This window comes from Columba livia, chromosome Z, assembly GCF_036013475.1.
Source record: "Columba livia isolate bColLiv1 breed racing homer chromosome Z, bColLiv1.pat.W.v2, whole genome shotgun sequence".
NCBI classification, from domain to species: domain Eukaryota; kingdom Metazoa; phylum Chordata; class Aves; order Columbiformes; family Columbidae; genus Columba; species Columba livia.
Genome location: NC_088642.1, coordinates 1,945,696 through 2,009,833, shown reverse-complemented (window position 1 = coordinate 2,009,833; position 64,138 = coordinate 1,945,696). Strand labels below are relative to the sequence as shown.

At 46.7% G+C, this 64,138-nt stretch overlaps 1 protein-coding gene and 1 long non-coding RNA gene across 9 annotated transcripts in view; one reads left to right on the top strand and one right to left on the bottom strand.

The window, feature by feature from the left end:
- LOC102091212 (endothelial lipase) overlaps positions 1 to 2,699 on the top strand; it is a 9,438-nt gene extending 6,739 nt beyond the window's left edge. The window contains exons 8-10 of the mRNA XM_065046820.1: positions 1 to 192; positions 786 to 878; positions 2,364 to 2,699. The exon at positions 1 to 192 is cut by the window's left edge and continues 27 nt beyond it. Coding sequence (XP_064902892.1) covers positions 1 to 192; positions 786 to 878; positions 2,364 to 2,385 — 307 coding nt within the window. The 3' untranslated portion in view covers positions 2,386 to 2,699. The remainder of the gene's footprint in view (positions 193 to 785; positions 879 to 2,363) is intronic.
- A 7,548-nt stretch (positions 2,700 to 10,247) lies between these two features.
- LOC110363733 (uncharacterized) lies at positions 10,248 to 63,864 on the bottom strand. Of its 8 annotated transcripts, none has more exons than XR_010469146.1 (9): positions 55,917 to 63,864; positions 52,965 to 55,659; positions 48,981 to 49,173; positions 46,339 to 46,504; positions 43,070 to 43,221; positions 36,363 to 41,426; positions 35,903 to 35,992; positions 21,892 to 22,262; positions 10,248 to 14,312 (listed from the first exon to the last, which is right to left on the bottom strand). It is a non-coding gene; the product is annotated as an uncharacterized LOC110363733 (long non-coding RNA). The 8 variants fall into 8 exon arrangements; XR_010469148.1 differs by lacking the exons at positions 10,248 to 14,312; positions 21,892 to 22,262 and adding exons at positions 28,117 to 34,216; positions 46,677 to 46,767; XR_010469149.1 differs by lacking the exons at positions 10,248 to 14,312; positions 21,892 to 22,262 and adding an exon at positions 28,120 to 34,216 and having other exon boundaries at positions 36,363 to 36,523; positions 40,605 to 41,426.
- Between the last annotated feature and the right edge of the window lie 274 nt (positions 63,865 to 64,138).

The following is a 64,138-nucleotide window of genomic DNA, read 5'->3' as shown; positions in this document are numbered from 1 at the left end:
CAACACCTTCCTGGTCTACACGGAAGAGGACATGGGTGAGCTTTTAAAAATCAAGCTTACTTGGGAGGGAACGTCTCAATCGTGGTACGACCTGTGGAAAGAGCTGAAGAGCTACTGGTACCGGCCTGCGAAGGCTCCCCAGGAACTGCACATCAGACGGATACGTGTGAAATCTGGCGAGACGCAACAGAGGTGAGAATTGTGTTAGGCTGCACTTAAGCGGACTCGAAACCTTAATAAAAAAGAGAAACATGCAGCATCTAGCGAAAAAAGCTGGTGGTTTGAGCTTAGCCGGTACCTTAAATTCTCTTTCCTCTTTGGTGTTATGAGGCAATGCCCTCGTGGTGTAGGAGAGAGAGTTATTTGCCAGCAAGAGGTTGCAAAACAAGTCACTGCAGATGAGATCCAAGATGTTGTTCTGCTTTATTTAGACCCTGCAACACCGTCTTACCTGCCCCTGGGGACTAAATTAGGTACTGCGGGATGGTTTAGATCATACCCAAAGGGTTAAAGTACTGACAGCACCAAAAATAGTGAAATGTAGATAAGCACGGCTGTTATTTATAGGCAAAATATGCTAATTTGGTACAACAAGCTAAACCTAAAACTGCAGCCGGTAACATAGGATATAAAACAGCCATTCAACAAGTTGATGGTGTATCAAGATGCTCCACAGGAAGGATGTCAAACCAAACAACTTGTCGCAGAATCAGCTGCAATCCATATTGTATGTTAATTATAGAGACAAGAGGTCCCTTGTCTTGACTCCCGATTATTCCTCCTAGGTTTGCTTTCTGCGTGGAGGATTCCCAACTGACCAGTATAACACCCGGCAAAGAGCTCTGGTTCGTCAAGTGCCCAGAAGAATGGCAAAAAAGGTAGGAAAAAATCAGCTGAGGGAAATCCTCTGATGCTGGGTTGAGTAGAGCCGGGTTTATTTTTGTTTAGACTCCTGGAACCTCTTTTTCCTAAAAAAAGTTAATAAATTCCAGCCCAAGATTCCCAGCTATTAGATTAAATTTTCATGCATGCCTTAACTATCACTAACTAGGTGATATTATCCTCACTTCTGATCTTGGTTTATCATCCTGTATCTTTATGCGCTTACAAGATCGGTCTAACATGATCCCTGGGCCTAAAGAAACTGTCGTCGTAGACGCTAAAAATTTGTGGCTACCAATACCCAAGATCCTTGCAACAGTGGAGAGCAAATTAGAGGCATCTATTAAACGCTCCTACCCTGTAAAACAGAGTAAAGCTGGGAATGCAAAGATTATTTTGGCCTGGGAGAAGATCTAAAGCTGCCGAGAAATCTCTTGATCAAGTTTGGGCTTAAGACGCAGCTGAGGAGTATTGAGTCCTACTGCTTCATCTCTGGCTCCGCTAATCTCTTCTGAGTGTAAACTCAGCCTTGGCCAGAGCATCTCAGCCCTGCCTAAGCTCCATGGGACTTTCCAAACACTTAGGATCAGTCCTAAGAGTAGGACTTCCAGTAAGTCTGGTCCCCGTAGTGACAGCTTGATTGCTTCAGACCACCTCTAGTCATGCTTTGAATGAATCCTTACTCATTTGATTAATTATCGTCTCCTTTAGATGAAGCCCAGCCTTTTAAATTTCAATTTGTCAATGTAGAGCTTTGTGGCTTCTAATCCAGAGAACAAAGTGCTTGTTAGGCTTAGCAAAGTCACGCTTTGCACAGCCTCCAGAGCTCAGCTCAGGAACGCAAGCTGGTTCCGTTCCAGCTTTGGCAGAACCTCCCAAGCTGCGCTAACACGCGGCGACAAACAATTCCGTGAATGAAACCCCTCTGCAAAACACTCGTTCCTCTGCCACAGGTCTTGAAAGATCAACTGAATATTCCTGCAGGTACAATAAAATAAGATATAAAACCTATAAAACAGAATTGGTGGCAGATGTGCCCTTCCTGCTTCCTCCTGGAGTTGAGCTTTTGCACAAGGCGAAGGAGCAAATCTAAGCTGCAACGCGTTAAGGTTTCTAGGAATGATCTTTCTTCCCCGAGATCACGAGAACTTCTTGTCCAGCTCCCCATTCCTGCCAAGTTTGCTGGAAAATGATATAATTCCCTACTCGGAGATTGAGTCTGCAAACATCTGTCCACCCCAAATGGATCCGAACAGGCAGAGTGTAACGTCGAAACCTGTATTTTCTGTTTGCTGCCTGCTTACGTGCATAATATCTGCTTCAGGCTCTCGTTGGGCAAAACGCTGCTTTGACAGAATAAAATACCAACCTGTGCTGCCTAAACCTGTTCTTAGTGTCGCAGAGTTTCGTAGGAATTATTTATTACTCCTCTCAACTTCTGCATTTTACTAAATATTTATTTCTCTCTCCGCTCTTGCCAGATCTGTCTCAAATTTGCTCTGAGTGCTTCTCGAAAGGCTCACAATGGAGCAACCTGGATGCCTGAAGACCACACGGGTGGCGAGAGGCTCTGGCAAAATAATCTGGCTTGGTAGCACTTAAAGCAACTGGCTCTTGAGGACAAACATCTTGGATCAGGTGCAAGAAACTGAGGAGCAATTGATGGACTGTGATCCTAGACCTAGAACAACTCAAATGACATTTTCCCTTCCCCAAGGAGCCTGGTTTGTGTGTTTAACCTTCTCTTGACCTGTTACACGCTGCGTTTCTTGCCCTGCTCCTGTTAACTGGGCCTATGGATGAGACCCTTGGTGACTCGAGACCCCCGGCAATTCAAGACCCTCGGTGACTCGAGACCCTCGGCGACTCGAGACCCTCGGCGACTCGAGACCCTCGGCGACTCGAGACCCTCGTCGACTTGAGACCCTCGGCGACTCGAGACCCTCGGCGACTCGATTCGAGACCCTCGGCGATGATCTGGTCTGCCTGCCAGTGGAGTTGAGAAGACAACCACACTAACTGCCCATCGGAACGTCGGCGATGAGCTGCCAAGAACAAATTAGCATCTAGCGTAGGACTCACCGTGGGTCCAATAGCACTATGGGCTGCGGGAAGCCAAAACCAGCACAGGTCAAGCGTGTGGGGTTGTTCAGGGGAGGGGTGGGAATAAGCACAATGCCACTTATCTTCAAGTTGTCCTTTGCTTGCCTTAAAAATAACCCATTCTGTGTCTGGCCGATACTGAAATCTCTGTATGACCTTAGGAGAAGGTATTTCTGCGTCTTTCCCATTCCTGGGGCAGAACACGGTGCAGATGGCCGGTGATGGTCGGCGTTGGCCACCAGATTGTCCCGTCCCACGTGTCTTTGCAAGAGGAGGCGAACGGCTGCCCATCTACTGACCACAGAGGAGGAGGAGGGTGATGAACCAAACTGCTTCAGCAGAGCTTCACACCGGTCCTGTTGACTACTGAGAACACGTTCGCCTCGCTCCAGGTGCTGTTGTAGCACCGGCGCGTAATTAAGACCTTATTTTGGGGCAAAGATATTTAACTGAGCCAAACCGATGGCATCCTACCCTCATTGCCACAGCGTCCCGGTTGGATTCCCTGGAGCTGGCTGAACTTGGCTTTGCTTGGAGTTGGACAGACTCTTTACGGCCAAGGGGACGTCGTCACAAGTGGCCTTGCCAGACGGTGCACTGAGTTCTGAACATTTAGCAAGTCCTGAGGCCTGCAATGCTCTGAATTTTTGTAGCGCTTCAATCCAACCAAAGCAAGCACATCTGGAGATTCATTATTTTTGTTTTTCCACAGTTTTACGCAAAGGCCTCAATAACTGAAGCCTTTGGTGCCTGTGACTTGTCACCGTGCCATATTTAGAGTGGTTTCGAAGCCCTATTTGTATATTGTGGTTTTTGTATGACTTAAAACCTAATTTATTTCTCCTCTTGTACATATGTACAGTTTAAAACATTTTGGTTTGGAGTAACAGTTTTTATAAGCCTTACGACAGAAAAATAAAGGGCTTTGTAAAGATGAGTGAAGTCTTGTTATTGCTCTACCATAAACTTTGCCAGAAGAAGCCCAAGCGCAGTAGAAAGAGGACACAAAGGCAGCCAGGTGGGTGCTGGCAAGCAGGTGCCTTTATCCAGCACCAAATATCTTCAGGAATGGACCTTTCCTTCCCACCCTGGTTTTTTCTGCCATATTAATATTACTTTGGGCTGAGGAAAAGCAAGATATTGTGTTATTTGCCCTCTATGGTTATTGCAGTGAACACAGTGGACTCGGGGAAGACCATCCCTGCTGGCCTAGGCGAGCCAGGACAAGTTCAGACAAACTCCCTCTTTGTTGACTTCCTGCATTAATGGTTTTTCCTATAGTAAATGTCATTTTTTTTCCCCTGAAACACTTCACCTTTGCCTGAGTTCAATATTTAGACAACCGGTAAATACTTTCAAGCAAACTTCCCCAAATCTGCTCGCTCACTGAGGTTTTTCCCAGCAGCTGCACCGGCCGATGTAAGGAACCCTCTCTTTGTGCTCTGCCTCTCCCCGACACGAATTGGTGGCACAAATCCAGCAGCGACAGAAGGACTTTGCAAACAAACTAAATACCTCCAAGCTGGGGGAGATTTACATGACATTACTTAGTTAACCTTTTCCTAGGAAAAGCCCAGCACTGGACTGGAAGGGAAACCTTGTGCAAAGGCAAGGGGACACCTACCAGGAGATATTTACAGCTTAGTTTGGGTTGAAATCCTTTTTTGTAGCTGCGAGGGGTGACAGAACTACACGTCCTGCAAGCGATGCATCCCCAATCAAATTGGAGAATTAATGCATCCGGTGATGAGGGATTTATTTTTTGCGTTGGATACGGCTGCAGCGCAAGGGCCGGTGCCTCTTGCACAGCGATTCTCCTGCAAGGACAAGCAAGTAGAATCATAGTTTGGGTTGGAAGGGACATTTAAAGCTCCCCCAGTGCCCCCCCTGCCATGAGCAGGGACATCTTCACCAGCTCAGGTTGCTCAGAGCCCCGTCCAGCCTGGCCTGGGATGTCTCCAGGGATGGTTCATCTACCACCTCTCTGGCCAACCTGGGACAGGCTCTCACCACCCTCAGGTGCAAAATCCTCATCAGAACGCACCCCTGCACCGTCCCCCACAGTTACAAGTTGCATTGAGCATTAGAAAAGCGGAAAAAAAAAAGCCAAGAGACTTCACTTTTTGGGAAGCATCTCCTAAATTTAGAGTAGGAACAGCAAATCTGGGCAAGGCCGAGGCTGCAGAGAAACAATACAGGGAATTCTTTACATCCCTCCTCACCCCAAACCGCGGCTGCCTGAGCTCCAGCATCCCAGTTCAACCTCCCGCCATGGGGCAGTTTCACCAGGTACACCCCGCTATCCCTGATTTGAAAATAAAGCGGTCGCAAAATCTGTTTGGAGTCTGTTTGTTCCCCATTTCCATGTGTAACATCACCCCTTCCCTCAGCTGTAAGATCACGGCTTGGCCAAGCAGAATCCCCTGACGCGGGACGTACCGGCTGCCTCACGTAGACGCTTTCCAAGCTACAAAAGAAATCTGAATAAATTCAACATAACAGCTGCGTTCGGGAAGAGAAAGACCAGCCAGAGTTTTCAGGAACGCTTTTTTGCTGAAATAACAAGACAGCCCCGCTCCGCTAGGTAAAAACATTCACCCATCGCCAAAAATCAGCCTCATTGCAAGTTGAGCGCGGCTGTGCGAGAAACTCAAGATCCCGCTCCTCGGCGCTGGATGCCGAGTTGTAATTTTACGCCTCTGGGATGCTGACATTCCAACATCAATTATACAGCTCGTCGCCTGCCCGGTGAGCCCGTCCGGCCCAGCAGCGAACACAAAGAATCCGGCGACTTCTGCAAAAGCATCGGGAGGCCAGAGGGATGGGTAAAGCAGCTCGACCCAGAGCTGACCCCAGTTTCAAACTAAAATCAGATCACTTTTTATTGCCTGATTATTGGGGTGGGTCTTTTTTTCCTGTCTCTGTACTTTCTGTTCTCGGTTGTTCTGCAGCTGTTTCACAAAGCTTTGGGATGTTTATGGCAAAGAAGACACAAAGACCTGATCTGTAATAAGACTAAAAAATGAGGAAAAGAGACTAATAAAATAAGGTTTCCAGGCCATGCTGTTCCACATCTCTTAATTAAGACGAACAGGCGCAGCAGCCCAGACAAAGCAAGAAATGACACAAGACTTGGACCAAACCTAAAGGCAAAGCTGGTTGATCTTTTCTTCCTTTCCATATGGCTTTCCATATCCTGTTTTGGGCTGAAAACGTGTATCCTACAGAATTATGAAGAGAAAGGCAACATTCAGCTTAGCTGGAGCTAAGCAAGTCTACTGAGACCATCTTAACTCTCATGCCATAAAATCCACAGATGTTAATGAGAAGATGATCCTTGCTCTGCAAAGAAACAGCCAAACCATTCGGTTCTTTGAATAACCCATTGAAACACCCGTGGAAAAGCTGGATGATGCGTTCGCAATGGAGAGAACTTCCATGACAGATCTTAAAACATCGGTTGGATAATAGAGCTTAAAATGGGCTCTACATTTCAGAGCGGTGGATCTGGCTGGTTTAGGGATGACTGGGGTTATTCAGAAAGCTCGCTGCTCCCTCTACAAATTCATTAGCGTTGACTTTATTGTTGAGGAACACGAATCCTCACGATACTCATCGCCAACCTGCAGCGCTGTGAACAACGCTGGAGCACAAACCAAGGGAACGGGGGAGCGAGGGCAGCGCAATTCTGCTTTCCATGACCAGGCAAGGCTGCAACCCTCCCGCCCATAACTAAATTAAAGCGCAACAAAATCAACCCATGGCCAAAGATTAACAGCTTTGCCTTAATCGTGCTCCACGAGTCCGTGACGGAGACAAATCCCAGATGCCTCGAGCTCGGATAACTGCTCAGCACACACACCAGATGGACACACGGGCTTCTCTTAGCACTTTTCATGCACGCAAAAATAGTTGAAGAGCTTCTTTTGCTTACTGAAGCTTTCTTCCACTTGTTCAGCCTGGTCTCACATAGTTTACACCTCCGTCTTCATATAATATGCCGGAAAGCGAAGGAAATTAAAAATTAAAACAGAGAGAAGGACTCTCCTAATAGCTGTTATGGGAGAAATTCTATTCTCAGGAAAGGAGCAACACGTTTACACGCTGTACGTATTTCCCATAATGACTTCCATAAGAAAGCTGCTAATGTGTCCCTGCTTTTGCTTTTGTGCGAGAAGGTGGTTGCTCCAGAGTCCTCGTCTCAAGAGCTCTGACCAGTGTTTTGTAGAATCGTCTTGGTTGGAAAAGCCCCTCAAGATCATGGAGTCCAACCACAACCCACCCCTGGCACTGCCCCATGTCCATGAGAACCTCATCTGTGTGTCTGTTCAACCCCTCCAGGGCTGGTGACTCCAGCACTGCCCTGGGCAGCCTGTTCCAATGCCCCACAGCCCTTTGGGGAAGAAATTGTTCCCCAGATCCAACCTCAGAAAGCAAAAATCACCTGTTGAACTTATATTTTTTAATACTAGTTGAAACTCTTGAGGTATCTGATGGGTTGATGCTTCTCTAATTTATTTGTAATATAACAATTAAAGCTTAAAGAGGAAAACAATGCAAAATAAGCTCTCTTCTAGTCTACTCTTTTTCAGTACTTGGGAGCTAGAGAGGACAATAAGTGGGTAATATATACACAAATGTGTATACGGAATTGTACTCTTGATATCTGTAGTTTTTAAAAGAATTATTGATGATAAAAAGAAGGGGAGATGCATTAAATTACTTTTTAAATCCCTTTCTGATGGCTTGTGATCTGAAAACAACTGGTGACTGAGTGAGGCTACTATGTGGCAGGTTACTGTTTAGTGCAAGAATAAGGTAAGGTAGTGCAAGAATAATGTAAGGTAGTGCTGTGGTTTTGCATGGCATTTAAAAAGAGCTGAGTAACGAATGCTTCATGATTTATTACAGTATTTTATATTGTGTCCTTTAGGATTGGGCAGTATTAGAGTATTAGTATTGGTATTAGTACTAGTATTAGTATTAGTATTAGTATTAGTATTAGTATTAGTAAGCAATTCTTCACAGAGAGAGTGGTCAGGCATTGGAATGGCTGCCCAGGGAGGTGCTGGACTCACCGGCCCTGGAGGTTTTTAAACTGAGCTTGGCCATGGCACTTAGTGCCATGATCTAGTCAATGGACTGGAGTTGGACCAAGGGTTGGACTGGATGATCTCTGAGGTCTTTTCCAACCCAGTCCATTCTGTGATTCAACCTCCCCTGGTGCAACTTGAGGCCGTTTCCTCTCATCCCGTCGCTTGTTCCTTGGGCGCAGACCCCCAATGGCTCCAACCTCCTTTCAGGCAGTTCAGAAAGCACGAAGGTTCCCTTTGAAATCTGCACGAGTTTTAACTCGAATTTCAGTGGTTTGGTGGGTTTTAACCCCCGGGGAGATGCTGCTCCAGGAAGGCGACAGAAGCCGCCGCGTTGCCGAAACGCCTTGGTGACACGGATGCGCTGCGCTCCGCAAGGTTGGTTACAAAAGGTGCAAGCTCAGAAAACTAAACTTCATACATCTTTTTTATTCCTTTTCCCTCTTCCCATCATTTACTGACCCGATTTCCTGTTTGAAGTCCAAGCCACACGCTGCCTCCGAGCCAGCTCCAGCAACAACATCCAACCCTGACCTCGACCCATTGCGCGTTCCAACAGCTACTTAACAGGACACGATGAACTTTCTATCTAGCGCATCTTGCCGAAGCTGAGCCAAAAGAAGCTCCGGTTTTGCAGTTCGAGCCAAAGATTCTCGATTAACTTCTGCTGCTCTGGAATAGGATTCGAGCATTCAAGTCGTTTCCCCTTCCCCGCTGGAAGAACGTGAGTAATAAGTGGAGAAAACCTGCCAATTAAATGGGAGAAGCAATGAACCTGATTGAATAAATGAAATGCTGTCAAACGATGAAGAAAAAACAAAAATAGGAAGAATAAAACCCCCAAATTTATGTGTTTCATTCTCTTCCAGTCCTCTTAGGAGTTATTAAGTGAGGGAAGGCAAGGACAAAATCAAATAGACTTATGATATTTAAACAGATCTCCTGAAGAGAATGATCAGTGATATTGGAAATAACTGGGATAGGAGAAATTAGCCAGAAAAAATATTCGACTCTTCCACTTATAACAAAATAGCGTGTTAAAAAGAAGAAGAAAATTTGATGAAGATCATGTTAATTCAAGTTATATTATGTACAGGCCACTGGAGCCTAAGCCAAGCCCTGCTGATCATCATCAGTTTCCATAAGGAGAATAACTTTACTAGTTAATTCTGCATAATCACAACCCCTCTCACCTTGTAGCTTGTGAAAATCACCCTGCACCCACATTTCTGCACCCACATCCTGGGGGTGGCTCCCACTCATAAGCCACTACCAGTAGATCCGTATCAGTTCTCCCTATTGGTTTTTACGCCAAGCTTTAGAAGAATTGGCCCCTTCCACCCCTTTCTGGGGAGAAATATTTCCTAATATCCAAGCTAAACCTTTTCTGGTGCAACTCGAGGCCATCCTGGATGTCAAAAGTGTTTACAGGGCTCCATCCTTCATATCTTTATGGATCCTGGCTTGAGCATCCCAAAGAAACAGCCACTACCCAAGAGGCGCCTTTCCTGGGAATTCTGAGACAAATTGGGGTTGCAGCCAGTTTGGGAATTGGAGGTGAAGGATGGTGTTTTCCCCTAGCCAAGCTCCTGGGGAATATTCATGATACTCACTCTATTAATTTGATTTCTCCATCAGGATAACACCACTTGCAGCACCTTCTTTACACCCGCTCCAGACCCGACCTGGAGCATTTAAACATCTGCTCGCTGTCCGGGGCAATCAGAGGCTGATTTACCCTTAAGGAGATGAGCACACAAGCGTGTGTTTGTAAACCAAGAATGATTTATTCCTCTTATTTATTCAGAAGGCACGCCACGTCAACCCCATTCAGCACGCCTTTTATTTATTATTTCATTCCTGCGCTTCGAACAAAGACGCGCATTGTTCAACCCCGCTGCGTTGTTTTCCTCCCCGGTTTTGCCGAATCAGCTTTTAACCTTTGCGTTTTAAAAGCTTTTTGATTTAAAACCAAAAAAGAAGCAAGAAATCTGTTTTTCTAATCCCACTGAGTTACCTCCTTACGCGGCTTCGACGGCGTTTTGTTGCTCCAATAAACCAGAGGCTGTTTGTGCCAGTTCACCCAGATCCTTCTGCCCAACCATCCCATCCCATCCCATCCCATCCCATCCCATCCCATCCCATCCCATCCCATCCCATCCCATCGCTTTAAAGTGACTGAGCTCAAGAAACAAAGCAAAGGGTTGAGACTGAGCTTGGGTACATACTGATGTAGCTTTTTCATCCTGATTTGGGGCAAGAAAACCAAAAAATGGTTAACATGGAACGGTTGGGGCTCAGTGGCAGATTTTAGGAGCTGTTAAATTGAATTGTGGTCTAAATGGATCCACCGCCCCATGGTAGAAAGGTCCGGGGAACAGCACAGGAAAAGGAAAAAACAAATTAAATCTCATAGTGCTCGTTAAACTGCAAATGGTCTCTGTACCCGTTGCAATTAGAGCTGACCTATTGCAAAATACACACCAAGCATCTCGCTACTGGACTCCTGTTGAACTATCCAGACTCCCTGGAGATGATGCTGAAGCAATCATAGATATAATATTTTCACTGGCTGACCCCAAAAAGGGTCTCTGGTTATAGCACGGAACAGAAAAGTAGATCCAAGGTTGGTCGTCAGCACTGATATTTAAGGACAACCTCAAGGTTGCCCAGACATACAAAATATGCTACAAATCACTCAGCAAATGGCCAAAACTGGACTATGAGGTTGCTGGTCTCTGTTCCTGCAGGATGCTCAAAGCTGACACAGGTGTTCAGGTCCTGAGCCCAGAAATAGGATGAGAGCGGAGGTTGAGGTTGGATCATGGGGGCAATTTCTTCCCCAAAGGGCTGTGGGGCATTGGAACAGGCTGCCCAGGGCAGTGCTGGAGTCACCATCCCTGGAGGGGTTGAAAATACACACAGATTAGGTTCTCAGGGACATGGGGCAGTGCCAGGGGTGGGTTACGGTTGGACTCAATGATCTTTTCCAACCAAATGATTCCATGATTTATGACAAATCTCTCAACAGCATGTCCATAACTCGCTCTTCTCATGACCTGCTGTCCACAATTACACGTGAAACTGCTTCAGGTCTGGACATGAGCTGCCGTGGAGGCTTGGGAGGTGGGAAAGGACGGTACCAGCAACCCAGCCTGGTCAAAGGTGATTTTCAAGGGTGAAATCTATTTAAAGCCATTTATGCCGGTCCCATTTTGAGCTTGTGGTTTCTTTCCTTGAGCTGAAATTCTGATGGCCCAAGACAATTATAATGGAGATCCACAGCAAACACGGGGTGATGTTGTGGGGTATATGAAGACTACCAAGGGACATCTTATGACATGCAAGTGTGACCCCATCTATCCATGTGTCAATCCTCTATACAGGTTAGAATAAGCAGAAATACAGTCCCACTCAATTATATGACATCAAGGACCAGCGTTGACCAAGGGACATGCTTATTTTGGCAAATACAGCCTTTTTCAGCAGTAGGAGCATGTTACGAGAGCTCCTAACTCATTGAAGTCTGCAGAAGATGTTGGGTCATCAAGGAGCAGCTTTCAATTCCCAGCTTCTGGTTGCAATCTGGTCCCAAGTGTGTTATTTGCACCCTCAAGGGAACACACCAGAAGGGATTTCAGCAGCAATATTGTCTTTATTAACTCTGTAAAGCTGTTGAAAAACCTCCCACCAGCTACTGGGGGAAAAACAACTTGAAAGAAGAAAGACATGAAAGAGTTTCAAAGCAGAATTTGTGCAGTAAGAGCACAGATAAAGCACTTTGCCCATGACAACACATCTGGTCTTATCCATATTGGCCTTTATGGTTGAGTTCAGGGTCCTAAAAGAACTCAACTGAGTATTTCCAAGGTGTTCAGGTGCCAAAGGAAGCAGCTGAGAACTGAATGTGTTCTCCTGAAAGGTTCTTTTCAAAGGATGTGCCCAGGCGTGCAGAAAATGTGCCCCCCGGCCTGTCTCTTTATGACCTTCCCTTTGTATCCACCATCTGCTGTTATTGTGTCCCTTATTCTTCAAAACATCTCAAAAACAAGTCTAACACGGCAATACTCCCTGCAAAGATGCCCCTTCCTACAGCAGAGGAGACCACGCCATACCTAAACCCGAGGCCCCAGACCTGTTCTCCAGCATGTTTGCAAGTGCTCCTGCCAGAACTTGGTGTTTTATGGACCTTGTGGTTGATGTTTTCACTTGTCAGGAGACAAGACACACAGGTTTTGCACGGGAGTTTCTACATACACAGGAATTTCAGTCCTGGAGCACCTCAGATTTCTAGATCGGTAGATAAGAGGTCGTGGAGAGACCTTCTCGCTCTCTACAACTGCTTGGTCTCTTCTCCCAAGGAACAAGCATCAGGACAAGAGGAAACAGCCTCAAGTTGCGCCAGGGGAGGTTGAGGTTGGAAATTTGGGATAATTTCTTCCCCAAAGGGCTGTTGGGCACTGGAACAGGCTGCCCAGGGCAGTGCTGGAGTCACCATCCCTGGAGGGTTGGAAATACACACAGATGAAGTTCTTATGGACATGGGGCAGTGCCAGGGGTTGGTTAATGGTTGGACTCGATGATCCTGAGGGGCTCTTCCAACCCAAATGATTCTGTGATAAATCCTCTTCTCAAGTCAATGCTCACCTACACAGCGCCTGGAATGCATATCAACCCTTCCCTGACCTTTTTCTTGGGCCTCCTTGAAAAGTTGGCCCAAATATAGTGAGAAGACACTGAGGCAGAACTCAGACTACTGTAAGCTCTGACTTTTGTGTGAAAAACAGTGAGTTCAGGTTATTAAAACACAGCTTTGAGTTCCAAGAGTCTCATGAGGTGAGGAGCGCCTCTTATCATGCACTTGTCATAAGACAATGGGAGATGGTTTTAAACTAAAGGAGGGAGATCCAGGCTGGACATGAGGAAGGAATTGTTGTCCCTGAGGGTGGTGAGAGCCTGTCCCAGGTTGGGCAGAGAGGTGGTGGATGAACCATCCCTGGAGACATCCCAGGCCAGGCTGGATGGGGCTCTGAGCAACCTGAGCTGGTGAAGATGTCCCTGCTCATGGCAGGGGGGGCACTGGGGCAGCTGGGAACGTCCCTTCCCACCCAAACTACTCTATGCTTCTGTTCTAAATTATCGACATCCTATGGAGTATGGTCTGTGGAGCTGGAATATCCGTTTATCACTATATGCAAAGGTAAAAAAGCAATTACCTCGATGACTCCTCTGCAGTTTCTATGTTGAGGTCTTGATCTCTTTTACCTTAAAATTAAAACAAATAACAAAAAAACCCAACAACAAAAAACACACATTCAGCCCTTCAGCTCTTCCAACAGCAAAACTTTAGATCCAACTTAAACGCCTAAGGTGAAATTCTACATCCAACTTAAACACCCAAGATAAGGATGTAATACCCGATGTTTTGGAATTGAATCAAGGCTCTTCCATCTCACCCAGATGACAGCCCACTTAAAATCTTCATTTTGGGTACTGGGAACAGCACGGAAAGCTTTATCAGTTTCCACACAGCACAGATACCTTTCCAAAGTCAGCATCTTACATCGATGTGTTGCTTTTATCTACCAAAACCATCATCTCCTTAAAAGCATGAATAGAAATCTGCACGGCGTTAATAGCGACAAAACCTCGCTCTGCGTTTTGAACACAAGGAACTTTCCCAATGGCTCAGTCCCGATCGATCCTGCTTCAGCATCACAAGGAAAATAAATCACTTTTCTCTTTATTTAACCATTTTACCCACTGCTATTGCTGGTTATTTATCACTGGTAGGTATGATCGGCTCTTCATTAAGCCAGTGAACTGGTCCACATTGGCAAAAGACTGCGAGTGGGAGCTAAACTACTGGTTTTCTGTAGTAAAGAAAACAGGGGGAGAGCAAACAAGATATTAATTATTAAAATAATCGCTGCTATGCAGTAAAAAAAGAGAAATATTGAAAAATTGTGTCATCTGAACCCCATTTGCTACCAAGGAGAACAAGATAACAGATATTTTTCTTTGTCTCTCTTAAGCCAATTTTGCTTTGTTTCAAACCAGCTTTCCAGAGCCTGGTTCTGCAATATGATCTTTTTCTTGAGCGGGTTGAAGGATAATCCGTTTCTTCTCACATCTGGAAACACCTTCCGACACCGCACTCTGCGTTTACGGAGCATCTTTAATCTTGGCTGAAGTGTTTACGGACCACGGGCCTCATCGCGCTTTCAGCTGCGTCTGGTTGGGAGAGAGGTGAATTAAAGAAAAATCACTGTAATGTGTGCAACATCAAAACAAGAATTAGCTCCGTATGAAGCCCATTTGGCTCTGGCAGGGCCCATTTGTTTTCCCCTCTGTTTTTCTTTATTCCTGCTGCTCGGCATAAAGAGAAGGCTGTAGATCACGTTGCATAATAAAGCACAATTTCTTGCAGGGGATTTAATTGGTGTAGAAAAGACAGTAGATCTTGGAGGTCTCAAAATAGATCAAAATCCCATTTTCCCAATATCCACTAAAGAATGAATCACTTCCGCAAGGATCGCATGGCATCGAGCAGCAACATGAAGTGTGCGAAGGGAAAATTAAGGCGTAGAAAGTGAGGTGGATCAATCAGGTCGCAAATCTCAATAAATATCTACGTACCAAAGCACGGGTTAAATTATCTCCTCAGGGAAGTAAAGCCTCCCTCCAGCCAGGCTCAAGAGCTTGAGGTCTGTCCATCAATGGAGATCCCATATAACACTAAAATAATATGAAACGTTCCTGAAATAAAGTCTTTGAGAATTATTAAAACTGGGAAAAATCTCCTTTCAATTTGAAGCACCAGGTCAGTTGGGATCTGCAGAGGTTGAACAGGTTCCAGTATAAGCTGGGGAATGACCTAACAGAGAGCAGCGTAGGGGAAAGGGACCTGGGGGTGCTGGGGACAGCAGGGTGACCATGAACATCTGCTCAGGTTTTCACTTGGAGGGGCAGAGATTCCCCCCCAGTGCATTTGCTGATGGGGCCCAGGAGGAAATCCTCTGACAGAAGTTGACCGCAGATCCCTGTGGGTTTTGAAGAAGACACAAAAGCTGGGCACGCTCAATGATTCTTGCCTTAAAAAACCAAAACACCACACAACCCAACAGTGGCGCCTCCTCTAACCCAAGTTCTTTCTCTGCCTCCATGAATCAAGGGCTTTCTCCTCCAAAACAACCCCTGTGGGCTTCACTAAAGCTTCAAACACCTTTTTCTCATCACCAGGACTGCGCTGGGGGCAGCGAACTGGAATGGGACAGACCCTCGCTCGTGACACATGGTGGGCGATGGTGCAAAGCTCTCCCTCCCTCACTGTGGTCCTGGGGTCTTCGCTGGCTGCTCCCAGCCCCACAAAAAGCAAGACCCTATATAAGACCTTTTTTTTCCCCAAAGGCTGCCAGGTGGAACTCAGCCAAGAGACAGCAGACCGTGACGGACAGACCCACAGCGCTCAGGCAGCAGCGGCCACCCCAGGGAAGAATTCGGCCAAGGAGAGCGAAACACACGTACACATCCACACTCGCACCGTTGTGGCCAGAGGTCGAAATCCAATTAGGTATTTTATTCCTCGTTTAAGTCTCATCTGGCTTTCAGGGCTGAAAGAACATCCGTGTGTGCCCGTGAATCCACGACTCCGCCGGGGATGAAATGCGATTTGCATTCGAAGCGAGTCGCTGATCCCGTTCCCATGAGGTTCACTTGATGCCCGGCTTAGCAGAGGAGCAGTTGGGTTTTATTTACCGCTGGACTTGGCACACGCCGGCGGCTCCGTATTTTACATCAGCCCCGCAAAACGCCTTTGATTTTCAGAGACCGCATAGAACGATGGTGGCTGCATCGGTTCCTTAGGGCTTCCCACCTCCAAAGCTTGGTCATCTCCTCTACCAATGATGCTCTGAAGACTTTCCTGGTCAGTTTTATCACCCTTGGTGTAAGAGATGCTGTGGTCCTCCTTAATTGTTTTAAGATACCACTACCAAAAATAAATACACTATTTATATAGGAATTTGCTGATTTTAAAGTGAACCCTTCTGGCTTTTGTGCTACTGGAAGAGGAAAGCTGTGCTACTCGTCACCTGCTTCTTAGTCAGCACTAAGCTCTCAGGCCTGACCTTGATCTTTTAGCATTAGCTAAAAGGCCACGTTGTCCAAAAAGCAGAGTCCCAGCCTCTCAATTTATCCGCCCCAAGCACAATCAAGACAAGTGTGCGATATGCATGCAAAAGTAATGAATTTCTTCCTCTTATTTAACCAGGTGGTCACATTGACCAAATAACCACAAGGTGGGACTTGTACTCACTTATCTCTTCACCAATTAAGCGCTTTCACAAAGTCAAGAAGCGAAGCGATTGCACCACAGAGCTCCTACTCCAGGAGGAACTGTAAAATCCTTTCTTATTTTAACCAGTTTTGAAAGCTGGGACAGGTATTGGGAAGATCACGGTCCTTGGTCTTGGAATCTTAGATGCCATCTAAGCAAAAAATGGCCACCAAGATATTCTCGTTCTGCTAGTATAGCACAAATGGAGTATAGGGTGCCCTTTCTCAAGATATTTTAACAGACAAAAGGGTGGTTAAATGTCTTCCTCCACCCAGGGATGTGATAATTTGGTTTGTGAACAACACCTCCCACCAACGCACGATTGCTCGGCTGGTATCACATCGGTAAGGATGGAGATTTTGGTTCCCCATGCAGAAGGTACCTATAGCAATGATCCAAGCTCCTTCAATCATAGACTCATTTTGGTTGGAAAAGACCTTTAAGAGCATTGACTCCACATTAACTCAACCCTGCCAAGCCCACCACTAAACCATGTCCCTAAGCACCACACCTACGCATCTTTTAGGTACCTCCAGGGATGTTTAGTTCATTTTCAAGGGTTTGTGGCAACCACACTGCACTAAAACACACTAAGCAGCAGACAAAAAGGGGGGGAAAACCCAAAACAACTTAATTTGAACTTGTTGAGCTGGGACTGGTGGCCTCATTCACTTGGTGACAACAAGAAGCCAAGGTGGAGTGGAAGAGGCAAAGTGACAGATCCTAAAACCAAGGGTTAAGCCCCCTGCCAAAAACATAACCAGGGTGGTTCAGAAATACCACCAGCCTCGGTTATCGGGAGCCAAGCAGAGAAAAAACAGTGAAATAAGGGCAATTGAACAATCCCAAGGAAACGCAGCCCAAAGGTTACCAGAAACGAGAGGTTGATCGAGGACAAGGGCGGAGGCTGGATGTGGTCGACATGCTTGAAAAACCTCAACAATAACAGGGAATGTAGCAAGGGAACAAGTGAAAGGGTTTCAAAATAAAGCTTTATCGCCTTCCTAAATATATTTGTGCTGACTCAGGTTTGTCCTCACAGCAGTTGCCTGCCTGATGGAAACAAGTCAAGTGCAGTAAAACAGCTCAACAGGGTGAACACCCAATACATGGAAATATAAAGTGATATTTTTGCACGTCAAATGACTAAAGTAAGAGGTAGATACTGGGGAAGAAGAGTTATTGATTCATCAGGTGCCCAGGTACGTGGAAAAGTGACACTGATATAAAATAGAACAAAAAACCACACACATACACACACAAAAAAACCCACTCTGCTTGTAGACTTTCTACCTAGAACATTAATTTGGAATATTATCAGTTACACATGTTTGGGGGAGTCTGGTTGTTTAATATCCACCAGTTCCTTCTGATGTAGACACACAGGTTTCCCATATCAAGCTGCTTCTTTCAGGCCAGCATCATACTGGTTGGGACTATATATATTTATCAACATATACATATATATGTATATGCCATAAACCTGCAATAGCTAAAAGTCTGCCAAAACCAATACTTGTGGTATAGCATCCAATTCTGCAATTGGTACCCCATGAAAAGAGCTGCTTATTAATACATTTACCCAGCTGCTTAAACACAACATGGGCTGGGGAGATAACGGGGGGGACAATCAAAATACTAAACATCAAAACAGCAAGAAAGAAAATAGGGGCAAAAAAAAATAGATTAAATCGTAGTGATTGCATGAGAGGAAGGGAGAAGAATAATTGGGATTGATAAAAATGTTTCAGAAACAGCTGTTAGCAGAAGCTTTGGCAGCTGTGGATCGTTCACTTGGTGCTCTCTTCATTTCTTTGGCACTCCCAATGTGTCTGTTTTCTTTTTTCTGGTACTCAGACAGCAATTTGTTGGGGATAGAGACTCTTTTTGGTGTCTCTATGGAGGACTTGGCCCAGCGGGACTGATTATCGAGTGTTCTGCAGGCCATAAAACAATGAAGACAGCTCAACCCTGAAGAACTGAGTTTTGACAATCTAGAAACAGTCACGACACTCATTCTTTCCTGCCAAATATTTGACTCGGGGTGAGCTATAGATTTAAAATATATATGTCAATATATATACATCAACAGGAACATTTTTTATGTTTATTTAGGTTTCTGTTTATGCGAATCCTATAGAAACTGCATCAGAACAATAGCAACAGATCTTCTCCATCCAGCTTACAACACATGGTCCTCCTGAAAACCTCTTCCCAACAAGCACTCACCAACTTCTCCTTGGCTTTCTGGGACTGCCGCAGGTAATTTTGAGGTTAACCAGGCATCTGGTTCACCCTGCTTCACACATTTTGTTTTTTCAGAGCGTTTTAGGGCTTAGTGATCAGTCAGACATAAATAACAACAAATACCGACTTGTGAAGAAGCAGCATATGTGTTTAGGTCACCATGGGCCTTCCCTGCTAGGATCCTATTTATCCAGCCACAGCTCATGTATATATTCTACCCCTCTACTTTAACCCCCAACTGAGAATCTGTGTTGAATCCCCTAAACACTCCAGAGAAGTTTAAAATGAGCTCAGATCTCCGTGGGTGGCTCTTACTTCTACAGTGGATCACGTCCAAAGATGAGCTTGAACCTCACGCAGCTTGGAGGTTGCTCTGGAAGGTTCCGTCCATTGAGTGACCCTTGTAGTGGGGCCAACAACTTACATTTGCCCAAAGCGTAACCCCCAGAAATGCGTTAAGGCTGGGATCAAAGACCAGAAGAAATGGAGAATCACTGCTGGGCTCCTCTTCCTCCTCTTCCAACACAGTACCAGTTTCACGCCAACAAAAACACAGCTATTTGTTGGTTTTAATCACTTCGAGGTCTAAAACTTCTTCTTAAAAACGCTTCTTCAAGCTCCAGCCTCTAAATCAGCCAGAATGGGGTACGGGTGCATTTGGCAAGTGTCCTGCAGGAGGACACGATGGCTCATGTGAAGTCAGAGGGTCACGATTCCATCGCGGCAGACGGTCATTCAACCAAGCGGAACGCCAAGTCAATAAGTGTGCGATGGATGTGTCTGTCCATAGGCATTTCCCTAAGTATAATCAGGCCATTCTAGTTACCTCTGGGACACTATTTGCGCCAAATCTGGATGTCTCAACCAGTTAGTTCTTCAAAGAGAAAGGCCACACTTCCCCATGTGTTTGTACACCATTGAGTGCCATAAACTACCAGTTCTTACAGGGCAAACACCACCAAAAAAAGAGTATTCATCATGTTAAAGTGCAGTAGTTTTCTTATTCAGTACAAGAAGTCCAGAAATGTTTTAGAATATAAGTGCCAAGGCAGTCAGCCAATAAACAAATCGGTACTTCTTTCAGTTTCAAAATTCAGACATAATACAGCGATTCGCTTCCCTTTTATCCAGGATAAAAGGCTCAGCGTAGGGGGCAAGTTCAGCTGAAGAAGGAATTTGCTGCAATATCTCCCTGAGCTCATGAGGTTGGAACAACCCACCCCAAGCAGATGCCACAGGACTTCAGGTGTCCCACAGCCCCAAACCTCCTGCTTGATCGCTCCCCAAATGTTACCTGGAAAATCTTGCCTGTTCCTTTTTGCACCGCAGAGATTCGTCACCAGATTGCGCCCACCTACGTTTGGCAGGACTCCACCACCCATCGTGCTCGAGTGATGAGTAACACCACGTTTCCCATGCATTTTTTGTGTATTAACGATACCAATACTTGTGGTTACAAGGATTGGGTAAGGAACAGCTCCAAGCCCCTCTCACATGAAATGGATTTTCCCTAAAACGCGGCTGCTGTGAAGAAACCACTCATGAGTTTTGATCTGGTTTTGCTGAGAGAACCTGGATCCTCTGAGGATCAGGGAGGTCAGGAGACTTCCAAGACCGTTGCCCTTCCTATATCCCCATTTTGTCTTTGTCAATGGAGGCAAAAAAAAGGGCAGTTTTGGCTCTAAGGCACCAATGTTTCAATGCATTGAACAGAATATTTGCAGCTGGAAGAGGCCTAAAATGATCTTGGTCTCTTCTCCCAAGGAACAAGCGACACGACAAGAGGAATCGGCCTCAAGTTGTGCCAGGGGAGGTTGAGGTTGGATGTGGGGAACAATTTCTTCCCCAAAGGGCTGTGGGGCATTGGAACAGGCTGCCCAGGGCAGTGCTGGAGTCACCATCCCTGGAGGGGTTGAAAATACACGCAGATGAGGTTCTCAGGGACATGGGTGGATTGGCAGTGTTGGGTTAATGGTTGGACTCGATGATCTTGAGGGTCTTTTCCAACCAAAATGATCCCTATGGGTATCTTTGCCAAGGAGGAGACCCAAGGAGCCATCTCTCCTCTAGGACCTGTTGCAACTCAAGGTGATCCAGAAAACCATATTTATTACTTGCAGAGACCAATCGCCAAGATCCAATCAACAGGTCCAGCTCCCCCTTCCAGTAACACACAACATCTCTGCCGCGTCCTTCTTGGGGCAGAAGATCCGCCCACACCACCGGGTTATACTCCAGTCATGTTTTTCAAGACTTTTTAATTTTCTTACAGTCAAGATGGCCGGGAGCTTTGCTTATTTATTTCATGGAAGCTGAGTTTCTCACAAACACAAGAAATCGGGCTTTAGAAAAGCATCACAGCAAATGGCAAGACTTGGGAAAGAAACCCATGACCTGGCAACACTATAAATATACACAGGAATTTGGAGATTTAAGAAATTTAGGCTTCAGAAAACACATTTACTAAGAAATACTAAGAACCAACTTCAAATCCAACTAGTTTTAGTGCAAAACTCCTAAGTACCATAATTTTTGGTTTTCAACCTCACCCCATAAAAATCCTGAGGAATTAAATGCATTAGCTTAGCACTGACTTAGCAACTGAGCTCTTCATGGCCAAGCAATTCCCAAAATTCGGTGTTTTCCCTGCATTTAACTGTTATACAGGCTTAGTGGAACTGAAAATATAAATGGGGGACTCAAAAAATATGGAATTTTAGAATATTTTTTGTTGGAAGAGACACTCATCGAGTCCAACCGTTCGAAAGCTTTGTGCTTGAGACTCTTAATTCTATTTGGATATTAAAAACGAAGATGGCGGAGCTTGGCAAGGCAAAACTTGCCTCCAACATGGACACTGATTTTAGAGGAATGTTGGGAATATCTGGCTACATGCCACTAACAAATTCAATTAGCAGGTATTACAGAAGCTTTAAAAAAGGTCGTTTGCCATCCAGTGCCTAATGAAACTGAGGAAAACCACGGACACGAGGACATCGGTCTCAAGTGGCAATAGTTTGGATTTGCTCCGATCATGCAACCACTCAGCTTATGAAATGCAGCAGTTGCAAACAAGAGGGAAATGACAAAAAGGCCCCGACTTTGCAGCCAAATCAGAGACTTAAAAAGGCCTTTTCAGCAGGAAAATGCTCTCTCCCTGATGGAGGAAAATCAATGCAGAGCAGGGGAATAGAAACAATAAAATATGTTAATCGCTCTTTTGCCTACCGGAGAGAGAAGCTGGGGCCCAAGGAGCAAATGATGTTTCAGGGAGATTTATCTCAGTGGTACTGCTCCCTTTAGCTAAAAAGAGAAAATGAATTAAAACCATTAAAATTAATAAAAGTAATAGCAAATTTTTAAAAATAAAAATCAATCTTTTTATTACTACTGTCAGAATACACAACTTAAACTGGCCTCAGATCTGTTCCCATCCCTCAGTGACTCCTAATACACGTCTTAACGGCCGAGCCGATATCTCGCATCGGGTTGTTTTGTCTAAGTCCAAATTCTCATCGTTTGAAGCAACGAAAACAACTCGTCCTCCTTCGAGTGATTTTCACTGGGATTTCATGCACAAGGACAATTCTGCAGCGTTCCTGTTGTACACAATGACCAAGACGGCAATTAGCTTAACTGTGCAAAACACCTTCCTTCGCCCAGAATTTGGGACGACTGACTTTTCATTCTGTTTTGATGCCAAACGCAGCATCACAAGTGGAGAGAGAAGAAAAAAGATGATAAAATAATAATTAAAACAATCAGAATTTTAATAGCAGAAAATACTCATTTTAAAGAGAAAGCGCCTTTGTGGGAAAATAAACTTGCTGGGCTTAAAGAACTTGGCCTTTCTCTTTGAACCAGCCAGGGAGCAAGTTCAAGCACCGAACCAACTGTATCTGTACAACTGAATGGTTTGCATATTTAATATCACTTTTTTTCTGAGTTGATATGACCCTAAACATGATTTGGGCATCATAAAGAAGTAGTTAACATGACCCTAATATGATTTGGGCATCATAAGGAAGGAGTTAACATGACCCTAATATGATTTGGGCATCATAAGGAAGACAATTCGCACCATGTTCCCAAGGGCAGCGTGGATAAAACTGAGCTTAGCTGGGCTATGACTACCCAAGGCTGGGCTTAGCTAGTATCTCCTGTTGAAGCAGCTGTCATTTATATATATAATCTCTCATTTAAATAATCTCTCATTTATATAAAAATCTCTCATTTATATAAATAATTGTGTGCAGCTTGACAAAGAGACTGTAGCCCAATGCTCTTTGACATCCCAGGTAGGTGTTTTCTCCAAAAATATTCAGAGCCAATTAAGTCTTGAGTCGCAAAAATCTCGAGTGGTCAAAATAAAAGTAAGAATGAGGATATGTAGAGGATTGCTTATAAAAATCTTTGCTCTTGTGTGGTTGTGTTGGATGTATCGGCCTTTGGGCAACTGAGTTACCTGCATTTGAAAATGTGCCACGGCATCTACGCGATATCAGCAGTGTTTATAGGAATTTTGGGATTACAGAATCACAGAATTGCAGAATGTCAGGGGTTGAAGGGCCCTGGCAAGCTCATGCAGTGCAATCCCCCCATGGAGCAGGAACACCCAGATGAGGTTACACAGGAAGGTGTCCAGGCGGGTTGGAATGTCTGCACAGAAGGAGACTCCACAACCCCCTGGGCAGCCTGGGCCAGGCTCTGCCACCCTCACCCCAAAGAAGTTTCTTCTCAAATTTAAGTGGAACCTTTTGTGTTCCAGTTTGCACCCATTGTCCCTTGTCCTGTCACTGGTTGTCACCCAGAAGAGCCTGGCTCCATCCTCCTGACACTCCCCCTTTAGATATCTGTAAACATGAATGAGTCCCCCCTCAGTGTCCTCTTGTCCAGCTCCAGAGCCCCAGCTCCCTCAGCCTTTCCTCACACGGGAGATGCTCCACTCCCTTCAGCATCTTGGTGGCTGCGCTGGACTCTCTGCAGCAGTTCCCTGTCCTGCTGGAACTGAGGGGCCACAGCTGGACACAAGATTCCAGGTGTGGTCTCCCCAGGGCAGAGCAGAGGGGCAGGAGAACCTCTCGGACCTACTGACCACCCCCTTCTAACCCACCCCAGGTACCATTGGCTTCCTGGCCACAAGGGCCCAGTGCTGGCTCATGGTCACCCTGCTGTCCCCAGCACCCCCAGGTCCCTTTCCCCTACGCTGCTCTCTAATAGCTCATTCCCCAACTTACACTGAACCTGGGGTTGTTCTGCCCAGATTCAAGACTCTACACTTGCCCTTGTTCTATTTCATTACATTTTCCCGCCCAACTCTCCAGCCTGTCCAGGTCTCTGATGGCAGCACAGCTTCCAGTGTCAGCCACTCCTCCCAGCTTGTTGCACAGTATTCAGTTTCAAGGAGAGTTTTAGTTTTCTAGGAGTTTTCTAGGAGAATGGAAAATATGAGCAGCTAAGAGCGGAAGGGAGAATTCCCTGCTTCCACTTGTTTTTGTGCGTGTGCCCAGTTTCTGCAACCTCTTGGGATCGCGATTACGCCATGTGGGAAGGTACGTCTGGGAAACCTCAGAATGCCTCCAGTTCGATTTCCATAAAAATTTACTACCCTCGCAGTTAATTAAGTCATTTGAACATGTTGGTGTGATGCAGAGGAGATGAAGGATTTGCTGCTGTGATTATGTGATGGTGAGAGAGACGCACCACGAGCAACACGTTCCTCTCATCCTGAGTTCGCCCAATGCAAACTCGAGCTCCACAGCCAAATCCATGCGAAGAAAATAAAATAATACAGACTAAATGAAGGAATTAAACGTCTTGCTGCTTAAGATCATTTTCCTTGGCACCACTCATGGCATAAGAAGATAATTTATCCCAAATAGGCTTTTACTTGTTCCTCTCTTTCTCACAAAGGGATGAGAGAGAAAGAGGGAAGGTGAACATAACACACCTCTCGCTTTTTTGGGAATCATGACCTTATTTTACTGCATCAGGACAAAGCTAGAAAAAAAATACACATAATTTTGGGAATATTTTGCAGGTGGAGTCATAAATCAACTAAAAAACCCTAAAATCTCTTGGCATCCCGTGTTCACAGGCAGAGCCAAGATTCCTGCTTTGACTTGATCCGCGGCGAGGGAGGGAACACAACCCGTCCCTCCGCCGCCGAGATGCGAAGGGTGTTTGTTCTCTGTTATCAGCAAAGAGCAGCTCCCAGCTTACACGCCGTGCTTTGGAACTAAACCAGAAGACTTAAAAAGCCCCTCAAAACTGTAAAAAACCTGCTCTTTTTTTTGTCATAAAGTGGTATTTTTTGGGGGCAGAGTGCCCACCCTGAAATGTGCTTTAATAATGTTGGTGCTTATTACATGTAGACCCGGCTTTTCACGTCACATGAGCCAAGCTTAAAAGCGATTCTCAGCCCCTCCGTGAAATCCACTTGATCCTCGTGTTGAAATGTGGCTATTTCCAGATGATATGAAGCACCTGTTTAATGGGGGTTGGGGCAGGAAAATCCCATATTCCAGCCAAAAAAGCAGGAGGAACTTCTGGATGATTTAACTGACTTATCCAGTCGGCCACGCAAGGGAAATTATGGGTTATTGTCCTGCTTCGACAAAAATTGTTCCACCATGAAAGTGTCCTGGTGACTCCCCGACCACGACTGAGTCACAAAGAATTGTCCTCTGCTCCCACCCCAAGCACAAAACCAGCACAACCATCGTCTGCCATGACCACAGGGGACCAGCGTTGAGCTGGCACGGCCACAGGCTGACCAGTTATTAACGTAATTATGGGGTTTGGGAGAGAAAATGATGATACAAAGATTGGCCGTGTGACTAAGCAAGTCAAGGAGACCTTTGAGGGACATCTCAGCAGGAGATGATGCTCAGATTCTCCTGCAATAAGGTATAAAACACCACAAAACCCTCTTCAGAATGAAGCTGGAGATTAGTCAGGATAAATGGCTGGAAGGCATTCAGGGACCTGTTTTTCCTGTGCTTGCAAAATCGGAATTAATAGGCTTTATCCAGATTCAGTTCCTCGTTGGGGCAGGAAGATTACAAAATAATTCACATTCTCCGAGTAGAATTAAACTGACCTCTCCCCTTCCTGTCTTCCCAACCTGACACAGTAATACAAGGACTCGGATTACTCTTCACCTATAGGTCTGACACCATATATCACTTGTGGGATCACCCATAAAGCCCGCGAGCCCACGCCGCCCCGCTCCGACAAGAGATAAAACGAGACAGAAAACACCCAGCGAGTCACGGTGCCCACGAGATGCGCTGCCAAAACCTGAGGAGGATGTGAATGAGAGAACAATGGGGTTCCAAACAGACAAAAGGATTGAAATCTGAGCCACAAAAGTATCCAGGCAGCAACTGCAGCAAATAATCCATGGGATGAGGTCGTTAAAGGAGAAGGATCAGCATCTACTCAGCTTCCTTGGGTGAAATCAAAGAGAATTAGTTCAGGTTTGGGCCTCTCACGCCAAGAAAGGCCTTGAGGTGCTGGAGTGAGTGGAGAGAAGGGAATGGAGCTGGTGAAGGGGCTGGAGCACAAGTGTGATGGGAGCGGCTGAGGGACCTGGGGGGTTCAGCTGGAGAACAGGAGCTGAGGGGACACAGGGACACAAAGAAACGGCCTCAAGTTGCGCCAGGGGAGGTTGAGGTTGGATCTGGGGAACAATTTCTTCCCCAAAGGGCTGTGGGGCATTGGAACAGGCTGCCCAGGGCAGTGCTGGAGTCACCAGCCCTGGAGGGGTTGGAAATACACACAGATGAGGTTCTCAGGTTCTCAGGGACATGGGGCAGTGAGAGCGCTGGGTTAACGGTTGGACTCAGTCTTGAGGGTCTTTTCCACCCAAAATAATTCTATGATCTGCGTAGACCTTGACGAGCAAAGAGAGAAGGGACGGCTGGAACAGCCAGCCCGGGCACACAAAGCTCCTGCGAAGGACAGAATTTAAAAAGCAGCTCTGAATGTCCTTGACTGTCTAGATGTTGTTGCTGTGCCGTTACGTACGCAGCGCCGACACTCAAAGCTGAGTAAATGAAAGAAAACAAACCCCATCCCCCTAACTGAACAGAAACGGGACTTGCTGATCCCAAGCATTCAAAAAGGATGAGTCACAAAACATCACAAAATCGGAAAACACAAATGCTGCTGTTGTGACGTTTAAATGCCCAGGGCACAGTTGCTTCACGCAACATTCGCCTCCCACAGTGAGGAACAGATGAGCTTAAAACTGGGAATCTCGACACCCTTCCTGAAATCCAGCACATGAGACCATTGGGAAAGTAACTCCTGGGACACTTTAGAAGATAATTTATCTTATGTTTATTCTTTTTCTTAGCGAGGGATGCTCCCCATGACCACTAGAGTTGTCCACCATGAACCAGATGCATCCTCTCCAAGGAGTCACTTTTATCTGCGTTACTGTTTGTGTTTTTCATTGACTTCCCCCCCTAAACACACACTTAATATCAGAAGAATTTAATCTTTCCAGAGCATTTCATTTTCAGGATATTCCTGAAGCAGTTTTAGCACAGTGCTTGTATTGGTCACCTCACCAGTTCACCTTTGAGCATCACGTACCAAGTGAAGCATCACCAGCTTCACACAAGGAAGGGTTTTATTGCTTTTTGCCCTTATCAGTTTGGGATTTATTTTATTAAGTAAAAGTGACCACAAACTTGGGGTCCTCTGTGTTTTCCAGCAGGTCATATCTGCTGTATTACTGAATCTGCAGACCAGACACGCTTCCAATTGTTAGCAGCTTTAGTCCCAATATCAGCTGTTTGCAGACAGTCATCCCTGTGATCTGCGTGCTGTACCTTGTACCTACGAGAAGTCAAAATAACGCACATTACAGGAAAACTCAGGGTGACCATGAGCCAGCACTGGGCCCTTGTGGCCAGGAAGCCAATGGTACCTGGGGTGGGTTAGAAGGGGGTGGTCAGTAGGTCAGAGAGGTTCTCCTGCCCCTCTGCTCTGCCCTGGGGAGACCACACCTGGAATCTTGTGTCCAGCTGTGGCCCCTCAGTTCCAGCAGGACAGGGAACTGCTGGAGAGAGTCCAGCGCAGCCACCAAGATGCTGGAGGGAGTGGAGCATCTCCCGTGTGAGGAAAGGCTGAGGGAGCTGGGGCTCTGGAGCTGGACAAGAGGACACTGAGGGGGGACTCATTCATGTTTACAGATAGATAAAGGGGGAGTGTCAGGAGGATGGAGCCAGGCTCTTCTCAGTGACAACTAGTGACAGGACAAAGGGTAATGGGTTCAAACTGGAACACAGGAGGTTCCACTTAAATATGAGAAGGAACTTCTCAGTGAGGGTGGCAGAGCCTGGCCCAGGCTGCCCAGGGGGTTGTGGAGTCTCCTTCTGTGCAGACATTCCAACCCACCTGGACACCTTCCTGTGTAACCTCATCTGGGTGTTCCTGCTCCATGGGGGGATTGCACTCGATGAGCTTTCCAGGTCCCTTCCAATCCCTGACATCCTGGGATTCTGTGAAAACTGATGGGCAGAGCCAAGAATATTCCCCCTGCCATATTTTGGAGGGAGAGGGAGATCTTATGGGAGCTTGTTCTGGGGAGTTATTTGGAGTTTTAATTTGCAGACAAATCTTTCATTGCAGTTCTTCCATTTCCCCGAATTTGCCTTTCGGTGAAACAAAACCCACATTTCCTTTCTCCTTCCTACCTCTGGGGTGTTCCTATTGCCACTTACTGTCAGTGCCAAAGAGCCTTTGACATTTCAGCTGCTTAGAAAGAGCTGAAAATACACCTATAAAGCTTCTCCTTCGAGATGCGCATCCAAAAAGTGCCACCAGTTAATTATTAAGCATCTCAGCCAGGCGGACATTGACATCCAGCTCATGATTTACATACAAAGAGGGGAAGAACAAGCAAAGAAAGACGCACAGAATGGGATAGCACTGAAAACATATAAAATCTATTTAGTGATCCCCCAAAAGATGAGCTGTTTCTATCTCGGTTTGATGTTTTGAAGGCAGCACAGCTCAACTTTCAGATATATCCCCCAAGTCCTTTCCATCCTGTTGTGGCAGCTCAAGCAGATGATATTTCCAAGAAACGTTTGGGCCAGAAATGGATATGTTATGACGGATATAAACACGGGCGAGCCATTTGTAGTGAAAAAGAGACAGTGTTTACTGTTGCTGAGCAGTAGAAAAGATAAATAAAAGTATTCTCAAGTGCCTTCAGCTGCATCTTGCTACAAGAAACTGCCCTGGTTGTTCATAAAAACCTTTACAGACCAGGAATTGGGAAGGAACCACCTTGTTTTCCCATCATCTCATCCACAGCCTGGGGAGATTGTCTCCTCACTTAACCATGATTATTGCATTCAATTCTCTTGTTTTGGAGGTACCTTTAAGCAAAATTATTTCTTGTGGGATGTGTGGCAGATACTCAACCTCAGGAAGTTATTTTGCATCTCAAAAGGGGGGAAAAACCCTTCACCAACTCGCCACCACCATTAATCAGTCATCTGCAGAATGTGAACTGGTATAACGCGGCCCTATCAGCACTTAAATGAATATTTCCCAAAGTTTTATACAACGTGAACATATCTCTCTTTCCTAAAAGAAATCTTGTGCTGTAAATGAAGAAACTTCCCAGGAAACACGGCAAAATCCCCCTTAATGGTACTGACCTCCAGGGTTCCGTTACAGAGCCTATAAATGGGAGAAGTTTTGCCTTGTGAATAAAAGGAACCTAAAAGCCGAGTTTCTCTCTAAATGTTTAGCGAAGAAGGTCACATCGCGATGTCACCGCAACGCGAGAAGGTGTTTCGGGAAGGGTTTGACAGACAATGGGGAGAAGCGAGCAGGAGACCAACATATCCCTGGTCTTTCCAGGATCCAGCATCAGCCTGGAACAGCGCCGAAAATCCCACCGAACCCCACGGGGCAGGCACAGATACTATTTTATATGTAAAACTTCATTAACCACCCGTATTTTCAGCTCTCCGGCACCGGAGCTGAGGCTCTTCTCCAAGATCAGCGCCACTTTTCGCTTATGTTATCCCATAATCGCATTTCTCTTGAATCCTGGACGCAGATACCGCTGCTGCTAAACCGACTCGGGAGCCAAGGACACACAATATTGTGCTTTTCCTATCATCTCCTTCAAAGTGTGCACAGATGGTCGGTTACGAGCAACACCCTCTCCCTCGCACAGATAACCGCTGATTCTAGGAAATCTCAGCATCCTGAAACACCACCCAGAGGAGACGCAAATACACGTCGTATTTTGCATGGTTGTATCGATACCCAGTATAATTTAAGACCGGGGTGGGGGGCAAACACAAGATTGATTTCTCCCTTTGGGAAAAGCAGCCAGAGATACAGCCCAGTGCATGGTTTTTAATTCTTATTTTTAATTTTAATTCCCCCTCCCCATGGGGAAAGCAGCACCATCCTGTAAGACTCCCCAGCACTTAGTGATTTCTTAATACTTTGTAGATTTGCAAAGCTCTTTCGTTTCCTGTTTTGTCTACTCCGGTTCGCAGAGCTTTACGCAGCATCATAAATCAGCGACGTCTCCAGCTTAAGGAGACCGGGTATTAACAACAAAAGTAGACACGCAGACAGATTGGACTCGACTTTGTGACAAGATGAGCCTCACGCTGGTTTTCTTTGCCATCACCTTTGCCATACAGAGCTTATTTTCAAATGGGATGCAAACCCCTTCGACAGAACCCCCAGGTGCTCGTGGTTCCTGCGTGATGGTGTCAAACCTGTTCAAGTGGGCCCAGAGACTCGATTCTGCTACTAAATAACATCCTTGCCAAACCATTTTAAAAAAGAGCCAAATCATGAAAACAGGAAACCACGAGTGGTTTCACCCACAGTAAGTTAAACTGTTAAAAAAACACAAAACAAAACCAAAACTCCAAAGTATATTGAGCTGTGTTTTTTGAGACAGGCTGTCCTGATGGCCTTCTCATTCCTGGCTGTTTTCCATCTCCCACCATGGCCCAAGACATCCCCCTGCTTTCCAGAGCATCACCATATCAACACCCAGCCAGTAATTTTGCTAACGAAGAAAAATCCTTCTCATTTTGCTGTTGTTGGCAACTCCGCCCTGCGATGAACCCCCTGTCCAAGCAGTCTTGCTAACAGACGAAAGGAGGAACTTCTCAGGGTCATTCATCCCAAGGGAATTTGGACTAATCAACCCAACTTGGGGCTCTGAAGTCTTCCTGGTGTCTCAAGAAGTCAATGCCCATACATCAGTGACGAGACTGGATTGCTCCCAACACACCCCTGGTTCTCCATGTCCATCCGTCCTTCCTCCCTTTGGTCCACCAGCCACGTGCCCACGGATGAAGATGGTGAGGGAAAATTTTCTTATGTAATGAAGTTTCATTTCACACTGGGAATTTCAAACCAACAAACCATCCAGCCTCCCCACCCCAGCCCACAAAATCCCCAAAGAGGGACCTCCCGAAGGCCAAAAGGAGCCAGAAGTCCTTTTTCTATCCAAAACACTTTCTGTGCACAGAAGGCACAACTACATTAAAATACACTAATGAGAAAGCACCAGTCCAAGCACCAAGAAGGGAGGATGAAGAGATTGTCTCCTGACAGCCCACTTGCTGGTGGGTTCCATTGCTGCCTTCTCCCTCTTCACCACATCCTCTTGGACAACAAAGGACCAGGAGGTCCAAACCAAGATATCACATCAGCTCCATGTGTGGAGCTTCTGGTGTCAATGCTGTGGTCTGGAGAGGACACCGATGGAAAGTTCTCCACAGAAACAGAGAATCCCCAGTTGGAAGGGACCACAAGGATCATCTGGTCCAACATTTCTTGGCAAAACTACAGCCTAGGCAAGCTGGCCCAGCCAAATCTTAAAAGCATCCAATGCTGGGAATCTACTGCTTCCCTGGGGAGATTGTTCCAAGGGCTGATTGTTCTCACAGTGAAAAGATTCCCTCTTGTATCCAACCAGACAGGGACACAAAGAAACGGCCTCAAGTTGCACCAGGGGAGGTTGAGGTTGGATCTGGGGAACAATTTCTTCCCCAAAGGGCTGTTGGGCATTGGAACAGGCTGCCCAGGGCAGTGCTGGAGTCACCATCCCTGAAGGGGTTGGAAATACACAGAGATGAGGTTCTCAGGGACATGGGGCAGTGCCAGGGGTGGGGGAACAGTTGGACTCGATGATCTTTGAGTTCTTTTCCAACCCAAATGATTCTGTGACTCTATGGTAGGAAGCATCTCATCTACAGCCAGTAGAAAGGGAGGAGCACTTCCAGAAAACAGATGATCCCAACACACCAAAGCAATGTGTAAGAAGTACCTTCTTCTTCCCACCTGATTTTTAAACATAAATCAGTCCACAGTAAGTGTGGATGCACACTGACCTCTCTTTAAATTAATGCAAATACGAATAATTTCTGTTCCGGAGAAGAACGAGGGTTTGATCTCTTTGCTCGCACGAATTTCCCGGGAAGAAGGTGAAACAGGATGACACTCATTTGAGAAGTATGTTGCATTTTTGCAAAGTCAGAGCATCATTCATATTTGACAGGAATGAACTAAAACCATCTTTGTTTCAGGCTTTAGCAAAACTAGAACAAATGGAGTCAGCGTTAATCCCACGGGAAGAAAATGCAACTGTGTTTCCAAATTCTTTAGGTTTCAAGTTATAAATCATTCATCCAGTGCAGGACTGCAAGGGGTGAGGTAACACACAGCTCTGAATCTGATGACATATTCCCCCTGTCCTTATTAATTAAGATCAGATGAATATGTCAGTATGAACATATGTTCTCCAAAATACCTTGACCTAACAAAATCACACCCCTCCTGGTAGTAAAACTCATCAGGACAGCTACTATTGTATATTAACATCATGGAGCTTTGGTGAGAAGTCTCCATAAGCATTCCCGGGACAAGCAGAGCAAGTGTCCTGTGTATTTTTGGTGGAAAACGATAAGCAGACCAAAAGGTGTCAGTGTAAGAGTCACCTGAGATCCGACCGATGCAAGTGATGAAGGCTGGAGAGCCTCAAGCAGCCATGGGTCGTCTTCCAGATGCTTGACCACACCGATCTCTGGAAGTTGATGGGAACTTGCACGTTGACCACACGTGGAGACACCAGCGCGTATCTACATTTGGACACTGACAGTCTGGGCCTGAATCCCACCCACGGTGCATTTTTTAGCAATTTCCCAGGATTAGATTGGATCTTGGGAACAATTTCTTCACGGAAGGGGTTATCGGGCATTGGAACAGGCTGCCCAGGGCAGTGGTGAAGTCACCATCCCTGGAGAGGTTGGAAATACACAGAGATTATGTTCTTATAGACATGGGGCAGTGTCATGGTTGGGTTATGGTTGGACTTGATGACCTTAAAGGTCTTTTCCAACCAAAATGATTCTATGGTTCTACAGTTCCACCAGAATGGTGGATCAGGCCCACCACAGGAAATCCTTCCCTAATCTTCTCAGCCATTCTCTGCTCTCCATTGTCACTCTCTCCTGATTCATTTTGGCCAGCTTGAAGGTGAAGAGCAGTTTTCAGGTAGGACCCTGTGAAAGTCCTATTATTTTTTCTCCACAAACTACCACACGTTGTCTATGGGTCTCAACACCAATGGCCTGAAAGGTCTAGACCAAAACGCATCCTTTGCAAGAAGAGCTGAGATGGCAGATGGTGATTTCTCCAAGGTACCATCCATGACTTCTCTTCGCTGGAAGAAGCCCAGAAATACATAACGTTGATTGGCACCTTCCCGTTCATAGGATATTTCTTAGTGCTGAAGAAATGTTACTCAGGTATCACCCTCCACGTCAAGTACACACAATATCATTCTCCAAGGCATATTGAGGTCCTTGGCAAGCCTGTGCTCTCCCAAAAGACAACACAAATCCAGCTTAATCGTCTCCTGGATTATGACCTGTAACTGTGATGACCCAATTTCAGACAAGAGGTGTGTCCACATCACATACTTTTCTTCTCTGATGTTGCAAGTTTGGAATTAAATAAGGAAATAAACCACCATAAGTCAGCATTTTGAAGGTCTGAAGTCTACTCTGGGGGTCTTACTTCTCCAGAAGTTGCCTTCAGCAGTGAGGAATGAGTCAGAAATGGGTCACTGTGTCCTACCACTGCTGTGACACACAGCCCTTCCACCTTGGGAAGATTTATAAATTCCTCCTTTATCTTATAACCCTTCATTTTTACCCTGTAACTTCCTCGGAATCCTCTGTGAGTCAGCAGGACATTTTAAGGCAAGATCGTTGCATGGCTTTGGAGCAGATAAATCATATTCCTGGGCCAACCAAAGGATGTTTTGGCAACATTATCCATCTCTTCTCTCATCCCCAAGCCCCAGAAGAGGGATGGAGTCAGTTCAGGACCTTCATGAAGCTGCTCCAGATGCCGTTGCCTCGATGACCCTTCCCAAGACAAGCTGAGGTCTTGGTGTGACCGTGTCGCACGAAACCGAGAGCCCCTTGGCACAAATCCCGCGGCTCACAATCGTGTTTTCAGCTCCTGGAGAAGTTCTCTTCCAAAAGGGATTAAAACATGAACATTGTCAATTGGTGCGTATTAGGGATCGCACGGCCGGCAAAAATATTTACCCTGGGATGCCGGCCAAACCCTTCCCACATGGTCATGTCCTGCGTCCCAAAGCTCTCCCAGGAACAAAACCAATAAATAAATACTTAAAGTTGGTGCTGTAGTTTGCTTTAGAGATGGGTACATGTCCAGAATAAGAGATGGCTCAGAGCAAGCGCTCCCATTTGCTAAGAGAAAGCGCCAGAGCTTGATATGGGGGGGGTCAAAAGTGCCGCTTTAAATCACTTAATTCCTTAAAAATTGTCATTTTTGGCTAATATATCCTGGTCTTCATCTAAAAGTGACATTGCCTGCAAATGCCATCGCATCAGATGTGGACGGCGGCTTCTTTCATCCCCGCAGAGGCCTGGGGGCTCAATTCGCAAAGATCTTTTTCTTTGGAGATGCCAACAGATTTCTGTCCCTCGCCCCCCTCTCCCACTCCAACCTACATTCACAAAGGAAAACCCAAAACACATCACATAAATGGATCCTGTAGTGTCTGCAATGTAAAGAATTAGCTGAATGGGAAGAAATGAAGCATGGTCTTTATGTCCTAGTTACAGTCAGTGCAAACATCGCCGCTAATCCCTGTTGTCGGAGGGGAGCGGGGAAGGGACACGGATAGATCCCACTGGGAACATTTTGTCTCTCTCAATCTACACTTGAGATCACTTTTTTTTGGGGGGGTGTAATAAGATTGAGTTGTATTAAGAGGCCTGTAGATAATGTAAAGCTGGGGGGGGATATTGTTCGCCGGCTCTTCCACCGAATGTAGCACCTCCAGTCTTCATATGCCGGGAGGTCTTAGCAACCCATTCATTTCAGGGGAGAAAAAGGAAGCTATTCATTGCCAGTAAATCCCATTTTGCCATGGCAACCCCCCCCTTCCCGCCCCTGGCGCACAACAGTTGCTCACAGGGCTGTTTCAAACCAGACAACAAAACCAAACCATTGCCCATCCAGCCCTGGCATCTTCTGCTTTGAATCCCCTGGCGACATCCAGCCTGTGAGCCAGGGGAGGGACAACCCAGTGATGGGGAAAGGGTAAAAACGCTGCGTTGTCACCTTCCCTTGTCCCCCACCATCCCACTTTGCATCCCTGAATGGGACCCAGCTCAGCGACGGGATGTCGTAGCATCATAGAATCATTTTGGTTGGAAGAGACCCTCAAGATCTGCAAGTCCAAGCACTAAAGCAACATGTCGACGGTCTTGTCACAAGAGCTGCTGGGTACCAACCCAGTTCCCACCAGTTTGGAAGCCTCCAGTTGGCCTGGCCCCCTCCAGCCATCCTTGGGCACAATTCCCATGGCTTGCAGCCCACAGCCACCAACAGAAAACGTCCGTTTGTGCTGCTCATGGAGTGTGTCGGGCATTGGAACAGGCTGCCCAGGGCAGTGCTGGAGTCACCAGCCCTGGAGGGGTTGGAAATACACACAGAAGAGGTTCTTATGGACATGGGGTAGTGCCAGGGGTGGGTTAACAGTTGAACTTGATGATCTTGGAGTTCTTTTCCAACCAAAATGTGGTTCTATGATTTTGGGGTTACTAAAGCTGTGTTCAAGCTGCCAGGAAAGCCATGGGAGATGTAGAGCTTCCCCCAGCAGAACATATTCCATTCAAGGTCTCACCTCTGTCTGTCCATCTCTCTCTCTTCCTGATGTCCCATTCCTGTGGAGCCATTAGATGCGTAGGACGGGTTGGGGTACGGGAACGGCACCCTGCAAGGCCAAAGTTCTTTGAGACGCTACCCCAAGCCACTTTGATCTTGTACTCAAACTACGTCTCAAGTTACAATTTCAACTAGAGCAACCAAGAGATTGTTGTCCCTGAGGGTGGTGAGAGCCTGGCCCAGGTTGGCCAGAGAGGTGGTGGATGAACCATCCCTGGAGACATCCCAGGCCAGGCTGGACGGGGCTCTGAGCAACCTGAGCTGGTGAAGATGTCCCTGCCCATGGCAGGGGGGGCACTGGGGGAGCTGGGAAGGTCCCTTCAACACAAACTGTCCTAAGATTCTAAGAGCGAGAAAGAAATGACCTGTCCGCTGTCTCCTCGCAGGAGCAAGACGTGATTCCTTTAAGTAGTTTTTACCTGTAGAGACTGATATTACGCTACAGGAGACTCATCTGGCAAGCAACGAAACAGGGAAACAGCAGCCAAAATACAGCCGAGCAGCGTGGGGAAGACGCGACCTCCTCGTAGGCTTTAACTCTGCAGCATCACATCTGCTGACAGCAGCTCTTCCTGAAAAGCTAAAAATTACATCGCTTTTTGGTTAACCTGAATTCACATTTAAGAGCAAATTAGGGATTCCTGGCATAATTTCAGTTGCATGAAAAAACCAGATTGAAGAACTTGTTTTGATTAAGAATTAAAGGGTCGTTTTCTTTTTATGAACGCAGAGAGACTGCAAAACATCAAGGAATAAAAGCTAATGTTTGTGCCAGGTGTTTTTAGAATAAATCCCGGGAATACCACAGATTTTATCCTGCACTTTATTATTGACTGTGGCAAACGAAGCCCTTCTGGTGACCCAGGCTTTACCCTGAGACATCCTGGGCACTAAACCCTCCCTTTCCACAGGCAAACAGGGTCAGGCGGTTGGTCACACCACAGCCTATTCATATTTTAAACACCTCCCAGATCCTTTGGCAAATTGCTCTGTGTGGTGTTTTTTCAAAGCACACAATTAATGTCATTATTTTTAGTGGCACTTCTCCTTCAGAAGTTTCTCACCTCACCAGAACACCTTCCCAGAAAATCCAGCACATACTGGGATCCACCCCCACTCTTGCAGCCATAAAACAGTAACTTTAGAGTCAGATAAGACCCCTGTCTTCAGAAAGCAAGTTGTCTTTCTCTAAATCCAATATTTAGTTCAGCTGAACAGACCATTCCTGGATGCTACTTGTCTCCGTTCACAAGAACGAGCATCTGGCTTGCTGAGATATTTCAAATAAGTTGCGACGAATCCCACCAAAAAGCCTCCCTAGAAATAAATCCCTTAATGACAGAGTTTGGCTCGCACCAGATTCACCGCAATCGTGGGAGGAAGGGAGGAAAATAAATCCAAAGGCTTCGCCGTTCTCAAATTTTCACTCAAAGGGCTTTGACGTGAGAAAAAGCAGATTAGAACTAAGCGGTTGGAGAAACTTCTGCTGCCAGCTGTCTGTCCTGCCTCGTTCCCCTCCGCTGTCCCCGTAGACGTGACACAGACAGCCTGGCTCAGGCAACAGCTGTGAAACCACTGGAAATTTCACACAGATTTGGGGTTTCTTTCATATGGGAAGTGTAACGTGCAGCTGTTGAGCAGCTGCTCCGCGGGAGCTTAACCACCCGTGCGGCAGCGACGCGGGTCGTGGGCAAGGATGAGCACCTTGGGGCAACCAGAGTACCCATGGTTGATCGGTGTCCATAAATCGGAGCTTGGCCGTTGGTCCACACCAGTTTTGACGCGGGAACGTGGTTTTGGGATCAATCTCTGAAAGGTCTTTGCTCCTTTGGTTTGGTTCCCAAAAGGGATCAGGCTCTGGGCCCACAAACCCAGCTCAAACCCAACTGGAAGGTGCGTGGAAGAAGAGCTTTGACCTTGCAAAACCGGACACGGTGTCTGCATTCTGGGAGGCCTCAAAGTATTCAAGCATGTGATATTTGGACTGAAAGACCTGCACCACAACGAAATAACACGATGTATTTGGGAGAGTTAAGAGCCAAACTCTCCACTACTTGACTATTTTGCTTGGCCAAAGCCTTAAACATTGGTGGCCACTTGGCTTTTGCTAAACCACTCAGGACTGAAATGAACCATGGACCCACAGAATCATTTTGATTGGAAAAGGCCCTCAAGATCATCGAGTCCAACCGTTACCCGAGCACTGTCACTAAGCTGTGTCCCTAAGAACCTCGTCTATGCATCTTTTAAGCCTGTTTCGCATCGGACCTGTGCTCCAAAGCCGCAGGTTGAGCGCAGGGTGTTGAGGAATGACATTACACCGCTGTGTGGGAGCTGCCAGGACCCCGTTTGCTCTTTAAGCCTCATCAAAATCAAATTTAGCTTTACGATCTGGGAAACGCTGTTTTTAGACTTTGAAAGCCAGGCTCAAACAAAAGGTTGCATGGTTAAACCGAAGCCACACCGGGAATGCGACGATTCAGGTGCCCCTCAACCCAACTGGAACGTCCACCACTGTTGGAGGGTGTGTTGGCATTTGTAGCTCCTGAACCATCTGAACAAAGACCAGGATCTGCCCTGAGGGCTGTTGTCTCCATAATCTGGGCCATATTTGTGTCTTGGAGCTGGGCTTTGCCTACCCTGCTCTCTACACATTGCTCGAAGGCAGAGAGAAGACGCTCAGGTGAGTTTGTCCTAACTTATCCAGATTAAGTATGACCTTTGGTTTATAACATCAGCCTCTTGATCAAGAACTCTCAATTTGCCACCTCTTAATTTCACCATAGTTCCCTCACCCACTCTATACAAGCCAAGAAAAGCAAGCAGAACATCAGCAAAATCTCTTCTTAGAACAAGGAACCAAATAATTTCTGTATCCTTCCCTTTGCATAGAGTTCCGGTTCATCCCATCCACTGTGTTTCCCATAGGAACGATCTTGTCTTTTCACCATTTTCAAAAAAGAACTGCATAAAAGCTTCAAACAATATCAGATTGCACCTTTTTTTCCACCATATAGGTCGTTTTATTGATAATTATAAGTGAATTTATTTAACCTGTTGGCACCCGTTTAAGAAATACTTCTGAGAAATGGTCCAGACCAGTTCCAGTGGTGTAATTTGGATCCCCGACGAGACAGACCAAACCAAAAGTGAAGGGGAAAACATGAGCACTGCAGAACACTATTCTATATCCACTCCGTATTTTTGCTGCACACGTCATATTGCAAATGCTTTTTTAATTTATTTGCACAGAACGAAGTGAAATTCAGGCTGTATATTTTAAGTAGTCACGCTCCCCACAATGGTTTCGTTGGGGTTGTATATTAAATATAAATCAAATATTTAGGAATAGACCCAGGGCAGAAACTCAGATCTACCCGCCCTTGAACTTCCCAGGGTTTTTGCATTAATATTTGTGTTACGGCCCGAATTTGGCTATTCTTGCCCTTTGACATGTTCTCAAAACCAACAAGGCTGTTGAACTTTCCACTGAGCAGCACTTACTCTGGTGTGTTTTTCCCAGGCAAAAAATCCCCCAAAATGCTACAGAAAAGAAACATCACAAGCAAAACATCCTCATCCCTGGCTACGTCTACCCCATAGGTACCACGATGGGAGAGAATATACCTGTTGCTATACCTTGAATATACCTCACCGCTGAACTGAGGGAGTGTGGTCTGGATGAGCGGGGAGTGAGGTGGAGTGTGACCTGGCTGAAGGGAAGAAGCCAGAGAGTCGTGGTCAATGGGCAGAGTCCAGTTGAGGCCTGGATCTAGTGCAGTGCCTCAGGGGCAGTGCTGGGGCCGGGATTGTTCAAGATATTCATCAGTGATTTGGCCGAGGGAATAGAGTGACTGTCAGCAAGTTTGCTGGTGACACCAAGCTGGGAGGAGTGGTGACACGCCAGAGGCTGTGCTGCCATCAGAGACCTGGACAGGCTGGAGAGTTGGGCGGGAAAACGTAATGAAATAGAACAAGGGCAAGTGTAGAGTCTTGAATCTGGGCAGAACAACCCCAGGTTCCAGTGTAAGTTGGGGAATGACCTGTTGGAGAGCAGTGTAGGGGAAAGGGACCTGGGGGTGCTGGGGACAGCAGGGTGACCATGAGCCAGCACTGGCCCTTGTGGCCAGGAAGCCAATGGTACCTGGGGTGGGTTAGAAGGGGGTGGTCAGTAGGTCCGAGAGGTTCTCCTGCCCCTCTGCTCTGCCCTGGGGAGACCACACCTGGAATCTTGTGTCCAGCTGTGGCCCCTCAGTTCCAGCAGGACAGGGAACTGCTGGAGAGAGTCCAGCGCAGCCACCAAGATGCTGAAGGGAGTGGAGCAACTTTCTTCATGCAGCATCTTCGCTCCTTTTAAAGAAACATCCTCAGGGCTTTGGAATCTCAAGAATTTGGAATCAACTCTGATTTTGTTCTCTCTCTTTAGGTGGGAAATATTGCAAAGTTAATCAACCTTTTTAATCAAAGATCCTGAAATACGCCCACGCGACACCGCTGATAAAATCTGCGGGTGATATTAGTGTTGGCAGGATGGGAGTTATCATTGAGGGCAGGGCAGATGGGCACGGGATGATGGAAATCTCTCAACCAGCCAAACATATTCAGACAAATCCTATTTTCCCTGAGCTGTGTGGAAAGTTGCAGTGGGAGTTGCTACCTACACGGTGGGAAAATGCGTCCTGGAAGGTTTCAGATGGAAAAGATGAGGATGCGACGATATCACGATGAGGATGCAGGTGCAATGATGCTGAAAGAGCTGGCAGCGATGGAAAAAAGATATAGTTAAAGGTAGAAGGAATATTTTTAGGTCTCTGCACCAAAAGGAAGGACAAAAATTAATGCAACTGCGTATCTCTGGATTGGGAAAACAAAAGAAGTAAATAGGTACTAATGGACACCCAAAAGCCAAAGCCAGACAACTGCAAATTAAGAATAAGGTGCCTTTTTGCAGAGTGTTTGATTAACCACACGGAACAACCATCACAGGACACGATAAATCTGCATTTCTTGATCTCTCCAGCTCCAGACAGCACTTTTCTCAAGAGTATTTTAGCCAAATAGAAGTTATTGTGAATAATGGGGGGAAACAAGGAGGAGCTCTGTCTTTCTCCAGTTGTGTCGGGATATTTGGTTTTGGTAAACACCTGATGTTTTAATCCTTCCCTTGCACAAGTCAGTGTCCTTTCAAGTTGCCTTTTCCTCTTCTTGCTGAGCAAGGATGAGAACAGCCCTTGATTGGGACACGCCAACGAAGACCAAGAGAGTGCCGAAAAGCCACCATGCAACACATTTAACCCTTAATATCAGTAAAAATGCACTTAACTGGAATAATGTGATGGGGTTGCTCAGCAGGGTTCAGGTTGATCAGCAGGAGTCTCTGTGCCAAGGACAACCCGTGGTGGCCTCCTCCTCAAAACGAGGGGTGCGGCCCTCGGAGATGGGGGTTCCCACTCTACAACCCTCGCTCTTAAAGATTCTAAATGCTGCCAAGAAAAGAATAGAAGGAGGCAATTGAGACATTAAATCCATCTGGGTAGGGGCCCAAATTCAAGACATATGTCTCAGGGTTTAGGAAAACGTGTCCGTGTCCTCACGATGTCACCGCTGTGGCCAGTTGCTATTGGCCCCCACGCTGGGGTTGGACTAAATGAGCTTTGAAGGTCCCTTCCAAGCCAAACTATTCCATGATTCTATGATGGTCTGTGCTGGAAGACCATTCTATGATGGTCTGTGCTGTTTGCTTGCTAGTAAATCCTTGGAAAAATGCAGGACAGCCTATTTTCTCAATGTACAACGTGATGTTTTCTGTCCGACTCCTGATAACGATCAACTGAGCAAAGTGAAGCACCAACTTCTTTTTTTAATTAAAATTATTGTTTCCATTCTTAGAGTTGTCCAACGTAAAGCTCATCTGCTTAAGATCCTGCGCCGGAGGGTTCTTGTTCCACCCAAAGGCTCCTCATAGACACCTTGCAAGTATTTTAATGCAAGCATAAATGATTTGATGCTTATGAAATTGTCCCAACCTCTGCAGCTCGGCTCTCCTTCCAACAATGCGTTCTCTGTGAGCCCCTGAATAGCAAACATCAGCCCATAGTGATAGAGCTCCAGCCTTAACCATGGGATAAAAGTGCTTTTCAATGTGTACTTGGGAGAAAAAAAATGTCTTTTAATGCTCACACAGTACTCCTTTTAAAATGCTAACGCCACTTACAGCTATTGAGAGGAAGAAGTCGGACTAATCTTAGCAAGACGTTCCCATGACCTTTCAGTATCTGCGATATTGCAACTTTGCTTCAAATTATCTTTGCAGGGCAAAACAATGTAAAATCTACCGAAGGATTTATAGCAGACAAACGACTACTTGTTAAGAAGCCAAAATATTATAAGAAGAGATTTTGGGTGGCTTTATGAAGCTGGTACTGAAGCGAGAGCAATTCCCAGTGGGAATATTGAAGAGCAAAATGAAAGTGAGTGAAAGGGCTCAGCGGTGATTTCATACGACACAGAGTGTACCTGGGGAACTCCCTGCCCTGTGATATCAGCTCAGATTAGCCCTTAAAAATGAAGCAACAGGGATGAAACACTGTGACCCCATTAACTTTCTCAGCAACTATTAAAAATACTCCGAAAAAATAAAGTTGCAAACCCCCTTTTGTTAGGAAGCAAGGCCGTGAAAGTTGGAAAGAATCAGCAGATTAGAGATGGTAAAATGAATCTTTAAGCAAATTCGCATCAAGCAGCAGCGCTGCGATACCAGATGGAATGGACTGGACATGGCACTTAGTGCCATGATCTAGTCAATGGACTGGAGTTGGACCAAGGGTTGGACTTGATGATCTCTGAGGTCTTTCCCAACCCAGTCCATTCTGTGAAGAGGCTGAATTAGGAAAATAAAAGAGAAAGACAGAAGGAAATTTCTCCTCCCCAATGTCTTTGTGTACAGTAAATTGTGCTCGCCAAGTTATTCAACACCTCTGCCAAACAAAGCTCTACATGTTGTAGCCGGTCAGGCTGACCAAAATCCCAAAGAAATACAACAGCTGGGATAAAACAGAAATCCTGGCAGAGAAAATATATCAAAATGCTATAAGATGGTAACAAAACAAACAAAAAAGCACAAAACCTGATATTAGCTTTGGCTGTAATCAAAATCCGACGGTCGGAGAGAAGCTCGTGCCAGTCTGGCTCTGCTGGGGCTCCTGACAACGACTCTGTCCTGATGTGATCCCTGGGTTTTGCATTTCAAAAGTGAACCTCCAGCCCTTCAATCGAAACCTAAAAAGCAGATTAGATTGGTCAGTTCATCGCAGGAGTTGGCCAGGGCGCAGGTATTGGTTAATGCTGGGGGAACCGTGGTGATGCCCTTTGGAAAACTGGCCAGAAGCCTCGTGGTTTTTAAAATGTATTTTAATATTTTTAAACAGAAGCAAGCTGCTGAGTGAGACATTTGACACAGTGTCCCACAGCATCCTCAGCGCTGAACTGAGGGAGTGCGGTCTGGATGAGCGGGGAGTGAGGTGGAGTGTGACCTGGCTGAAGGGAAGAAGCCAGAGAGTCGTGGTCAATGGGCAGAGTCCAGTTGAGGCCTGGATCTAGTGCAGTGCCTCAGGGGCAGTGCTGGGGCCGGGATTGTTCAAGATATTCATCAGTGATTTGGCCGAGGGAATAGAGTGACTGTCAGCAAGTTTGCTGGTGACACCAAGCTGGGAGGAGTGGTGACACGCCAGAGGCTGTGCTGCCATCAGAGACCTGGACAGGCTGGAGAGTTGGGCGGGAAAATGTAAAGAAATAGAACAAGGGCAAGTGTAGAGTCTTGAATCTGGGCAGAACAACCCCAGGTTCCAGTGTAAGTTGGGGAATGACCTATTAGAGAGCAGCGTAGGGGAAAGGGAGCTGGGGGTGCTGGGGACAGCAGGGTGACCATGAGCCAGCACTGGGCCCTTGTGGCCAGGAAGCCAATGGTACCTGGGGTGGGTTAGAAGGGGGTGGTCAGTAGGTCCGAGAGGTTCTCCTGCCCCTCTGCTCTGCCCTGGGGAGACCACACCTGGAATCTTGTGTCCAGCTGTGGCCCCTCAGTTCCAGCAGGACAGGGAACTGCTGGAGAGAGTCCAGCGCAGCCACCAAGATGCTGAAGGGAGTGGAGCATCTCCCGTGTGAGGAAAGGCTGAGGGAGCTGGGGCTCTGGAGCTGGACAAGAGGACACCGAGGGGGGACTCATTCATGTTTACAGATATCTAAAGGGGGAGTGTCAGGAGGATGGAGCCAGGCTCTTCTGGGTGACAACCAGTGACAGGACAAGGGGCAATGGGTGCAAACTGGAACACAGGAGGTTCCACTTGAATTTGAGAAGCAACTTGTTCCTGGTGAGGGTGGCAGAGCCTGGCCCAGGCTGCCCAGGGGGTTGTGGAGTCTCCTTCTCTGCAGACATTCCAACCCACCTGGACACCTTCCTGTGTAACCTCATCTGGGTGTTCCTGCTCCATGGGGGGATTGCACTGCATGAGCTTGCCAGGGCCCTTCAACCCCTGACATCCTGGGATTCCTTTTCTGCTGTCAGTGAGTAGTTCTTTTCCCTACTAAAAACAGTCATTAGTTTTACTAGTAACAGCTGTTATCCTGGCCTCGGCTCAGCAGCACCCGTTCTCCTCATTCCGTGTGGCTGGTAAGACCTTCAATCTGCAAAATATCAAGTCAAACTCTGATCTTTTGGACTTTTTCTTTTAAATCATGTGCAGCTTTGCTTGCCCGGCCCTTGACCAGGGATAAACGGGGCCTGAGACCGGTGACGTTTGGCACCACGGTGTCCCTGGTTTGGTGCTCACGGCCAAGTGATGGAGGTGAGGCCTACAAAGCCCAACCAGACCAAAGGCCACGAACTGGGCGCCTTCAACATTTTCACCCATCTCACATGTCCGCATCAGCCTCTTGCTAAGCACTGGGGTTCCTAAACCCCTTGGCATTGCTGGGAAACTCTGAAAGAGGGAAAAAAGATCCTTTCCCTGCCGTTTGGTGCATCGAAAATTGGCAATGCCAGACATTTTGGCTTGCTGCATTCAGCCTGAAGGCCTCTTTGTCTAACGTGGCTTATTCATAATTACTCAAGCTGCTAATTTTACTCTTATGTAAATGACGTTGGGAGGCAAAGCATGAAGGCAGCGAGGCACGTACGGGATAATGGGTGGGAGGAGGAAAGAAATGAAGCTAGCATGACATGAGAACAGTGCCGAGCCGATTCCAGCAAACAGAAACGCTTTTGGGAATTCCCTAGAAATCCGTGTGGTAAAACCCAACTCCTCCGATTAACAACTGAAAAGCTGGAAGAGTGAAAAGACTCAGGCTCAAGTGGGAAAGAACCAGTTCTAGTGCCACATTCATCCCCGAATCAGCCCCATCGCTGCCTCTTTTAGCCTCGCGGTCCTCAGTTCTGCCATCCCAAAGGCACAGCCCTCGGAGGTGGTTGCGTCAAGACGTCTGAAGACATCCTGCCTTCATTTATCGCTGACAAAACTCCAAATGAAGCCTTATAAACAAGCTCGCTTGCTTTGGGATGCAGAGCAAACACAAGCAGATGCACACAGCAATTCGCAGGAGGCTGCCCTAAGCACATTTATTTCAGTGCTGGTATTTACCCGCTTAACCAGCACTTGTTTTCCATCTTAAACCTCATTAGTCTTTAATAAAAGGCGTTTACACTCGCAGCGCATGCCTTGGCCATCTGGCTGGCTGCACCGTGTATTTTGGAAGCCATGAAGATGTCAAGAGAGGACAGGACCGATTTCTACAGAGCGCTGATGTTGTTACTTGCTTCACATAATGCAGAGAAGCGCTGAAAAGCAAAACGCAGCTTTTAAAAGACCTACCAGAAGTCCAGCAAATTCAACGAGTCCATAGACTTCGAGCACTAATTTGTTCAACTAAACCTTCCCTAATGAGCCATAGATGTGAGCTGAGAGCTTGTGCTTAATGGCTGTTAATTCTTAACGTAATGGGTCTGAATCCTATGGTCAATATTTTCAACTCTTATTATTAGCTGGGCCTCAAACTTTTTCCCACAGAAGGTTTGGCCTCATGTACCTATTGCCAGCACATCTTTTCTTGGCCACCTTGCACAGACACCCAACAAAGTAGCCACAGACTTCATCAAATAGTGCTTCTAGGAAAAAAAGTAGTTAAAAACTCAGCTAACGAAGCCAAAATATAGTTTTACTGAGACATCTTTAGACAAGCGAATAGGGAGAAAGCAGCCAGAAGCCAAGTGCTGATTAAGATGTGAATGTTCACACAGGCTTCAGGAGGACAGGGCTTCACCTGTCCCAAGTCCACGTGCTGTCCCACCACCCAGTCACAGAGAACAAGGGAGAACCACACACAACCTGAGCTTGGGCTCCTTACCTGCAAGGGTCACAGACTTTGCTCGAGGCTGTTTCCTCTTCCAGATGAGAGGAAACAAAGCTGCACGATGTTAATTACTGGCGAAAAGAGAAGGTGATTCCAACTTCTTTCCAGGAGAAAGAGCAGCATGTACCAGCCAAAGTGCTGAGCCAGCTAAGCACCATCTCTGTAATTAAGCATAACCTTAAGAAGGTATTTTCTTGTTTTCTCTACTTTTATCTTTGTTCATTTACTCCAAATCTATGTTTTTAGTGTCATGCACTCTTTGATCTGTCTGCCTTGTCCAATGGTACAGTTGGGTGAGCGTGAGGTGAGACATAACAAGGTTTTCTCCTCACCTGGGGCTGGTGACTCTTCCAACAGGGATACAAGGACGTGACTCCCCAGCGCTGCCTCCAAACGCACTGGTTCAATGGGCACTGAGGTTTGCTTTGGGTCAGATACGAGAATCATTGAGTCATTTGGGTTGGAAAAGACCTTCAAGATCATCGAATCCAACCATTAACCCACCCCATGTCCCTGAGAATTCATCTCTGTGTATTTCCAACCCCTCCAGGGCTGGTGACTCCAGCACTGCCCTGGGCAGCCTGTTCCAATGCCCCACAGCCCTTTGGGGAAGAAATTGTTCCCCAGATCCAACCTCAACCTCCCCTGGCGCAACTTGAGGCCGTTTCCTCTCGTCCTGGCGCTTGTTCCTGGGGAGCAGAGCACAACTCCCCCTGGCTCCATTCAACCTCCTTTCAGGAGCATCAGCTGATGCTCTTCAGAACTTGTCTCCAGTTTTTAAATGCTCTTTTTGTTTTAGCTCCCCCATCACCACCTGTCTCACCACGAGCCGTCTACCACACACAAAGCCTTTCAGCTCCACCACGCCACAATGGGCAACTTTGCACATAAACCCCTAATGTATCATACAGTAAAAACACCAACCTCTTGCTTTGCATTTTCAAACGCGACTTAGTGAAGCAGTTTCCTCTTCGAAGTCACACGATGGGTCTATTCCTTATTTCGTGCCCAGAGACACCCTTTAATCTTCAATTACTACAGCTCAGGGCAGCAACCCACCCTTCATGATGTCTCTTTATCACTGGACTTAACAGTAAAAAACAGGGCTGACGATACTGAGATGTCAAAATTCTTATTCCAAATTGCTCCATGTTCTGCAGAGCTTCATAAGCAATAAGCCACCTCCTGTCACATATTGTCATCCCTCACTATCTCCTTTTTCAACAGTGGGGTTGAGGCTGCGTGAATCAGTGACTTGTAAGATAATACGTTCTGTTGAACATCTTTCTTGATGATTTAGGTGAGGGGATTGAGGCCATCATCAGCAAATTTGCTGCTGACACCAAGTTGGGAGGGAGTGTGGAGCTGCTGGAAGGCAGGAGGGCTCTGCAGAGGGATCTGGAGAGACTGGAGAAATGGGCCCATTCCAATGGGATGAAGTTCAACAAGGCCAAGTGGCGGGTGCTGCCCTTTGGCCACAACAACCCCTGCAGCGCTCCAGGCTGGGCACAGAGTGGCTGGAGAGCAGTCAGGCAGAAAGGGACCTGGGGGGACTCATGGACAGGAAGCTCAACAGGAGCCACCAGTGTGCCCAGGTGGCCAAGAAGGCCAATGGGATCCTGTCCTGGATCCAAACCAGCGTGGTCAGCAGGACAAGGGCAGTGATCCTTCCCCTGTGCTCTGCATTGGGGAGGCCACACCTGGAGTGTTGTGTTCAGTTCTGGGCCCCTCAGCTCAGGAAAGAGATTGAAGTGCTGGAGCGGGTGCAGAGAAGAGCAACAAGACTGGGGAAGGGACTGGAACACAAGCCCTGTGGGGAGAGGCTGAGGGAGCTGGGCTTGTTTAGTCTGGAGAAGAGGAGGCTTAGAGCTGAGCTCAGCACTCTCTAGAACTACCTGAAGGGCAGTTCTAGCCAGGTGGGGCTTGGTCTCTTCTCCCAGGCAGTCAGCAATAGGACAAGGGGGCATGGGCTTAAATTTAGGCTGGAGATTAGAAAGCAATTCTCTGCAGAGAGAGTGGTCAGGCATTGGAATGGCTGCCCAGGGAGGTGCTGGACTCACCGGCCCTGGAGGTTTTTAAACTGAGATTGGCCATGGCACTTAGTGCCATGATCTAGTCAATGGACTGGAGCTGGACCAAGGGCTGGACTTGACCTCTGAGGTCTTTCACAACCCTGTCAATTCCGTGATTCTGTGTGACTCTGTAATAATATTATTCTGAGTAAAAAGCGATTTTACCAAGTTAACCTTTCCAATATTCTCTGGATGTCCAATTCTAGCTAAATAATAGTCTGGGGCACTTTAGAAATGAATAAAATGGACTGAAAAGAGAAACATTTCCATCTTCTTTTGATAAAGGCTACTGAAAAGCTGCTCTGCATGGGGCTGATGTTTTCCCCTCCTGGGGAAGATGTTAAGCACAAACTCTCAGTTCCACACGTTATCGCTTCATGTCCAAAAAAAAGAAACCATCAGCACCATCGTATCCATTCGCAGAGCTGGAAATACGCTCAAAGAACCTCGACAATCCCTTAGGAAGCATCAAACAGCAGAAAATAATTCTGTTTCCCTTCCACATTATCTTCGTAAATTAAAATCACAGCCAAGTGGTGGGATTACATAGAAGCTGAGCCTTACGTGTCCAAAGCAGACTGGTACATGATGGGATAGCGAATTAAATCAGAGCTGAATCACGATTCTCCACTCCTACCACCCGCTGAGGTTCATGGTGTTTAGAGGTTTCTTTAAAATCTTCACTCCTGGGCATCTTTGTGTAAAGGGAAAACACAGCTGTCGCCAACATAAAACCAAAACTTCTTTCTTGTGGATGCTGGAAAAACAAGAATCAAAGAGCTCGAAAATTAAAAGGTAAACGAGCCCCACTGAGTATGTTATTCAAATAAGCCACTGTGATTTCAAGCAATTTTCTGTGTTGGGAAGAAGAGACAGGGAAGTGATTAACTTTTAACTAATTAAAGCGAGAGAGCCAGGGCTGAAGCTGGTGTTGAATTCAAACGCTCCTGTAAGACAGATGTGACTGTTCTAGGAGACACCTTCACATCTGGAAACCGGCTCCTGGTCAAGTTCAAGATCTCAGCCCCTATAAAGTGTTAAAATAAATCCATTTGCCAAATTTTGGGGAAAAAAACAGTTGCAAAGCATCTGTTTCAGCAAAAAATCGTAGCTCCTGCTGCTGTGATATTTGAAGATTAGGCTACAGAGATGCTAATCAATGGGATAATTTCAAGGGAGATCGTTAGAAGGGACAATTTTATTATTGTCAGATTATAGCATTTACCACACAACATCAACTAGAGGTGAAAAGCTCTATCTAGGAGATACAGAGATTGGGTTGAGGGGAAAGAAATAAGGGAAAAAATCACGACTGAGGATGTGGATTTCTTCAGAAGTCGTGGTCAATGGGCAGAGTCCAGTTGAGGCCTGGATCTAGTGCAGTGCCTCAGGGGCAGTGCTGGGGCCGGGATTGTTCAAGATATTCATCAGTGATTTGGCCGAGGGAATAGAGTGACTGTCAGCAAGTTTGCTGGTGACACCAAGCTGGGAGGAGTGGTGACACGCCAGAGGCTGTGCTGCCATCAGAGACCTGGACAGGCTGGAGAGTTGGGCGGGAAAATGTAATGAAATAGAACAAGGGCAAGTGTAGAGTCTTGAATCTGGGCAGAACAACCCCAGGTTCAGTGTAAGTTGGGGAATGAGCTATTAGAGAGCAGCGTAGGGGAAAGGGAGCTGGGGGTGCTGGGGACAGCAGGGTGACCATGAGCCAGCACTGGGCCCTTGTGGCCAGGAAGCCAATGGTACCTGGGGTGGGTTAGAAGGGGGTGGTCAGTAGGTCCGAGAGGTTCTCCTGCCCCTCTGCTCTGCCCTGGGGAGACCACACCTGGAATCTTGTGTCCAGCTGTGGCCCCTCAGTTCCAGCAGGACAGGGAACTGCTGGAGAGAGTCCAGCGCAGCCACCAAGATGCTGGAGGGAGTGGAGCATCTCCCGTGTGAGGAAAGGCTGAGGGAGCTGGGGCTCTGGAGCTGGACAAGAGGACACTGAGGGGGGACTCATTCATGTTTACAGATATCTAAAGGGGGAGTGTCAGGAGGATGGAGCCAGGCTCTTCTGGGTGACAACCAGTGATAGGACAAGCGAGAGTGGGTTCAAACTGGAACACAGGAGGTTCCACTTGAATTTGAGAAGGAACTTGTTCCTGGTGAGGGTGGCAGAGCCTGGCCCAGGCTGCCCAGGGGGTTGTGGAGTCTCCTTCTGTGCAGACATTCCAACCCGCCTGGACACCTTCCTGTGTAACCTCATCTGGGTGTTCCTGCTCCATGGGGGGATTGCACTGCATGAGCTTGCCAGGGCCCTTCAACCCCTGACACTCTGTGGTTCTGTGTGAACAGCAAAGTATTAATACACTTCAATCAGCAAAATTGACTGCACTCATTAATAGGTTTAAAACCCCCTGTTTTATGAACACTTAAATGCAAAAATTATATATTTGATCTTTTTCAAGTGTTTCATCAATATGAGATTGCACTGGGGGTTTTCTTTGAACAGCAACAGCCGATGGCAGCAAATTCCCCGGCGAGCATTTCAAGGAAATGAGAAGCATCTCAGCGCATGTCGAAAGCTTCTTCTGTCACTGCATAGCACAAGAATATCCGCTGAATTAATACTGCAAAAATCCCCCTCTCGGGTGCTCTGAAATTTTCTCAGAAGACGAAGCCCCACGGATTTCTCTGTAGTGATAAATTTCTGTGTGTCTGTCCAAAGTAAGATAGCTTTGCAGGATTAACTTAGAGAAAGCCTCCGTAGTTGGGCTTTCTTTTAAATATTTGTGTGATGATAGGTTTCCCACTCTCCAAAGATCTGGAGAGGGAGCGGGGACCCATCCCAGCTGGCAGGACGGGATGTTTTAATGGTATCTGATACTTTTACAGGCTGGTGCGTTCCCTCTACATCCATCTTATCCATCTTACGTCAACGGCATCACGTAAAGCATCGCTCAGAAGCCACCTTGGTTATAGAAGCACAGGATGGTTTGGGTTGGAAGGGACATTTAAAGCCACCCCTGCCATGAGCAGGGACATCTTCACCAGCTCAGGTTGCTCAGAGCCCCGTCCAGTTTGGCTTGGGATGTCTCCAGGGATGGTTCATCCACCACCTCTTGTTGTCTCACCAGTTGACTCCCATTTCAGTTCTCATGGACCAAAGCTTCACCAGCCGCAGCGATACCTCCAGAGCAGAACACGCTCAGCCCAGCTCTTGCTCTTGTTATTCATAAACCCTAATTAGAAAGTACTTTCTCCACCCATGCAGTATGCAGAGGAGTTGGTTGCATCATTGGCTTTGATGTTGAGCTACATCAACCGATTCGGCCCTATCCACGGAGCTGTTTGTCCAGGAGAACCCCAACCCAGGGAGGAGATCACGGACCTGTAGGATACCAGCTCAGAGCTCCCCTTGGACACGGGATGAGCAGGATTGTGCCATTTTTTGGAGCAGAGCCACGAGCAATCATTGCTACCAGCTCTCCCTTCGAGTCAGATTGGAGAAAGTTATTTTCTAGCTCCTTTCATAGAATCATTTTGGTTGGAAGAGACCCTCAAGATCATCGAGTCCAACCATTAACCTGACTCCGGCACCAAACCATGACCCTAAGAACCTCATCTATACGTCTTTTTCCATATGAAAAGGCCTAAAAATGTGAATGAACCCGTTGATATGGCTGAGACCAGCTGCACTTTGTGTCTTCAGCCTTCCCAACACATATATTTGATGGGAAATGACTTAGTTCAGCGTTGGTAAAGCTCAGAATAACATCCAGCCTGGCGCAATGGTTCACAGGTGGACAAGTTCTTTTAGGTCCTGAAGAACAGAAATACTAGAACACTATTTGCTTGTAGAAATCCTTTAATTCAGCCTGGGACTGCCCTTCCTGAAGCTGGTGTGGGGTTATTTACCCAGGCGGAAAATCACAGGGTGTAACCAGGTGGGAATAACGTGACCTCAGATGGGATCTGATCTGGTCACCGGTCAAACAACCGGCCTGGCAGAGCAGCCCGTGGGGCCAGATGATAAAGAAAACCCTTTCCCTCCTTCCCTGGAGGAGAATTCAACGTGAAAGCGACTGTGACTCCTTGCAGAGCCTCCAGGCAAGGTTGGAAGATGCTGAAGATGCTCCCGCCTTCCCAATGCACATGAGATGCCCTGTGCCATTCCCCCGTGCTACTTGGTGGTGGGATGGGTGGTAAAGCCACGGAAGATTAGGGAGAAAAACACCTATTTTAGGCAAAGGCAAGGGTTGTTAGAAGGTTAATGAAAGAGAAAAGTCACCATCCTACTCACAGCTCTTTAACAGGAGCATAGTTGGACCACTGACATCTCTTGTCCTTCTGCTATCTACTGTAGGTGGAGAAAAGTCCATCTGAAGACCTACCCAGCAGCTGTAGATCACATCAACAGCCCCCTGAACACACAGATGGACCTTGGCGAATGCTTTCGCTCCCTGACAAAACTTGGATCAAATTCTGTTGGGAAATGGCTTCAAATATTGCAGACAAGGGAGGCAGCTCCCACCTGCTTCAGCCCAACACCCTGTGGGTCGCTCTCACCTCTTCTTTCCCATTAAGCCACTTCTGAGTTGATGCCAGGAGGTCGCCGCTCTGTCATTTGCATCCTCCTCATCGTTATCTATGGATAACCCTATGGATAAAAGAAGGATCGCGTCATCTTTGGTTCTGGGATGTCTCATGCGCACCAGAAGGAACACAGAGAATAATATAAACCAGAAATATATCCCAGACCTGGCGACCTCGTAGCCACATAATGAGAAACATTTCTCTCTAACCAAAGACTTCCAGGGATAGAAACATTAAGAAATGATCTTAATGCTAAAAATTGAGACAAATTCTTCCAACCCCAAGACAAAGATTATATAAATCTAGGAATTGCTCCCAGGGGTGGAAAGGGATAAGAAGCATCTCGTCAGGAGGCCACGCAGAGGTGGGTACCACTCCAAAACCACCTCGGCTAAGATTTTGGAGGCGACCAGCCCTGCTGTTTTACCCCAGTCCCCAATAGCAATGGGGTCCCAGGGTCCCCATCCCGGCCAGGCAGCATCATTGGGGACAACGGGCAGGACATGGGGGAGCAGGAGGTAAAAGCTGCTCCAAAGCACCTCAGATAAATGTCACAGCTAAAAATCCTCCAGGCAAATCGCTCCACAAACCCCAAAGCTTCTGTGTGTAGGAATTTTGCCATAACAGCCCCAGCAGGTATGCGGAGCCCACGGAGAATTTCCAGGACTGTATCTCACCCAGGGCAGCAGTGATTCACGCTTCCAGCATGGTTATTTCCCCCCCCCCCGCTTTCTACTTCTTCCCCTGCCCCATCTACATGACCCAACGCGGGCGCAAAACTATAGAAGCTGTATTAATAATCGCCTTTTATGTGGGTTTAATGATCTCTCTGGATCTGCCAGCCCGCAAACTTGAAACTCTTTATGAATGTGACTCATTCCCAGAGCAAACGTTCATTGGCCGACAAACTCTCCTGATTTCGCCCCGTAAAAGTCCTTTTCCTATTGGAAGAGAAGACCTGAGGTGTTACCTACACTGCAACTTGAGTTCACTGACTCCGAATAACCCCAGATACCGGTAGCATGTGATTTTCTTCTCATTCATTCATCCTCGAGCAGCCTGGTAATAAACACCGGTCTCCCCAGCAGAAACCTTGCAGAAATTCCCTTTGCACAGACACGCTTTCGACTTTTGCACCCGATATTTCAGAGCAAGACTATCCGCAGGACTAAAAATAAAAAACAAGTTATTTTTCTTCCCAAATATATTAAACATCCCGACTTGTTACGGTGCACTTAAAGGATTTCGATGAAAAGCCTCAATCTGTTTTGAATCAGCATCAGATCCCACTTAGGAGCTGGTGTCTGACCTGGAGATAAATGACGTCCGGTGAGAGATGAACGGATTGGAGAAACGATTCTAGATTCAAATACAGGCTTTGCGAGTGGTTCATAAAGCAGAAAGCTGATCCATATGGATGCTGCACGGTTCAGCACCGGCAATTTCAGGTGAGCCGAGGTTCCTGCGGTATTAAAACTTCTCGAATTGCTGCATTGTACAAAAATCCCCCCAAATTCCTGCTCTCCTGCCTCTCCCAGAGCTGCAGATGGATGAAGGAGCAGATTAGAGTCTCATGTATATCCTCAACTATCTCTCCCAACACAGAAAGAAATCAAAAAGGAGGAATTTCCTGCTTAAAAAGAACTTGGCTGGGGTGTTAAATTCAACCCCTGGACACAAGTGATGGGCTCAGCTGCTAAAGAGAAAATGATTAACAGGGTAGCATATAGAAATGTATAGATTTAACCTCCCGAACAAGCAAGTTTTTCAAGTTTACCATGTACATGGCCCTAGATGGGCGTCTCTTTTGTATGTGTTTCTGTATTTGTAGCACCACATGGAGCATCTCCCACCAGGACCTCGGTTCCATTGGAGCACAAATCAGCCCCAAAATCTGGACCAGCTCATTTCACCGACACATTTACACCGGTTAATCTGCTTTCTAAGAAAATCCGGAGCGAAGCAGACACGTGAGATGTAAAGGCATCTATAAATTGCTTCTCTGCGGAACAGGCCGTAATAAAGAACATCACTACGGCTCACACATGGAATAAAACATCTTGGATGTGTGCCTGGAACACGGCCACCTGCTGACAATCCACCACAACATTATATACATGGTGATTTTACCTTCCTATTACGCATCCCCAGGGTGTTCCTGAAACAAGACTGTGTTCAATTATATTAGGTAACCCTCCTTTTTTTTTGGATAGGCATTTATTTCTTCGCTCCCTCCCCTAATTTACCTGCTAAAATGTTAATTTTAAAACATAACTTTTGTTCTACGCGCTTCTCAAATGCCTTCAGCATCCTATGCTGATTACACAAGTCACCAATACATTTTTGTGAGCGTAGACGTCGTTCTCGAGTATTTTTCCTCCCTTTTCTGGCTGGTACCAGCAATGAAAATAGAGTGGAAAGCCCAAATGTGGATGGATGGAGAATGAAAAGAACGTCTCTTCTGTAGCTCCACACTTGGGATGCAACAGCCCCCTCACAACACATTATAGATTTCCTGTCACATAGGAAAGGTCACTCACGTCACTATTTTTTCCATGGTGTATTTGCACAACATATGTGGCTTCTCGTTGAGCTGTGACCACGTCAGCGTTGGCAAATTCCAGTGTTGGCCTCTTCTGCAAACACCCACTCCATTCAACAAACGGCACTAAAAATGACATTAAATCATGTGAAATGTCACCGGAGCCAAAGCACACGCACATGGATATTTTTCTAATATACTCATGAAACAGAGAAAATCTTTAATCACCACAGATTAGCAAACCCCGTCTGTTAAAAGACTAAAAAAACCCCAGTTTTAAATAGAAACAAACATAATTATTTGCTCATCGTGACACTAAGGTCAGTCCCGTCCTCCCACCGAGCTCTTTGTCATCCAACCTCACAGAAGCCAAACGTGCGTACAAACTGTTGGGATCGGAGCCATTGGTGTGACATCCCCGTCCCGCATCCGTCGCACGTTTCGGAGCTTTGTCCCCCGGCCAAGGTCCCTTCCAACCCAAACTGTCCCGTGATTCCACGATCGTCTCGTGTTGAGCGGATGGGCGCCCCTAGAACTGATAACAAAAGAGGCGTAAAGGTCCCAAAAGCCCCCAAACCTTGTCAGCGACAACATCTGGATTCTCTGAATCCACATCAGGGCTTTGATTTTCTGCCATTCACCTCCAAGATAAACTGTTCAACGAGCTGCATCAGCTCTTAGGTAGAACAATATATCACTATATGTGTTTGAAAAAACCTGAAAGACACGGATGTCTCGGTTTTCCAGCACTGCCCCACGGTAGCGTGCATGGCATTCTTTCCTAGAAGCCTGCTCGAGTCATTTTTTGGTTAGATCATCTCTATTTAAGGCTGTTCAGAAAAGACAAGCAAGGGATAATCACCGCTGGATGAAACCCAGAGCGCTACCACAACGTCCAGCTGTTTGCTCCCTTCATCGCACGGAGATCGTCCCGCAGCGACGCGCTGCAAACACAGGCAGCGGGGTTTGTGGTCTTTTAATATTTTGCTTTTTCAGAAAGAGCGAATATCTCAGGAAACCATCCAAGGCGGGGAGAGACGGACACGGACGTGCCAAAACACGATGCACGTTGGACACCACTCCCCATTGCAACCTGCCAACGCGTTTCTCCAGCCGGCTGCTCTACGAGACGAGTTTTTCCATGGTCTGGGATCAAATTCAGAAGCGGCGAGATGTCCAGATGGTTTCTCCGCCGGGACAGCAGCAGATACGTGTCTTCCAGCTTGGAACCCACAGTCTGGCTTTGGGTCTCTGCATTGACTCAGAGCGGTCACTCGTTTTCCGAGGAAAAACCTTACACTTTGATGGGAATCTGGTTGGAAAAGCTAAACTCAGCACAAGTAGAATCACAGAATGGACTGGGTTGGAAAAGACCTCAGAGATCGTCAAGTCCAAGCCTTGGTCCAACTCCAGTCCATTGACTAGATCATGGCACTAACTGCCATGGCCAAGCTCAGTTTAAAAACCTCCAGGGCCGGTGAGTCCAGCACCTCCCTGGGCAGCCATTCCAATGCCTGACCACTCTCTCTGCAGAGAATTGCTGTCTAATCTCCAGCCTAAATTTAAGTTTAAGCCTTGTTGTCCTATTGCTGACTGCCTGGGAGAAGAGACCAAGCCCCACCTGGCTAGAACTGCCCTTCAGGTAGTTCTAGAGAGTGCTGAGCTCAGCTCTAAGCCTCCTCTTCTCCAGACTAAACAAGCCCAGCTCCCTCAGCCTCTCCCCATAGGGCTTGTGTTCCAGTCCCTTCCCCAGTCTTGTTGCTCTTCTCTGCACCCGCTCCAGCACTTCAATCTCTTTCCTGAGCTGAGGGGCCCAGAACTGAACACAACACTCCAGGTGTGGCCTCCCCAATGCAGAGCACAGGGGAAGGATCACTGCCCTTGTCCTGCTGACCACGCTGGTTTGGATCCAGGAAGGTGCCGGATGGACTCTTATCTCCCCCATCACCTTCACCCTTGTTTTGCGACCCATTTTTTTATTTGCTCAGCAGGTGTGGCCAACTTTTGTCCTCCTTGGAGAGCCACCAGCTGCTCCAAGAGACCTCGGTGACCGCCACGTTCCATACATTCCGGTCGCAATAAAATTCGAGCTTGAGTGCGAGTTCAGCCCAGGAAGGAACAAGAGTTACAGAGGGTTTAGCCTGGAGTTGCTCAGATCTCAGCCTGGGCTCGTTGCCAGAAATAAAAAGCTTCCTGTAAGCCCAGTCTAGAGACAGAGCTTAGTCACAGCGTGGATTTGAGACAGCTCTGAAGGGGCTCCAAGAATCCCCATGAACTTGAGCAAGGACAAGGTGGGATGGACATCAAAGACTCAGAAAACAGCACTAAGCAGCAGGTTTGGGGGTTCAAAATTGTAAATTCAGGTCTGAACTCTGCCTAAAGCCCATCTTAGGCCCCTAAGCTTTGTGGTGGGTCACGCTCTGGGGCGGGACAACCGCTTGGGCTCTCCCAGTGCTTGGGCTGAGCAGCATGAAAGCAGCAAAATCTGTCTCTATCTCCAGCACAGAGTTGTTTCCTCACCTCCCGTGCCTCAGTTTCCCTACCTGCTACAGGAGCCCAACAGTGCTCTGGGTGAAACTCACGCCACATATGAGGCCCAGGCATCACTACAATGTAATTACAACAATTTTCCTCATTAAACGTGGCTTTTCCTTCTCTGCCGAGAGGTTTCTCTGCTCACATCACCGCTGTTCCAGCCATGGCGGTCGGTTCCCGCACCGTATTTCATTTGGGGACGTCACACAAAGAGCGTAGGAAGCGCGGGGGGACCAGCCCATTGATCTACAGCGCCCGGAAAACCCCGGCGTGCTCGCTCCTTCTCGCCTCTTTGTAGTCGTGACCTCTCCGTGGCGAGGCCAACTTGCTCCTCGATGGCGTTTCAGAGCTGACCAGGGCACTGAATGGAGAATTAGCCAGAACACAGCGTCCTTTGTCAAAATACTGATATATGTCAATGGAGCAGGTTACTTTTCCAGCTCTCGTACCCATCAGCAAGTACGGACCTTCCTAGTGCGGCAGAGCCAGAGCGTAACAACCCCCATTTCTGTGTGAAACACAAGCCGTGTTCCTCCATCCCGGCAGAGAAATCCGATTGCTGCAAATCAAACAATCAACTGTTTGATATTTTGCAGGGCAGGAATGTCGTTTTATCGTCCCCAGGAGGCTCAGGGGTTTCACGCCACCTCTTCTTGCTGCCAGGTTACTATCACTCAGCTGGCTTGGGGACCTTGAACATGGCACAACAGCCCAAGCTGGCAGTTCCTCCAGACCCCAACAGCTCCTCTTGCTCCTTGTCTTTGTTTTCCTGATGTTTCTTTGCTCTTTGACTTTTCAGAGTGTGGTGATGCTAATTGTCAGCGGGCTGGAAACCATCCCAAGAAGCTGGCACTACTCATGGGACTTCATTATCTTGTATATATTGAACACTAAGGCTGCACCTCGAATCCTGAGCTCAGTTTTGGGCCCCTCACGCCAAGAAAGGCCTTGAGGTGCTGGAGCGAGTTGAGAGAAGGGAACGGAGCTGGGGAAGGGGCTGGAGCACAAGTGTGATGGGAGCGGCTGAGGGACCTGGGGGGTTCAGCTGGAGAACAGGAGCTGAGGGGACACAGGGACACAAAGAAACGGCCTCAAGTTGCGCCAGGGGAGGTTGAGGTTGGATGTGGGGAACAATTTCTTCCCCAAAGGGCTGTGGAGCATTGGAACAGGCTGCCCAGGGCAGTGCTGGAGTCACCAGCCCTGGAGGGGTTGAACAGACACACAGATGAGGTTCTCAGGGACATGGGGTTTCGCGGACGCAGCAGCAGCGCATTGGGACCTCCGTTCATAGAACCACGCCACTTGAAGCTCAGGACTTGTCCCATGTTTTGGTCAAGCTTAACACAAAGATCAAGGTTTGACTGAAGGACATGGAAAGATGCTCCAAGAGAAACCCCAGGCTTTCACGTCGTGGTGTTTTAGCAATTAAGAGTCTTGCAACACTATCCCATGGTGGAAAGCAGTTGAGTGGAGCCACCAAAAGAAAAAGCGGGGTGGGATTTTGTTGGATGAGGCCCCCGTTGCACGACACAACTCTATTTTTCCCTTGTAGTAGCAAATACTGGAGCTAAAAGGCAACAAAGATGAAAGCCAAGGAATGAACAAAGGAAGAGGAGGAGACAAGGGGAGAAGGATCAGAGGTTAAAAGGCACCCAGAGCCTCATACAAAGCACTTGGCTTTTTCATCTTGGCCTTGATCAAGAAGGCCCATCTCGCTTTTGTACGGTCACAGGCCATATAATGCCTTGTTTTCTTCACCAAAAAGAAATACAACCCCAGATCTTTGCAGATACCAGCTCTCACATCAAACCTGAATAAGGGTCACATTTTTCAAAGAGGTCGGAGTCTGTTATATTCTAGACCGAGGACATAAGAGGACCCAGAAGATCTGGGGTTTCTCTGAAGTTCTGCTTTCCACGTGAATGTAGATGACCAGTTTAGGACCGCTCTCCCTCTACCGTGCCTCACATTGGCAAGTTTTAAAGCAAATTGGCAAAAAACGAACAATCTCTAAGAATTAGCTATTCTACAAGGTTTCTGGAAGCCTGTGGTAGGCAGAACCCAAAGAGAAGGAGAAACCCTGGAGGTGTATCCATTTAAGATCCATCTATGGGTCCATATCCTATTAAATATTGGAGAAACACACAGCAGAGAGCCCTTAAAACTCCTTGTCCAGAAAGCTTTCAATTGTAGAATCATTTTAGTTGGAAATGACCTTCAAGATCATCGAGTCCAATCGTTAACCCAAGTCTGGCACTGATCCATGTCCCTGAGAACCTCATCTACAATAAGTTGCAATGGCCACAGACAGGAAAATATCGATGGACAGCAAGTGAATCACAGAGATCTCACAGTCAGAGTGTCGGCTGATTTATCTCTTGGGGTTCAACACCTTACCAACACTTATTAACACCAGAAGCACTAATAGTTTTGGTGGAGTCCAGAATAAACGCCCCATTATTTAAAAACACCTCTGCAAAGTGAAGTTCCCTGGGGAACTTTTTTCCCCTAAAGCTGCATTTAAAAAAATAACCCACGGTGACCCAAATCCCTAAATTTAAACAAGAAAATCAGCTGTTATTGAGAAAGTAATATCGGTATTTTCAGCCGGTGAAGAGGAGGGTTCCTGATGTAGCCCGGAGCTCCTCTATCACAATAACGATGCTCCGGAGATCCGTGTTAACTTATGCGGGAAGAGAATACGCCTCACCAGTCTCCAACTGGTTCAACTGGTGGGAGGTGTGATGGGTGCAAGCCGTAGCCCATGCCGAGGCTTTATTTCACGCACCCTGCCATCCCGCAATACCATCAACCCTAAAAATGATGTTGGTAAGAGCAAACGTATCTTAAGAGCGGTTAGTAGACCTAAAATAAAGAGTTAGCCCCTAACTACTGCTGGAGAGGTCTATACATTATCGAATTATAGAAGAATTTGGGTTGGAAGTGACCTTCAAAGCTCACCTAATCCAACCTCAATATATTAATAAATGTCGATATATGAGATTACAGCCCAACAGAGATGGGTGCTGGTCTCAGCCACGAGGTTCTCCCGGTTTAGGTATTTTTACACAATATTTCCTACATTACATACATATTTATATAGTTATTCCTTACTTTCCTGCATGAATAGAGCCCGTTTCCAAGCACATTACACACACGTTATGCGGTGGGTTAGAGACAGTAATTAAACAGTTTGGATCCCGATCCAAAATGACAAAAAGCTGTAACCACGTTGTTACTGCAACCCTGGTTTGGGTTGTCCCAAAGCACTGTCTTAAATTAATAACAAGGTTCAGCTCGCTGGAGCGATCCCATTTGGATAGGACTCGAAAAAAGAAGGTGTCTCGATACAAGCGGTGACTTCTTACTTCAAAGATACAACTTACAATGCGTAACTGTACTGGTGGGGAGGAATCAGTGTGAATTTTCATTCCTGGATTAGTCACGGGCTCGTTTCCCCATGCGGTTCAGAGCTCAACAGAGGCAGCGATCCAGACCACGGGATTATTAATGAGTGAACGCGAAAGAGCCCAAAACGACTCTGGGTTTCCAGACTGAGTTTCAGGGATCGGCACTCAAAACAACTACCGATTTATCTGCGATTTGAATTCGGTTTAGTTGGGAAATCTTGTTTAGGCTCAGCTTTTCTCTCAGCTGACAGCCCCTTAGTCATCAGCGTTAGAATCGAGTACGCATTGCTACAGGTCTTTATATCATTTCCCCCTCATTGTAACTCTCTAATCTTTCCCTTCGCACAAAAAGACGGTGACACAAACCAAATCACAAGGCCGAGATCTGGGATCAGCACAATCTGGGATCAGCTCAGCATTCCTGTACGTATTCCAGCCTCTATTGCAAGACTCTTTTCCACACCGGTGTTATGAAAGAGCTTGCGATAAAGTTGCTGACTCCGGCTTTTTTCCCCATGTTCCGCACCCCTGCAATACATAAATTAAAGGTTCGATACAGAAATTAAAGGTTTGATAGAGAAATTAAACGCTACCCAACCCAATTTTGCCCTCAGCATCTCCCCACTCCTCTCCCCCTCACTCATTGGTTTATTTTTCCCTCGCAAATAAACAGTTGTGACTCAACATTGAAATCCAGACGCCGCTTTTCCACTTTGCTTCTCACAATTTGAGACGTTTCCCTTTATCCGTCGTTGCCCCTTTCGCCTCCAAACGCTCATTGCACAGACCCGATCACTTGGCTTCTCACTCTTAGGCGCAACTCAACCATTCTTGGGTGTTGATAAACAGAGCTTAATGTTCTTCTATCCTCCCAGTTTAAAGATCCAATTTCTTGGTACTATATTTCAGATCTATCGCTCTTCCCGCACCAGCCAAAGCCGCACAAGTTTCTCCCTTTCCCATCAGCTCCTGGTAGCGGAAACATCAGAAGAAGCCAAATCACAGGGACAAGCGTTGGGTGGTGGAGACACCAAAAAAGGTTCAGATTTCCCAATTTTGGAGCACCTATGGAAAAAGAACCACTCATTTTTCCTTCATGTGTTGCCTTTGATTCACGTTGAACACGGCCCAGTGGTTCCTGTCTCCATTTGCTGGATGCAAAACCCTCATTCGAAAGCCACAAGTTGACGGTAGTTGTGTCTGGATGTTCCATGAGATCACAACATCAAATCAGTTGTATTTGTGTTCTTTTAATCAGAAATAATTCTCCCATTATTTAAGAAGTGAGTTCCAGAACCATATTTTTCTTTAAAACAGAAATTATTTCAATTGTTTCTTAAAGATGATTCATTTTCCAATCAGCAGAAATCATCAGATTGCAGAAACTATCGTAAAAACCTTGCCTTGAGTAAATAAATCGAAATAATACCCAAGAAGTCACACCTACCGATTATTTGAGGCCACACGAATTTGTAAGCACCTATATATATATTATCTTAAAAATCACTTTGCAGTATTAAATGTAGCATTTATTAGGTCACCATTTCCCCGAAGAGATGCAGAAGGTACTAAAAAAATCATGAATGTAACTTTAAATATACTTAATACACATAAAACGCCTCATTTGTAAAGATGCTAGAGCTGGATATTTCTTGCAACTTCTTCCTATCGCATCTGTGTTCTTTTTCTTTCCACTAAACCAGCGGTATATTTATTTCCTGTGGATTTCTTGAAACAAGGAGACTTCACGCACCATTTGGCAGCTCGTTGCAAGCAGTTTGTACTTGAATTTCCAGAAACGCGGCGTGTTATTTACCCTGATGGTTGCAACACATTTCTCTGTGTAAAAGCTCCCTTAGATTTCACTAATCGTTGCCTTATTTTTTTGAATAAACAGCTGCTAAAGGCAATAAGAACATTGCAGGGTAGGAAACACACTATATCAATCTCTTTGACATTATTCCCAGAAACACTTGCTGCAAAAATCCATCTTCATTTTTCTTTAAGCAAGTCAAATAGTATTCAACGGGAAACGCCACGTGATCGCAGAGTTAAGAGTTGATATTCCACATCTACAAGGTTTTGGCAAGAAAACAAGAGCTTGCTTTAAACTAAGCCCATTGGAATAATATTTAGGAAACAAATAATAATCCTGGACAATACATCCCTACAGAATCCCAGACTGTCAGGGACTGGGAGGGCCCTGGCAAGCTCATGCAGTGCAATCCCCCCATGGAGCAGGAACACCCAGATGAGGTTACACAGGAAGGTGTCCAGGGGGTTGGAATGTCTGCACAGAAGGAGACTCCACAACCTCCCTGGGCAGCCTGGGCCAGGCTCTGCCACCCTCACCAGGAACAAGTTGCTTCTCAAATTTAAGTGGAACCTCCTGTGTTCCAGTTTGAACCCATTGCCCCTTGTCCTGTCACTGGTTGTCACCCAGAAGAGCCTGGCTCCATCCTCCTGACACTCCCCCTTTAGATATCTGTAAACATGAATGAGTCCCCCCTCAGTGTCCTCTTGTCCAGCTCCAGAGCCCCAGCTCCCTCAGCCTTTCCTCACACGGGAGATGCTCCACTCCCTCCAGCATCTTGGTGGCTGCGCTGGACTCTCTCCAGCAGTTCCCTGTCCTGCTGGAACTGAGGGGCCACAGCTGGACA